Source organism: Psammomys obesus, unplaced genomic scaffold (assembly GCF_907164565.1).
Source record: "Psammomys obesus unplaced genomic scaffold, mPsaObe1.curated_primary_1811, whole genome shotgun sequence".
Classification (NCBI taxonomy): domain Eukaryota; kingdom Metazoa; phylum Chordata; class Mammalia; order Rodentia; family Muridae; genus Psammomys; species Psammomys obesus.
The window spans coordinates 28,115,865-28,187,953 of NW_026596117.1; the positions used below are offsets into that span (position 1 = coordinate 28,115,865).

General features: G+C 44.7%; 2 long non-coding RNA genes across 2 annotated transcripts; one reads left to right on the forward strand and one right to left on the reverse strand.

Annotated features, from left to right (window-relative positions):
* Window positions 1-24,871: 24,871 nt before the first annotated feature.
* LOC129692674 (uncharacterized) lies at window positions 24,872-30,572 on the reverse strand. The gene is made up of 2 exons (XR_008722752.1): window positions 30,191-30,572; window positions 24,872-29,884 (listed from the first exon to the last, which is right to left on the reverse strand). It is a non-coding gene; the product is annotated as an uncharacterized LOC129692674 (long non-coding RNA).
* A 224-nt stretch (window positions 30,573-30,796) lies between these two features.
* Window positions 30,797-36,921, forward strand: LOC129692863 (uncharacterized). The gene is made up of 3 exons (XR_008722770.1): window positions 30,797-30,938; window positions 33,651-33,889; window positions 33,972-36,921. It is a non-coding gene; the product is annotated as an uncharacterized LOC129692863 (long non-coding RNA).
* The last annotated feature ends 35,168 nt before the right edge of the window (window positions 36,922-72,089 follow it).

The following is a 72,089-nucleotide window of genomic DNA, read 5'->3' on the forward strand; positions in this document are numbered from 1 at the left end:
GATCCGTCGGCGTTATGCATTCCAGATGGCCACTGTCATCCTTTGTGTGTTTTCTCTCTTCTTTAGGTTACTGGGGTAATTGGGGATAAAGAGTGCGTGCTGCAAAGTGAAAATTGATGTACTGCCCTTTACTGCTGGTTGGGCACCAGACAACTGAGAGTTAAACACTCCTCGTGGGTGGAAGCATGGGGAAAGAGGAAGGAGGGAATGGCCTCCAGGGTTCAGCTTGCAGCTGGCTAAGCCAGGCGGCTCCAGTGTGCTGGGAGAGCTGGGATTGCCTCGGGTCTGGAGAAGCACAGCAGAATTCTTATTTTTCCTCCCTCTCCGGGGTCCAAAGGCCTATGGGCCATTTTCTTGACTTTCAGATCAGGTGACCCAATCAATGATTGAGCCTCAGAACTAGGATAATTCCCAGTGAAAGGAGCATGGGTGAATTTTACAGCTAGGTCAGAGGAGAAGCCTCACTCACATATCAGAACCATCCTCTGTCTAACCTGTGAGGACAGTTGTTTAGGAAGCTGAAGAGCCAGGCACACGCCCACTAAACTGAACTTATCTAATTGTCTGTTTAATGTGTAGAGGCAGCCTCATCCAGCCCACAATGGCCTCACTTGCTATTTGGCCGAGGATGGCCTTGAACTTTTGATCTTGTTGCCTCTGCCTCCTGAGTGTGGGTGCCGGGGGTTCCAGGCGTGTGCCACTGTGGCCTGTTTCCGACCCAGGGCTTCGTGCACTGTACCAGCTACACTCTTCCCCGTCCGTGGGCTTGCCTGATTTCATTCAGTCTGAGCGGCCGCCAAGTGTGTGTTGACCCCCGTGTTTGCGGTGATGGGGCTCTCCAGTTCCCCACACAAAGTCAACATATGTGGTTAATATGCAAAATGCATTTGGTCACTAAAGGGATTGTTTTTTGTTTCCCTTCCTCCCCGCTGCCTGGTCCGGCTTGCCTGACTGAGTTATGTGATGGCCTGTGTCTGTGACGGACTGTGTCTTTGAGTTACTTCTGTGTTTGATTCAGATTTATGAATGAAGTGAAATAATAGTGTGTAACCCTTTCTAGTCAAGGAAGCAGTCATTAAAAATAAATAATTTCAAGGCTACCTCAAGTAGATCTTTACTGCTAATGCTATGTAGAGTTTTTTCTTCTATTTTTAAAGACTTACTTGTTTTCTCTCTCTCTCTCTCTCTCTCTCTCTCTCTTTCTCTGTGTGTGTGCCACATGTGTGCAGATGCTGTAGTTTTTGGGCTTCTGAACCACCCAGCCTGGGGCCTCTGGAGAAGCAGCAAGCTCTTAGTCTGAAGATCCAGATCCCTAGTTCTTTGTTTCGTTTTGAGACAAAAATCTCACTGTGTAGCTCTGACTGGATGTGAACTCATGATCCCCTGCCTTAGCCTTCTGAGGGCTAGAATTACAACATATGGCACCATACTTAGGTGAGGGAGTGTTCGTGCATGTGAGCGTGTAGGTGGGTATGCTCGGAGGACCACATCCAGCGTCGTCTTTAAATGCTGCCTTGCCGCCTCCTCCTCCTCTTCCTCTTCTTCAATTGAGGCAAAGTGTCCCTCTAGCTGGGCGCTTACCCAGTCAGCTGGGCTGGTTGGCCAGAAAGTGAGCTCCTGCCTGTTATGCCTCCCCAGCACTGGGATTTCAAGATCATAACACACCTGCAGTAGTTTTTCTTTTAAGTGGCCTCTGGTGGTCAAACGCAGGTCCTTATGCTGCAAGCCAAATGCTCTATCACGAGAGCTATACCTCAACCCTATGCCTGGAGGCTGTTGTTTTTCTAGATTAAATCACTCTTTGGTGTGTCATGGCAGAGGTCACTCTCCATCCTCAGTAAGCATCGAAATCATCTCCAAACCTTGCTGCAAGGGGAGTCTAGAGTCTGGATCCCCAGAGAATATGATTGAACAGGTCTCAGAAGCGTACCAGAGAACATTCCACCTGCAGGGACCTAGAGGAGGCTTGAACACACACACACACACACACACACACACACACACACACACACACACCTATTAACTGTGACTATTTCTCATTTTCTCCTCTCCTAAAATTCTCAGTAAATCCACAACTCTTTGGAGGCAGAGGGATGGAGGGGGGGCGGGGGGTGGGGGATGGGGTGGGGAAACATCCCTCTTCCAGTCATCTGCGGTTTCTGGTGAGGAAAACTAAATTTATTTCCTGAGACAGTGACCAGCTATCACAGACTCCTGGCAGCCTCTCCCAGCCTCTCTCATTTTCTAGCCAGTGTCGAGTCAGCTGCACGAAAGGTTGTGCTGACATGCTCCTCCAGGAGGCGGGAAGCTATGAGCGTCCTCCCTCGGGAGCTACAGTTTGCGTTTCACAGACACAAATGCTCCCAGACTGGGACACGGGGACTGGAATTGTGCGCTCAGAGCCAAATTCCCAAATATTCTGCAGAGCAGAAGGAAACAAGAACAGCATGTGCGTCTGTGCCTGCACTTCCTTCCCAGAGACTCGGAAGGACAAACCTCACAGAAAATGTCTTGGGCCACTCACTGCTGTGGGAAATACAAGCTCTTGTCTGTATTTCCTGCCTTCTTTCCAGCTGTAAGGACAGGACATGCTTATTTGTAAACAGTTGGAAGAAAAGAAGAGCAAACGCTTCCTGGCAGTCTTGTAAACTGTTGTTGCCTCCGAAGCTTCATCAGCCGCAGTGCTGAGGGATCCTCCATCATCTGCTGTTGGTCATTACACCCTCACTGGGTGCGTTTCGAAAACTTCTCTGTGTTGTTTAGTGTTTGAGCATTGGGTTTTTTTTTTTTTTTAATTTTTTTTAGCTTTGGTGGTTTTAGCTGTAGTGAAAAAGAGTCCTGTCTAACATCTGGCATCTCTTTTGTTTCCTTTAAAAAGATACAAAATTGCTGCGGTTATAAATTACCTTAAATAGAAATTCCCGTTTAACCCAACCAACCCAGCTTCATTTGTGCTGCAGTGATAAAAATGTCCCCACAAAAAGCAGCTTGGGAGGGGAATGGACCTGTCTCAGCTCACAGTTCCAGGTTACCATCTACCCTGTTGGGGAAATCACGGTGACAGTCACATAACGCGTGGTATCCACAGTTAGGAGCAGAGAAAATGCATTCACACATGCTCACTCACTTGTTTCCATGTGCTCAGGGAAATTCCTCTACTCTTAGGTAGTTCAGAATCACTGCCTAGGGCATCATGCTACCCACAATGGACAGGCCTTCCTACATTCATTAAATTAACGTAACCCTCCCCTCCAAAATGCCAATGGGCCAAGCCAATGCAGACAATCTCTCCTTGACACTCTCTTCCCAGACTGCTACAATTGACAGTTAAAGCTTAGCATCACTCCAGTGATTCATCCAACAGGCTTCAGTGTTAACGGCCAGTTGGAACCTGATGTCTTAGCATCCACGGCAGCCATCGCTGAGTTATAGCTCAGTGGGGCCCTGCACTTGGAGTCGGAACTGTCTCATGCCCACATGGATGCCCAAAGACCCACTGAACTCCCTAAAAAGGTTGAGAACTCAGTAGTCCATGCCTGCCTCTGACGGCCGTTGCTTTTCATGATTTGTTTTAAGAGCAAAAGCTGAGAATCCTGTCTGGGAATTAAAGAGTGTGTCTGGGAGCCTATGGTTTTAAATATGTCTGCATAGTAACCGACCACGGGTCAAAATAATGAAGGAGGACTGTTCTCTAACATACTTACTATTGGCAGCCACTGGGATGGCAGTTGCTTCTTCACACCGTACGCTGTGTTACCTGGAGATCACTCAAAGTGTATGCATGTAGGTAGCATGGACACGAGTCTTGTGTCCGTTTAGGGGCTTGAGCATCTGGGGATGGGGTTTTTCTGGACGAGGGGTTCTGGAATCAGTCTCCTGCAGGTCCTGCGGGATATGAGTTATTTGGCTCTTTGATCTATGGCCCCTGTCCTCATCAGGCCTCAGCTCCTCTGGCTTTTCCTCAGATGCTCGATCTGTGCTTGAACTTGTTCCTGCCACTGACTTCACACCATGCTTTCCTCTCTGCCAGGACCATCGTCCTCGCTGGTATACCCCCTTCTAACATCCCCCCTTCTTCAAGGGAGTTTGCTTGCTCTTCAGGTGTCAGCATAAACAAGCATGAGTGAAACCAAGTGAATGCTTGCAACTGAGCCTTGGATTGTAATGTAAACTGGCAGTAGAGGGACCAGGCCCTGACAAGGCAGCAAACGCTGTGGATAGAAACAGCAACCTGTTTTTTATTTATTAACACTGTGAGTGCTGTTCTCAGGCAGGGAGCAGAGATTAAATACTGTGCTTTCTCTAGGGAAGTCCACCGAGAATGGGGCACCATAGATGTACAAAAATTAGTCCCAAGTGTCCCACAGGGAAGTGTCTGGAGTTGCTAGCCCTCTATGAGGAGGAAGAAGTCATTTCATAAAGTGGGCACGGAAACAGCTTGAACACTTGTTTTGCAATTGCGGCTCAGGTCTCCGAAGATGTCTAGACCTCACCTTTATTATGTGCTAGGTCAGAACCTGCTCTGTTAGAGGAGAGAGAGCTGAAGTGGAGAGACTGCTGAGTTTGCTTCTCCTTTTTAGAACATAGCCCCTTGTATTGTAGACTGGCCTGGCACTGGCTGCAAAGCCGCAATGACCTTGAACTTCTGATCCTGCTTCTAGTTCCCAAATGCCGAGATGAGACAAGCTTGTACCACCATGCCATGCTTGAGAGGTGCTGGGGACACGCCCAGGGCTTCTCGAGTGCTGGCAGGGACTCTAGCAACTGAGCTGTAGTTCAAGGCCCCAGAGGCTGTTTTTTGGGGGGACACCTTGTGAACTTTTGGGAACAATCAAAACTCTGTAGAGGTGCAGAACTGTAGTGCCCAGAGATGGACAGCTTTTGTCACAGCGGGTCTGGACCAGTAATTGCAAGTATTTAGACAGTAATTGCTCTCTGGGTATTTATGTGATACAACGCTTGAGGAAGGGATGAGTGAGTCCTCTATTTGGGAGCAGAGGCTCATTCTGGCACAAGGGCCTCACACGTGGTCTCAGGTATGCTGTTGGGTCAAGCAGAGAGCAAACAGAGCTGATGAGATTTCGGCATCTGGGTGCCTGGAGCTCACAGGACAGTGAAGTACAGCCCTGAACGCAGCACCCATCTGCTGATGAATCTTTTCTCTGGAGCTTGCCTCCCCGACCTTGCAAAGAAAGATACACTGAGCTGGCCTAGAGCACTCCACTTCTCCAGAGAACACCAAAGATTCCACCATGTCGCTGACTGTCTTAACTGAGAGAATATTTTCCACCAAAGCCTTCCTTTCCAAGCTCTTTCACAGCGGGCAAGGCTGTCAGAAATTAAGTGCTTTGTTTTGTAACTGCTCTGCTCTGCAAATTAAAAATTAGGTGGCCAGGACTTTCTTCCCAGTCTTGTTTACTCTGCACTTTGCCCTTGGGAAGAGTCTTGAATCTGAGCAAATTAAGCACTCTCTAAACGTGGTGTTTAAAATAATAAAGAACTCTCTGGAACATTTAAGCAGGGCTGGAGTCCTTTCCCTGGCCAACACCTGTGGCTCTGCAGCTGTCGCCGTGGAATTTGGCTGCTGAGTTTGCCGGCTTTTTCTAATGTTCTCTTGGAAGATGTCATTCTATGAAGTCATATAAAGTCCCAGAGAGACCGGTGCTCTTGGCCTTATCACTTTGGGGGTAGGAAATTAAGCTGTTTCTGTGTCTCCTACGGACAAGTCTTAGCATTCAACAAAAAACTTAGTAAGACTCCTTAAAATACAGACCAGCTGTTCGCAGGTGAGGCTCTGAGATTCAGAGTTGTTATTTTGGAGTTCCGCAGAAGAAATAGCCTTGCAAGAAAAGCAGTAAAAAATTCATATAGTTTGGAATTTAGAAGGGTGGTGTGGCTCGCCGTGGAGCTACTTTGTGCAAACAGGGCTGTTTTAGGAGCAGGGAGGTTTTCTGGAGCTCTGTGTCCCAGTGGCTAGCCATGGAATCCCTGCTACTTTATGCTTGTCACTTGGCTAAGACTTATGACAGAGAGTCAATTTAGACATGGGGAAGGCACATGGGGCACACTGCAGACACACAGGGACACATGGGGGTACAGGAAGACAGTTAAGCTGCTTCTGTGAACTTTTCTAAATACCTCTTTGTTAAAAATAATGTACTCTCGTTTTCTCTTAAAAAGCAGGGATGAGTTTATGCTCAGTCTCATCTTTAATAAATTTAAAGATTTATAATAGTAAAAATGCCTAATTTTGTTTCATGTTTTCTATATTAAATGTAATCCCAAGAAAAGTTGCCGAGGATTTCTTCTTGAAAAGCTGGTGGCAAAAATTATCCCAGAGGACAAACTCATGAAAACAGTTAGGACAGTCATTGGAAGCAAGCCCCTGAGGAGTTGTCCACAAAACATTTCCAGTAACAGTGGGCTATTTACTTATTTATTTATTTGTATTATTTTTGTTGGTTTTGTTTTACTTTTTTAGAGAGCATCTCACTAGGCCAGCCTAGAATTCGTAGGCAGAAGCTTCTGCCTCCCAAGTACTGAGATTCAAGGCATGCTTCACTGTGCCAGGCTGACAAGTCTGTCTCGAGGAAGCCTGACTCAGACACACTTACCTGAAGTGTTTTGAAGTCATGGCTGAAGAAGCTGGAGGTGAGGGTGGAGTGGAGCTTCTTTTAGTCACAGGATGGAGAAAAGTGGCTAAAGACAGAACAGCTGGTTAACACCATAAACAAACCTGAGTTCTAGGACATCAGAGACGAAGACACTAGAAAGAAGAAACAGAAGATGGAAGCAGAGGGCACTGTTCCTGACCAGGGGCGTATATATGTGCCTATATGGGTGAGGAGGCCCATGACTCTTCCTCATCAGGGCCTGCATAGGATGGCGAAGGCGACTGCAGCCAGCAGAAAGGTGCCCCAGCTCACCGGAAGTCCTGCTATGGAAGCACACACCTCCCTCCCTGCATTTACCTGTGCATATGGTCACTGCAGCCTCCACAGGTCATTTTCCTGTGACCCTCCACGCTTTGGCTGTTCCACATTCTCAGGTTGTAAGTGAACAGCTGCCTCCTTTGCCTCAGTGCCTTGTTCACGAAATTCTTTTTTCCCTGAAATCCTTTTCTTTTTGCTTTCAGTTAAGTTGCAAGTATCTCTTCTGGCTTTTTTTGTTTTTGCTAGTGGCCTCAGCTGGCCTGGACACCACCATGTAGCCAAGGATGACCTGAGGCTTTCCGATCCTCCTGCCTCTTCTTTCCAAGGGCTGTGATTACAAGTGTGCACTGTGTTGTACCATAAGCACTGTAGCCCCACCCCAAACAAAGCTCCTGCCTGTTGTTTTCAGCCCAGAGCTATGGACTCCTTTAGTTTTGAGCCTGGGCAAGGGAAGCTCTCCTCCACGAGGCTGCAGAATTCAGAAGCAACCACTTCATTACGACTGACTTTCAGAAGTTATGCTGGAAAGGTAACACACTCTCATTGAGGAAAAATGAAATAGGACAAAGAGCATGAAGCACCTCTTCTTCACTGTCTCAGACATGTCATCTGTCAACAGTGCCTGTGTCTCTTTTCAGAGATGACCCAGGGGCAGCTATGGATTCTCCCTTCCCACACACTCTTCTTATGCAGTCAAGATCATAGGTTATTTACTGTCCAACCTCTTGTTCTTTACAATTTTGTTTTTTACTGTTTGCTTCCCTAAGCTGTCACATAGAGGACATTGCATGAAAGACTATCTCAGAGTTGTTCAGTGGACACCTTGTGAAGCTATACATAGCAATCCAAGTGCTTGTTTCCAAAATGGAAGCCCCTTAAAGACAAAGCTGTGTTTTGGGTTTTTGTTTTGTTTTGTTTTTTTTTGTTTGTTTGTTTGTTTTGACCTTGCTACTTGCTACAGTTCTTTATGTGTGGGACTTTCTAGGTGGATGGTTAAGAACCCCTAACTCTAACACTTTATATTCTCTGGAATCTTATGGGATATCCGTGGTCACATCAAACTTCAGTTCTGTAGTAGCAACAAAGCTATAAAGTATCCTGGAGGGGGAGTGCCTTTCCAAGCCACAGGTCAAGCTGGAGCAGATATTAAAGCTAACCTTATCCACAGTGATATACCACGTCAGCTGGGTGAGGCTGTGGAGTCACTCAGACATTTTATATGTGTCATCTTCCAGATGACAACACAGAGGCTTGGACAGTACCACACTCGTCTCAGTCACCAGTGTGGCTGACTTCTCAATTTATCTCACCCTGGGGCCCAGGTTCATTTCTTCAAGATGCCCTGGGCTATGTCCTGCACTGTGGGCTCTCTCTTAGCAACAAAATGACCAGTGCTGGTTCAGGCTCACACCTATTCCCTGATAATTCAGGGAAAGAGAAGATGATTCTGTCCCAGCTTTCCCAGCAAGCGTTTGAAAGTCCCATGGATGTGCCAGCTGGGTGACATGCCGACAGCCGTGGCCAGGAGACTGGACCACTGTGACAGGTGTCTCTTGAGCCTCCATCACAGCAGAGACCACGCAGGCTGGGGAGACAGTTGGCACCTATAAGACTGCAAAGTGGGGATGGGATGAGGGAGGGATGACATGCAGCAGCACTTGGCCTACACACCAAGCCTCCTGGTGTTTTTCCTTCCCTTTTTGTGTAAGACATAAGCTGGTGAAGCCTTCTACCCTCCGTGAACTTCTGGGGCTCCTCCACAGTGGTGCACGTGTTCTCACAGACCAGCTTAATCAGCTCAGCAGAGACATGTTTGTATTGTTTTCATTTCTTCACTTCTTCAGGCTTTTCTGTGTCCACTGGGGCTGCCATGGCTTGGAATTCAGGACCAGTCTCCTTTTTTTTTTTTGCTACCACTACTTTTTCTCATCACCCGGGCTCAACCCTTTAACTATTCTGCCTCAAGGAGGAGAATATACGTTTGTTTGGAACTGACACAGAGGTTTCAAAATATGTTTCTTGTGCCTTCTGTCTCAAAATATGTTTAGCAACTCAGCTTGTGTAGTAGGTCAGACACTTCGTGGAGAACAGTTGACTCTTCAGTGCTCAAGACCAGTGGCAAAGGTCACCTGTGGTTCCAAGTTCCAAAGAGGCGTTCCTAATAGGGATATCTATGATCTCGAGTGAGAATGTGCCCCCAGATACAGCATATGTTCCTCTATACACACATTGATAAATGTATACAAATACATAATCATACATATTCTGTTAGTAAGTTCTGTATCGCTGCAACATTTTATGTAAGATAGTAACTTGTAAAAGGTAAAAGTTTACTTTGGTAGAGCGACATGGTAGGAACAAAACCCCCACAAAGAGACCAACAAAGCTAAAGCACCTGAGCCCAGGGGCTCCTGCAGAGACTGCACCAATGGGAGACCATGCATGGAACGAACTTAGACCCCTGCTCAGATGTGGCTGATTGGCAGCTCAGTCTCCATATGGATCTCTGAGTGTAGGGAGCAGGGGCTGCCTCTACCATGAACTGGTGATGTGGCCTTCAAGGCCACAGAGGAAGAAGATCCAGGGAGTCCTGATGATACTTAACAACCTGTAGACAGATGGCAATAGTAGAGAACACCCTCTTTTGGTGGGCTAGGGGAAGGGGATGAGGGAAGAGGAAGAGAAGGTGGGATTGGGGGGAGTTGAGGGAAGAGTTTCAATTGGGATATATAATGAATAAATTGTGAAGAAAAAAATAAAAAAATTAAAAATTAAAAATTAAGTATACTTTGGATCATGGTTTCATATTGATTTAATCCATGGCCACTTGGTCCCATTACTTGGGACCCAGAGCAAGACCGAACTTCAGAACAGGAAGCATGTGCTGTAGAGAAGAGGCAAGGTTTCCATAGTCCTTTCTAGATCATGATCCAAATGACATAGCTTTCTTTGGGCATCTGAAGAACCTTCCACAGGTAAGTGGAGAAGGCTTCACTTTTTTGGTCCTGCTTCTTAAGAAAGAGTATCCCTATCCCCCCTCACTGTCTAGTGGACACGATTTCCAGGGGACATTTGTCACAGGTTTAGATGTGCACATGGCACAGGCCTTCATGATGCCCTTTATCTTCCCCCCTCCCCCAAATTAGCTCCTTGTTCTTTCACGGCTGAAGATTGGGTAGAAATAGTCAATGCCCCAGTTTTCTGATGCCTGAAAAAAAATATGTGTATATATATATATATATATGAGGTGATATATGTTTTTGAAACCTCTCAGCAAACTGAGCATTCCTCCATACATACCAGTTTTCCCCTGCTAATGACTAATCAGGAATAAGAAATCTTAAATGGAAATCTGAATACTTGATTCTCCTGTCTGGACTGTGGCATAAAGTGTCTCAACTTTTTGCTTTTTCTTCCTGGTGGAGGCGGCAGCATGTGTATCTTCCAGTTAGTAATCTCTCCTTTACCTCTTCTTTAGTAATTACCCAACCCCCTTTGCTGCTGTGTTCCAGGTTTTTCAGGCCTGTTCCTAAAACCTCCCTGCATCACAGTGCTTTTTCACTGTGCCTTAAAGAGAGATTCACGGTTCAAATAAGAAAAAAATCACCTCGCCTACATGTCCAAATGCTTATCACTGCTGCCAGCGGCACTTCTGTGTAACAATTCAGGCCAGTCCTCTGTTCCGACCTCGAACCGTTTATAAAGGCAGGTCTCTCCCTGGCGACGCAGGAGAGAATGGGATGCCAGCGTGGGTGGTCTGGGGCTTGGGAGCCCAAACTCGGGGGGAGGATGACATCATGGATTCACAGGCAGGCTGATGAAGCTGAGGCAGGGCCCTCCTTGTGGCTGGAGCTGCCTGCACCATCTCTGCTAGAGCTGTCCACATGGGCACAGTGGGGAGATTCTTGGAAATGATATTTTTTAAGCTTGCTGTTCAAAAAGATTTTCAGGTTTACAAGCATTCAGGGGATAGTTCTGAAATTCTATACATCCTAAAGGGAGGTGGCGTCGCACCCAGATGATCCCATAAATGGCCCAAGAGGCCCCTCTGCATAACTGAATTGCCGATTCTGGTTTGACATCCCTTCCCCACCCCCCAGCGCCTTAACAGCAGTTTGTTTCTTTCCCAGGCATCTTTTGGTCATTCTGGGCTGACATAGAGGAATAAGGTACCAGTTCCATTGGACCTGCAAGAATTCCTATCTAAACTGAAGTTTGTACAAGTTGTGAAAAGAGACATACTTGAAGTTTTCGACAGGTTTCCAGGTGATGGCTGAATGCCTGGTTTGCATGGGAAGAAGTCCCAGAATACTCGACCTGAGATATGCTGTGCCCTTTGCTTATAGTAAAGAGAGTCTAAGGTTAGCTGCGTCTCCATCCCTGTCTGCAGACACTGGGTGCCATGAACACATTCCTTTCCTCTCCCCTCAGGATCTGATCTAGCTAGCACAAGCGCTGGCTCTTCCTCCCCCAACTGTGCAGAGTCCATCACTTCAAGGAGCAATGTACTATTTAGGTTTAGGTACTGCTTCTGCGGATACCTATGCCTCCCCTCCTGTACACATCTGAATAATTAGAGTTTAAAAAATTATAATAAGTTACATCTATTTATTTTGTTATGTGAGTGTTTATGTGTGTATGTGTTGGTGTGTGTGTAGTGTGGATGACCTGATTGTATCCTTCCACACTATGGGACCCCAGGATGGAGCTCTAGTGGACAGGATTGCCAACCATCTCACCAGGGCTAATGTCAGCATCACCACTGAAGAATATGTTTAGCCTCTGAAGACGCAGAGGGTCTAAGGACCCTGTCTCTGAAAAGTCTGATGGCATTTCAAGATTATAAAACCTGATTGTTTCTCTGTTTCACCTGAAAAATAAGAGTTAGTATCCAAGTGAGGGCCATCTTGGGGCCAGATGATGCCCCTGAGGTGCTTGGAGAGGGGCAGGGATGTGTGCCCAGATTATACCAGGTGGGCAGCACCTCTTGCTTACTGCTCCAGTCAGCTTTCACTTTTTTTGTGACTCACTTTTGCTGGTGCCCTTCCACAGGCTGTTCCTCCAGAACCCATCTTTACCTCACCCAAAGCAACTTACGCTGATCAATAAAGAGATCTGAGTACAAAAATCTGAAACTTTCATTCCCAACTGAAACTGCCCACTGTCCTGAAATCCAGACTGGGGGGGTATTATGGGTTAAACGTGAGTGAGAAGAGGTCTTCGCCCACATTGCTGAGGAAGCAGTGAGGGGGCTGCTTCCAGGAGGCCACTCAAGGACATCTGGAGACAGCCGAGCCACAGATGTGCCTGAAGCGCCTGCTCTGCAGTCACAAACACTCTGCTGCCCAGAGAGAGGCATCTGCTTCAGCCGGCAAGTGGCCAGGTAGCTCATCAGATTTTGCTTTTTCCAAACTTTGGCTCCTAGAATAGTTCCTTCCAACAGCCTTTGAAATGGCTTTTTTTTCCCCTATGGGAACTGGAGTAAGAATCAAACAAGGGCAATACAGGGCTGAGTCCTGAATGGGCTGAGCACCATACACCTGTGCACCTACAGTCTGGCTCTCTTCTCCAACCACCTGCCCAAGGTTGGGGCCCTTTTCCTGGACCTCAGTTCTCTCTGGCAAGTAAGAGTGAAGAACACCTGCATCCAGGGATGGTTCTAGGATGTTAATTGAGATAATGCAGGAATAGATGAAAGTCTTTTTTTTTTTTTCTTGTTCCTAATGACTTTGGATTGGGTTTCCATAAGTCATAAGATAATAGCTAGTACAGTCCTTCTAGACTTAAGACAGGAGTGTATCCTGCTAAACTCAGCATAACTTGCCATCTTCCCAAAGCCAAATATGCACTTTGCTAACCAGCCTAACTTCCCCCCACCTCCTTGAACATGCTCACTCACTCACTAGCCTGGAAAGAGCATCTGGCACAAACTCTACTTTGTAACTGAAGCTATCTTATGGAATTACTGAAATACTGAATATTTGCTTCCAGGGTGCTGGAGAGATCAGAGCTGCAGGGAGTGAGTTACTTCTGTTAGTGGCTGCCTGAGGCCCTGTGCTTTACACTGTTTCCCCGTCATCTGCAGGAAGCTCAGGAGGGAAAGAGCAGAGTCAGTGTTAGCATTTGGGTTCTGACGACTTGTTTCACTTTCACACCAGCATAAGTGCTAATGTTAAGTCAGATAATCAAGAGTTGGAGACGGGGCTGGGAACCTTGGGGCTGGGCCACAGGCGGGGCAGGGCAGTGGAGAGAAACGGGACCTGAGAACTTGTGCGAGAAAGGAGGTACTGACTGTCAATGGCATGGAGGAGTGATTAGGAGAAAACTGTGGGGGAATGCACACCAGCACCCTTTCCATGTGGTCCTTGTTCTAGGCACGAGGGCCAAGGGACAATTTTGTTTTATACCAACAGTCTAGCTTATTGGCCGGAACAATACTCTAATGGGCAAAAAATGCCCAGCCAGGGTTACAGATCTGATCTTCTGCCCTTGCTGTGCACTGGGCTGTGTGTGAACTTTGAGGGACATTGGCTACTAATGAAGTGATGGAGGAGCAGAGAGAAGGCCACACAAATCACAGCCAGCAGTGTAGGGTCAAACAGTGTAGGGTCAAACAGTGTCTGTGTCCCCAAGCTTGTCTACCCTCACCTGCTACGATGTGATGATTGTCAAGTTGAGGGACCTAGCGTCACCTGAGAGATGGGTCTGAGCCTGACTGTAAGGAGTATCTTGATTAGGTTCATGGTGTGGAAGGAGACCGTTGCCTGGTGTGGGAATCCTAGACCAGACAGAAGGAAGAAAACTAGTGAGTGCATGCATGCTTTCCTCCCTGCTTTCCGATGTAGAAGCAATGGGGACAACTGCTTCAAGTTCCTGCCTCTCTCACTTCTCTGTGATCTAGACTCCATTTGTGAGGTAGAAAAACCCTCTCCTCTCCCTTCAGTGACTTTCGTTACAGCTACCAGAAGAGAACCTATGACGTCTCAGCCTGCAGGTGACCACATTAGGAGCCTTTAAATGTCCTTGAGGGAAGAGGAAAACTCACACAGGGGATAAATTCTCTTAGGAAAGGAGACCCCACAGATCTTGGGGCCTTGAGATTACCTTTTCCACCATGTGGGGACCCAGATCTGCTGTCGGGGTCATGGTGTTCTGGACAGCATCTTGCATGGGCTGAGACAGCTGACTTGTGTCTTCCTAATGTTGTCAGCCCACTGACACCTTGAATCTCTGCTCCTCTGACATGAAGAACCCCACAATCGGGGTGCTTTCCTCAGCAGAAGCAAGCCAAGCTCACTCCAGAAACTACCAGAGCTGGGAGGTGGAGCTGGAGAAGGGCAGAAGGAGAAGTTTTAAGAAAATGGATTCAGGAAATTGCACAGGAAGTTAAACAAGTGTCTTGTATTAAGCTGTTTGCCGTGGTGTGGCACAGGGCACTTGGCGTTGTGAGAGATGGTTGAGGGAGGAATAAATTGCATGTACATTTGATCCCAAGCCTTAGGAAATGTCATTTAGCCCCCAAATCTTTCACAAATGAAGAGACACTTATAGAAAATTGTCTTATGTTATAGAGGTGTGGGAACTTCAAGGGGACCCTCACATTGCTCTCTCTTGCATGAAGCGGTTTTGACCACCCCCTGCAGACTCTATCACTCATATTCTTTTCTCTCCAGCTTCTTTTTGCAAGTATCATCATTCTAGCAGAAAGGGTGTGCTGTGGGAGCTGGCTGCGTGCAGTTCCGCAGCTGCAGATCACACCATCCCTACAAGCCAGGACGAGCACTCACCCTCCACACACCTTTCTGCTCTTGCTTGCTCTTCTGATTTTTGCTTGAAACACTGTATTGTCATCTCCTAAATAAAAGAACAATTCCAGATAAGAGTTGGAAGTCAAGACCGAAAAGATTCAAGCGGCCAATGTTGGTGAACATGGCGATCCAAAGGCGGGTGCACGCAAAGGTGCAGAAGTCTCGGGAAAGCAGGGAGTTGGTGGATTAAGGCTAAGCAGTAAGATGGACCCAGCAGTGCCTCTGCTTAGGAGTCCATTCCCTCTGCTCCTAATTGCTGGAGAGTAAAGGTAACGTAGTCATTAGACACCAGAAAAGACTGAAGATGGCTCCTGGTCCCACACATGTACAGCCTCACTGAGGTGCTCGTTAGAAAGTACGCTTTAGCATTGTTCCTCCCTCTTCCAGTGTCAGTGCTGCGTGGTCCGGTCTCATCTCCAGCTCTGTGCCAGCCAATAGCTGCAGCACCCAGTCAGCTAGGAGGGAAAATGTGCAGCTCTCAGACCTCAGCAGTGCGTGTGCCCAGAGCGTATTCCCTACTCGCACTCCCACGGTGTTTTCAGCTTAGACTGTGTTTGCCTGAACACCCTCTGTTGAGCAAAAAGGGGTACACGAAACTGAGAGCCCACCAACAGTAACAGCTGCAGCATTCACGAGTCCCCCACGTTCAGTGTCTGGGGTGCAGTTCTGAACACTCAATGTCTGTCTCTGAAGCTTCTTGAGGAAGGTTTTATTTCTGGACATGGGTACAGGTGTGAAAACAGAAGGAAGCCAGGACCATATGGTTAGGACATGACTGGGGTCCGTACTCAGCATCCACATTCTTAAGACTCGATACACACTTAAACACGATAGGTGTTAGCTGTTTACATCCTAAATTTTTCCCTGATGATGTGCATTTGTACAATATTTTACAGTGTTGATCTGTGTTTGATGGTGTGTGTGTGTGTGTGTGTGTGTGTGTGTGCATGCGAGTGTGTATGTCCAACGCTGAAGACAGGGGAGAGTGCTATCACTCCAAAGAGCCCATCATACAATGTTGGTTGGATTCCAGCCATGCCTGTTCTCAGGAGCCGTGGGTTCCTTTCTGCCACCACTAAAGACTGCAGATTTGAATCACAGTGCAAGCACTATTCGTGGTCTGGGTCTTGTCCTCGTTGTGTGGGTGTGATTTGCTCCTGTGGATTGCTCAGTAGAAATCTAACTTTCCCTGTCCACGCATCAAGTTCCTCTGCACTGCTGCATCCTCCCTGGAGAGAAGTCACAAGGCCCTCCCCGAGGTTACAGAAGAGGGGTTACCCTAATTGCACAGAGCTCCAGGGGTGCCCTGGTCATGAGTGTCACCCACTGAGGTGGGTTTTTGGTGATCCTGCCGTCCTTGCGTTCTCACTGGTCCTGTAAGTAACTCCTGAGTGACCCTACTAAGCTCATTGTTTAGATTAGTAGAATCATTACTTGGTCTGTCTTTGGTTTTCTTTGGGGGTGAATAGGTGTCTGCTCATGCCTCCCTGGAAAAAATCTCACACAACACCGTGACACACACTCTCTGCTGTGGGTGGTCATTTAGACTGATTTTAGTTTCTGGCTATTCTGAGAAAAGTTTTAATCAACTCTCTGGACAAGTCTTTGTATAGAAGTGTTTTCATGGTCATGGGATAAATATTTAGGTACTTGGTTGCTAGATCATACAGTGAGTGTGTGTTGAACACATAACTCTTTTTAGGATTAGCTACAAAGTGTGCTAGGGCCCACTGCAGTAATGGGATACTCAGTTTTTCTGCTCCATGCCAACACACATCTTCACCCTAGCCATTTCTGTCGGAGAGGCAGTGCTAAATCAACAGCTCTTTATTTCTTTGTCCAAAGACTTGAGGACACTGAGTGCATTTCCGTGAGCTGGCCGATCATGTTTAGATTTTTTTCATCATTTTCTGTCTCTCCCTCTTTACAAAAAATGGCTTCCTCTTTGTTTCAGCATAAGAGATTCTTATAAATCTTAGACACAAGCTTTGTGTCAAGGATATTTTCTCTCACCTTGTGACTTCTCGTGACTTGCTTCTTCCACTTCTTAAAAATATGATCTATGATCTTTTAAAAATATTTAGAGTGTGTGTATATGTGTGTATGTGTGTGTGTGTGTGTGTGTGTGTGTGTTTTCAGAAGGTGACATGCAAGAAATGGTCCTTTCCTTCCATCGTGCTGGTCCCTGAGATCAGACTTGGGTCATCAGGCTTGGCAATGGTTGCCTTTACTTTCTGGTCTATCTTGCTGCCCCAGGATTTTCTTTTTCTTTTTCTTTTTTTTAACAGTGGCCTATAAGAAGCAGAGATTTTGAAAATCTTAATGAAATTTGATTTAGCACATTTATTCATGCGCTCCTAGTCTTTCTGTCCCTCCTGTAAGGTCACAATGTTGCATCCTTGTGTTTACTTCCGGAAACTTCCTGACTTTCTATTGCAAACTCCGGCATTTATTCTGAAGTTAACTTTTAGATGTGGCAGAAGGTTTTGCTGGCTGCTCACTTCCTTTGTACATGGAATGTTCTATGCTGAGTGACCTTGGCACACTTTCATGAGCCTGTCCATGGGTCCTCTTCCCAGGTCTATCCATTTGTCTGTCCAGGTTGCCAAGTGCTATTATCATGAATCAAACTATTCTCTTGCTCACAAAATGCCTTTTGCAGATTGGGGGAGCAACTCAGCTCTTAAGTTTTTCAAAACGTGGCCATGTTAAGTGTTACAGCCACACCGCTAGATGATTGTGGAGTCAGAAATGGATGCTGAGGCCCGTACCCTCAGTCCCAGGGCCAGAGGTGGAGAATTCCTTAGCAAAACTGCAGGGCTCCTGTAAATTCCTGGCTCTTGCACCTAGAACCTGGAGGTCTGGTTACCAGCACCTCTAGAACTCCAAGCAGCGCCAGAGTGGACTGATCTAGGCACTGATCTAAGCAGCAGCTGGAGTTCAGTGACCTGGATGACATGGGGTGGAGTCTGCTGCTGGGAAACTCTCCAAAGCCCAGGCTCCTCGTCTTCAGTCCAGCACTAGCAGCCCAGCCCAGCTCAGCCAAGGGTGGGGTTGGAAGCGACTGGACAAACATATTTTGTATCCACACATGATTGTGTCCAATTCCATCTTCAAGCTGAGATGGCAAATCCCAGCTCACTGCAGAATTAATTATGAGCAGTCCTAGCTGTCAGTAAACCATGATTCTCCTCTGGGGAAGGGGACAGAAGGATCAAAGCCACCAAAGTATCCAGGGTCCATGGGCAGCACTGGAAAGAAAGCATCTACCATCTCTGCCACTTACCATGGGCTCAAGAGTTAAATGAGGCTATCTTGTTTTAAATGTTGATACTGCTTAATTTATTGTTATTATTATTATTATAACTGAGGCAGAAACTGTGTCTCTCCCAGTGTTTGATATGAACTGTTCCTGAAGTAGAGATAGGCTGACATTGCTCTGGGAAGAATGTCTTCATATCACAGTTCTGAAGGAGGATTTTATCGGTGCAACCATGAGCTTCCACACTGTCAGGTAAATAACCCTTTGCCACCAACTGCTGCAAACATATGGGACTTCAGTAAGTCTTTCCTTCTCAGTGGGAAAATACATGATCCCATGAGAGACATTTCTCATTCAAACTACCACACTCTTCATATCCCAAGGGCTCCACAGGTCTCAGGGCCCTTTTTTTCCCCTCTGTAGAACAGGGCTCATAGCACCTGGCTCTTGGGGAATTAAGTCTAATTCATTTTCCCTATCTTCTTCCAGTCATGCTTGCTTGATTTATATTAAAGGAAGTGAGTTCTAGGAAGCCACAGAATCACTGCAGAAAAGGAATCACACCATGACACTATCACAAGCAAGTGCACAGAGATGTGGGGTGTTGGCCACATTGGTTCTGTAGTGCAAGACACTGGGCTGAAGACTTGGTTCCAACGTGGTACTACCAGGGGAACAGAAACGCCGAGATACCCAGCCTAAGGGACAGCTTTTAGAGCAGTGCGGTATGTAGGCGATGCGGAGGCGCACTCTTTTCCTCTTCCTTTTTCTCTTGTTCCAGCCAAGAGTGTGCTGTTGCTCCCCACCACACTTTCCCTGTTAAGACACACACCTCAGCTCAGACCCAGCAGCAACAGGGTCAACAATCCATAAACTGACAGTCTACACTCTTCTGCGAGGAGAGGGCAGCGGCCAGCACGGTGCAGCAGAGCAGAGAGCACATTTGTATGAGCTGTATTGGTTTTCATCAAGGGAATGGTGCAATTAAGGTTTGGGGATCCCCATGTGACCATTTCCGGGGTAAAACTGCTCATTTACATGACCTTTCCAGGCCAGGAAGCCACATGCATGACCAGTGCCTGATGGGAAAAGTGTGGTTATTCAATCAGCAAGGTAGGGCCACTGAGTGAGGTGTAAATCACCCCATGGTGGTTATTCCATGAGGGTGAGAGGGTGATTGTTTCTATACACTTATGTCTGCTGCTAGCATACTTTTTTCTGTACAGAGATGAGAGAGACTGAGCATTTTAAGCCTCGCATGCTGTGTAGACTGCCCTTCAATTGCTTGACTCCTGAAGCCCAGAAGAAGTTCTAGCCACATATAAACAACAGGGGGTGGCGGTATGCCTGGAAACAGGTGCTCCCAGGAACAAAGGACAGGCCAGCATGGCCCACCGGCTGCATTTTGTCATCCGCTGGTTTGGATAATAGACACGAGCAGTCCATCAGCATGACAGTTGACTCCTTTTATTAAAAAAGGTTTCTTAAGATTTATTTTGGTTCATATGTTTGCATGTCTATTCGAATGTGCACTTTGTGTGTGCCAAAGTAGGTAGGTCAGGAGGGTGTCAGATGCCAGGAACCTGAAGTAATGGATATCTGTGAGCCACCTACCTTATATATGTAATAAGTACGTAAATGTGTTTGAGGAACACTCGGTTGTGTAATGTCCTTTATGGCTGGAATGTAAAATGTCTCTTGAAGTCTCATGTGTTGAACACATTCCCCAGTCAGTGGTGCTGCTTGGGACAGGTGTGATCCTGTGAGATAGCCACGGCTGATGACATTGAGTCACTGAGGGCAACCTTTGAGGGTCATAGCACAGCCTGCTTCTGCTCTAACCTCTGTTCCCTGTCTGCTGCCCCAGTGTGACCAGCCATGTAGCCTTGGGCAGGCCTAGTGGTGAATGTCTGTAATCCCATCACTTCAGAGGCTAGGTAGGAGGATCTCAAATTCTACACCTGCCAGGGTACATGGGGAGAACTTACTTTAACAGCAACCACAAAACAAACAAACACCCTGTAGCCTTTGGGGATAGCTACCTGGAGTTAAGTCATTTTTTTTTTTATACTTGACTTGTATAAGTTAACCAAACATCCAGACCTGAAGTTTCTCAGCTGTGAAATGGGGATGCCTAACTCAAAGCCATGGATTTAATGAATTTTGTTGGATGTGTTCAGGACGGTCTTGCCAGATGGTCTGGGAAGCATTGCTGCCGGCGTTAATGTTCTAGTGTGATTTCCACATTGTGGTGCCTCAGAGCTTCACAAATAATCTCCAGTCACAAGAACTGAGGTCATTGTAAAATTTCTTTTTCTTTTTTACATTGACCAGATAATGGCATACAAGTCTCTAAAGTGGCAGGCAGCACTCTCTTTCTTGGCGTTTGCCCCCTCATGACAGCTTTGTTCACTTTGGTAAGCATGAAATAGAACATTGTGATTTTAGTGGGCATCCGCCTATTGGATATCTTTTTTAATAAAGACTTATTTATTTACTTGATGTGTGTGTGTTTTGCCAGCCTTGTGAATGCATATACCACTTGCATGCAGTACCCCGGCAGGCCAGAAGGGGGTGTGGAATCTCCTGGAACTGGAGTCACAGATGGGTATGAGCCACTGTGTAAGTGCTGGGAATCCATGCTGGATCTTCTAGAGGTGCAATCAGTGCTCCTCACCTCTGAGCCATGTCCCTGGCACCCTCACGTAGCCAGTTAAACCTGGTCATCTCTGGGAGCGTCTCATCAACTTTCCACCCTGGCTGAAGGCCTACTGGAACCAGTAAATTAAGACTTGTGCTTTTGACATTTGGGTTGGGAGAAAGTGAAAGCTGATCTAATAATAATTAGTTATGGTTTAGTATGTGAGATTGGAGCGTTCTCGTTTTTCACTCTGGAGCCTGGTGAGAAGGAGTGAGGGAGAGAGGGAAGATTGATGGCAAACAGAGACTTTCACTGTTCCCATGCCAAGAGAAGCAAACGATCCCCGGGCGCCTCCCTTATATCATGTTAAGAGCCCATGACAGCCCTAAAAGAAGTGGAGAAAGCCAGCAAAGGTGGGGATAAGAGAGTTCCTTTTATTGTTCTCCGAGGCCAGGCACCTTGGCACACGCATTACGGCTTGCTCACTTTGTAAGACCGCAGCCTCTCGCTAGCCTGCCTCCTCAGGCTCCAGGAAGGAGGGCCTGGGCTCAGATAACCACCTCTGTTAAAGAACAGCTTGTTTTTGTAACTCCGGAGATACAGTTCCTTTCCACTTAATGAAGTGGAGCAATGTCGTGGATAAGATGTGGTCGGACACAAACTCCCAATGCTAAGTCCAAACATTATGGGATAGACCCTTCCCAGAAATGTCCAATGTTTCCACCATGTCAAATCTATGGTAGTGGGGTTAGTTTCATTAACTTTTTGAAGGGAAAGTGCAGGGGGGAGGGGAGCCTCTGTGTGTGCTCGCTTGTGTGTGCGTGCCACATAGCTGCTATATGACATAATGTAACCGATCTGCTCCCTTCTTGTTAGTGGGAAACTTAGAGGGAGGAATCCGAACAGCCAAGAGGAGAAGTGTAAAACAACTCACGGGTGTCGCTCTGCACAGGAAGGTATGGGAGAGGAGGAACAGATGGTGTCTTTCAAAGAATGGCCCTGACGTTTTCCTGTGTGTCCCCAGAGGCCTTCCAATGTGGCTGCAAAAATGGGGCTGAGCACAGAGCCAAGAACACACTGAGGGTAGGCCATCAAGGAGCAGACAGTCTGGGCCCACTCAAGTCTGATATCAGTGATACCCTAAGGAAGACCCGACAGATACTGCCCAGCTGTGTGTGTGTGTGTGTGTGACGACAGAGGCTAGCGGGCACAACGAGCTGAGGGTTCACCCTTACTCACCACGGGAGAGATTGTGTGAATCCCCATGAGAATTTTGGCAGAATGCTATCTGTAAAGAGGCAAGGATGTGGTGACTCAGAGTAGATAGGGCTTCACAGAGTGTGAAGAAACCACACAAGATTGAGGATTTTTACAAACGTTGCAGCCTTCTTCCTGCTTGGCAGTCACATCCCTATTTAGCTCACAGTGCCTTAAAAAATTTCCGTGTGCTCTTCTCAGATCCCATCAGCCTGCGAGGATGACAGAAACTGAGGACCAGGCCAGGGAGAGAAGCTTTATCAGGCTCTTTAGTAAGCCCTACCTTCAAGGAGTTTCTGTAGATTTGAGGGTCATTTTGAGCCATTTGCCTGAAATCCAAGTGTTCTGATGCTAGCACTGAAACCGTACAGAGGAAAAAGAGATTAGATTATGACATCAGGAAGGAATGCTATTTCCCTAAATGTGGAAGTCGGCAGGTAAACTTAAGGGCAGGTGAAGGACAGCTGTTGAGGACGAGCACTGAACGTGCAGCGTCAGGGTCCTTTGAGACAGGACTTGGGTTTAGAGATTTTATGTTCCTAGGAATTGGCAGCAATGTACATTTTCAGACTGAGGCAGGCATGAGCATCATGGAGGAGCCTGGCCGGAACCTCCAGCTCCACCGCTAGACTGTCTGACTCAGTAAGGCTAAGGTGACTTCTAGCAAGCTCCTAGGTGCTAGGGCTTGTCTGGGCTGCACTCCGATAAAGACATATGAATGAGACATACTCATGTGTTCCCACATCTGAGCCCGTGTTCCGGCAGGGACCGCAACAAGCTGCAGCAAAGCCCATACTCACTAGCCTGCTTTCCTGTTCTCTGCTGGAGGTTTCAGGGTGAACCTGAGTTGAGCAGAGGCAACTGCTGGCAGTGAGGGCCCAGCTGCTCTCAACCTGGCATTACCACTGCTAAAATGAACTTGGAACCATGGAAAGGGGCTAGGAGAAGCCTGGTGACCTCAGCATAGAGATGGGGGAAGAGAGGTGAGGAGGGAGAGGGAGGAGAAAAGAGGAGGGGGAGAGGAAAAAAGGGGAGGGAGAGAGGAGAGAGTGGAAGGGTCCAAGTAGAGTCTGACGGATTCAGTATATAGAGTGGGGGAGAGGCGAGGGAGGAGAGGACAGAAAGAGGGGGAGGGAAGGAGAGAGGGAGAATAGAGAGAGAAAGGGGGGCTAGGATGATTTCAGTATATAGATGGAGGAGGAGAGGTGAGAGGAGAGAGAAAAGAGAGGACAGAAAAAAAAAGAGGAGAGAAAGAAAGAGGAGCCACAGAGACAGGGAGTTCAATTTCAGCTCCAGCTGTGATACTAGCAGCTTTGAAAACTTTACACATTTCTTAACCCCTTTGAACCTCAATTTCCTTCTCTGCGAAACTGCTAGGCTTGAAGGCTTGTCTTTCTGTCGAAATGCTTAGTCGTAATCTTGAGAAGTCCATCCTGGCTGATTGAAGCAGAACAGAGATTTATGGCAAGGATATCGGGTTCTACAGGGAAAACGGACTGTTTCACCAACAAATCAGTGGTCTGAAAAAATGAGAGGGGCTGAGTCGAATGAAAGGATTGTAAGAAACCTAACACAAAAGCAATCAGCGGTTCTTACATGGATGGTGATTTAGGTGAAAGACAACAGGGGATGCAGGCACTGCTGAGTGTTACTTGCTGTGGAATGACTGTGAATACTGTTTCGGGTAATCTGACACGGGGGCTATGCCCTTGTGAGTCCTAATGCATGCTAACATTCTAAGGCATTATCAGGTGAAATAACACAACCTTTGAGATCTGTGTTGGAAAAAACAAAAGCTCCAGAGAAAGAAGTAAGGGGGAAGAGTAGAGAGAGTCGGGGGGAGCAAAGGACAGCACAGACAAAGCAGCATTGACAAAATGCTGACTAATGCTGCACCCTGGTTGAGAAGCCATGGTGATTTGTTTTCTGTTTCAATACATCAATAGAGGCCCATAGTGATTCCCAACCCATGCTAAGGCCACCTCCTCCTCCTGTCCCTGAGACGAGTGTACCCCACATCCCCATCATGAGTCTGGTTTTCTTTTTCAACCCTCCTGAAGATCAATAATTTGTTAGTCTCTTGTGGGGAACTTTGGACCAGCCCACCAGAGCAGACTCTGTGTTAGAAGAGGAACACAGTAGGTAACTCTATGTTGTGTATCTGTGTCCTGTCTTTCTTCCCCAAACTCACAGGAGCCCTCACCACCAGCAATGGTTGTCATGGAACATCCAGTGCTGGCTTTCATGCTGTCCTGTCTCAGGTCCACACAGGTTTTGTTTGTTTTTGTTTTTTGTTTGTTTTTTTCTGTGTAGACCTTAGCTGCTTACTTGTTCTGAACTGACAGTCTTGCTGACTCCTCATCAACAACCTCTGCACATGTGCCATAGTCTATCTGTTTTCACTACTTTAAGTCTCATCTGAGGCCCCTGCTGGAGTAACATGGTGTATTTTTCTATGGACCAACATGTATTTTCATGGGCACAAGAAATATACTCTAAAGCAACCATAAAACACAGAAGACGATAGCAGTTGCTTCTCATCATTTGGATTCTGGGCTGTGCGTGATGGTAGAAGCTATACTTTTATTCAGCTGGAAGTTCAGTAGGCTTTCTTATGCCTTCATCACTTTGGACCCGTGAGAATGCATTGTGCTCTAATAAAATACGGCAGATACCATCAGGCAATGGAAACTTTATGTTCCGTGATATTTCTAATGACATGTGACTGCTGACCAAAAACATCTGGATACACTGCATGACTACAGCTTCTCCAAGTTGTGTCCCTTTAAGAATGCAGCAGTTGGGACTAGAGAGATGGCCCAATATGTGTCACCATGCACAGAGTTTCCTGTGTGTTAGGCAAGCACTCTACCAACTGAGCCACATCTTTGTTCCTACATAGCTTCTCACCAAAAGGCAGAGCCTGATATTTTTATGTTAGGTCTCCCCAAAGCAGAAGCCAAAGCAAGGATTCTGTTTAGGTGGTTTATTTGAACAGTGATTCCAGGAAAGGGGTAGGAGGAAGGAGGGGAGAGAGAGAGAGAGAGAGAGAGAGAGAGAGAGAGAGAGAGAGAATGGAACCTTTATGGGAAGGAGGGAAGGAGAATGAGGAGTCTCCATCATCAATGTGCTCAGCCTTCTGCTACTGAGGGTAACTGGATTTCAGTCCTCCTGGTACCCTGCATAGAGTGCCAGGTACTTTGCTCAGAGTTGCCCATCTGTGTCGTTTAATCCCATCCCGTGTCACTGGAGCTTGGCTGCTGTGTCCACAAACTTCTTGTCACATGATCAGAGCATACTCATGGTCTGTGTTCTATGGAAAGGAGCCATTAGGTTAAGTTAAAATGTGTTTCATGTGGACAATTTAGAAAACAAAGATCCTGGGCAAAAATAACTAAATATCCAGAAACCTCCTAGCAAGAAAAATAATAATAAATGTTTAACATTTTATATCATTCATATCAGGTGCCCTTTGAATTGTTATATACCCCAAATTCATCAACACAAAGTCATTAGCACTGGAACAACGGAGCTTTTCTTTAGGAATCACAGTACCAGGTACTTGTGTGTGATGGTGGCCACAGTCCCTGCAGAAACAGCTCGAGGAAAGAGTGCTGGTTTCAGGGGTCCAGCTCATGTCAGAAGGCATGGTAGGGAAGATCGGTCTACTGCCAAGGGAGCTTGTGCGGCTGAGGCTCCTCACACCAACAAGGAGGAAGCAAGGGAAAGAATGGCAGAAACTGGGCTGGGCTATTACCTTCCAAGGCCAACCCTCAGTGGCCTACTTCTGCTCATGTAAGCCCCACTTTCTGAAGGTTCCACGGCCTCCCACAAGAACAGCAGCAGATGAGGGCCAAGCATTCAAAGCATGAGCCTGTGTGGGACCATTTCAGATTCAGAACAAGCACTGCCAAGGCAGAGGCGAGGTCTGCCAGTAGAAGTCTGGCACCACGCTTCTTAGCACTTGGAATTTTCTTTTTGTATTTAACAAAAATCTCATTTGAATTTCCTTAGACGTGTGGGGGTAGTATGAATTACCGTGCATATATAGAAAGAGAAACATGAGCAAAATGAAACAAATTACTGCTAAAGTTTTTCAAATTTAGATTATCAGTTACTTTTTTGACTAAGTCCTTAGCATTTCTCCCATAGCATCAACTATGTTAACAAGGACATTGGTAATACAGTACTTCCAAGAGACACTTTTTTTTTTAAGCAAAGAAACTAAAATACACTGGTGCTGTGCCTCAAAGCTGACTGCAGATTGTATAGCGTTAGTTTACAGAGTTAGCTGCTATTGGATGCTGTTCCAAGAACCTTATAAAACCCACCTGGCTCTGCCCCAGCCTCTATCTTTTCAGCACCAACACACCTTCCTTGGAGTTGAAAGAGAGGTTGGAGCTCTTGACAGAAAATCTGTCTAAAATTTTGTTGCTGAAACTTTAGACTTGTTGTTTTAGGCAAAGGGATAACAGAACTGCGCCAGCCGAAATGACCACGAGCTTCCATCGGTGCAGCAGCAAGGGGCATCAACACATAGATTTGTGCCTCAGAGTCGTGGACTGGGATGGCCACAAAGTCTTTACGTTGATGTCACAGACGGGAAAGTTCCAGCCTTCGGATCAGCGACCATCTTAGCCTTGTTGTTTGACACACACAGGCTCTCTCAGGACCCACGTGTCTGTGAACACACAGGCGCTCATGGCACCTATATATAATCTATATAGAATATAGGTTATATTCTATAAAAAGAACGGGAAACTTCATTGAAAGCTGGAAACATTGAAACTGCAAATACGCTCTGGGCAAAGTAGGTTTGGGGCACAAAAGTTACCAATCAACATTAGCAAACTTTATGCTCAGGACGTCAACTGTTAGTATGTCTGATTATAATTTTTGTTTTAATTGCAAATAAAATACCTAAGGGAAAGTGTTTTTTTTTTTTTTTCCCCTGAGTGTGTTCCTTCATTGAAATAAAGTGTTCACAGTTCATCTGATTTCATACTCAGATGGTGGAAACTGAGCCCCCTCTAGACTATTCTATGTGTTAGAAATGCAAAACAATTTGGACATTTAAGATTTAAAATATTGATCCAAATTTAGTCTAGCCAGGACACCATAGCAGACTTTCTTTTTTTAACTATATCATTCTAAAACACTGAACTTCATATCAGTTTTTTTTTGTTTGTTTGCTTGTTTTTGTTTTTCCAGACAGGGCTTCTCTGTGTAGCCTTGGCTATCCTGGACTGGCTTCGAAGACCAAGCCTCTGCCTCCCTGAGTGCTGGGATTACAGGCGTGTGACACCGCACCCGACTCATATCAGTTTTGATTTTAGAATTCCCTTTCTTTATAAACATTCTGTTTCTGGGGTTCCTTTTTTAAACCTGAAAGTACTCTGTGATGAGTCTGAATAAGGATAGCATTTTTCATCATGTTTAATCAAGACAGAGGAAAACAACAGAGTATTAGAAAAAGCAGGGTCAATCTTTACTTTTAAAATTATGTAGCTCCTTGATATACAATTTTCAAAACCTTATCATACACTCTTGAGTGCAAGGCACAGAGCTCTGGAGAGACGACTCCAGATCTCTGCTGTCGTTATTGGTGTATATAAGTTCTCTACATGATGCTCTACTACATGCAGTCTGAGCAGAGTATAAATAACATGACCTGTTTCTTTCCTCCCATGGCTGACCGACCATGTTTGTACTAGTTGGTACTTTGCTGTTTTCACAAGTTCCTTCCATTCCATTGACAAACACTCCTCAGTGTTCCAGCAGTTGTGGAGGGAAAAGACATTATATTTGTCTCTTGTCAGGAACACTCCACAGGGACTGTGGGGTGTGACAGGGTTTCAGAAGGATTTACAGGCAGTGTGAGTCTTAGTCCCTGGGGTGAAGACAGCGTTACATCAAATACTTTCATAATCACACAAGAGGGTTATCAAACATCACAGCACAGGACTCCGGAGCAGGCATTCTTCAATGTGTGGTTGGAAAGGGCTTCGTAGAAGAGCTGGATCCGAGCGGGTGAGAGCTTTGTAAAATGAGGTTGCAGTTTGAGAAGATGAGCAGAGATAAGTCAACACAGTGGGATGTTCTGATGCAGACAGGCATTGGTCTCATTGCTCTCAAAACAACCATTGTGAAATTTAAACACATTTTCTTTATGTTGACAATCGCACTTTGCAACCGAGCGACAAGTACGATGAAGGCTGGGACAATGAAAGGCCAGCCTTGCAGTGAGAACTGTGAGCAGAGCATGCTGCTGCCTAATGCTCAGGGATAGGTGAGTATGTTCCAGTAGCTGCAGAATAATTGAAACTTCAATCGGCATCAAACCCTCTTCATGTCTCTGTAGGATAAGCTTTGGCCTTTCCCTTACAGAAAGTTACTTATTGCTTCTCTTTGGCATACTCAAATGCCAGCATTACCATTCTTGACTTCGGGGTTAAGATTAATCAAAATAGAGTTATTTGGTTACTATAGCGGCTGATCTTACAACCAAGATGAATACTAAGTGACCAATGGATGGGTAGCAGATACATCATTGATACACTGGACAAAGGAATGGCTCACACCCCAAAGATTGCGATTTCATCACACAATGTAGAACTTACCAATTGTTTATAGAATTTCTCAACATAGTAGTTTTAGGCTGTGATTGCTGGTAACTGAAACAAGGAAAATGACACTGCAGGTTGATGGTACTCTAGAAGACCTTTTGTAACTACAGTATCTGCTAGATGGAGACAAGAAAAGTTGAGGATGTGTGCTCTTTGTGCTAAGAGGACAGCCAAGGATTATATGAAAATCTTCTGCTTATGTGGTCTCCCACCCAACACCTTGGGTGTCTCTCACTATAGTCATCTGCCAAAATGGCCCTGTTCCTCTCTGTTTAGTCACCACTAGGATGAGTTTTCTGTTTCTTGGGCTGGATTGACTTCACGTTCATCATGGCCTATAGGCAGGTTCCCTCATCAGCCCTAGGGACACTTCAGATGCCCCAGCTTTGGTCCGGAAGGCCTGTTCGAATCCTCTATTTCCCAGAGCGTTCCTTCTTTAGGGACTCCCCAAATCACCTCAAGAGGGCAGGAATCTGGAGGCCAATTCAACAAAACAAACAAACAAACAAACAAACAAACAAACAAACAGCCTAGTGTTTCTGTCTGCATTAGCCCTGTCTGCTCTGTCTCCAGAGGCAGTGAGCATGTAACCACGGTATTTGAGCAGAGGAAGACTAGCACATCTGATTAGCATTTCAAGCCAGGCAGCACTGCCTGATTTTAGGAACTCCTTATTTTTAGTAGTAGTTATGTCAATAACTGAGTTTTCTTAATAAGTCCCCCAAATACTGATTCTCTGGACCGAATCTAGGAAAGAAAAAAAAAGTGATCATAAAGAGAACATACATCCAATAATTAAAAAGTGGGTCACAAGTGGCCAAGTCACAGTTCCTGGGTGCCATAGGAAATCTTTCTGAAGGCAGTTTCATTAAAAGGAGATTTTATTTAAAACGACACAACTTGTCTCAAGGAATTTTGTTAGTGTAGGAACACAGAGAGAAAACTATCACAAAATGAGACTACATATTCCTGTGCCAAATGAGGACCTGGAAATTGCCTGCGTTCCAGGGCAGGATTGAAGCGAACTGTGACCCACCATTGTGGCCCTTTGAGGGGGTTGTGGCCTGGTCTGTGCTCTCTAGACACTGAGTGAGCGAATAAGGATTTCTACATGTGGAAAACAAATGAAAGGTGCCGTGCCTTTTTCTCTCCCCTTTGACCAGTTTATCAAGCTTGTTGCACCCGTCAGGTTTGGTTTGCACACATTTCTGAGCCTGACAGAGGCCCGTTTCTGTTTCCCATAAGGTTGGTTGTGTCTGAGCTTTGTTTTGTGAATATTCCTTTTCCACTCTGATGGCCGAATTTATTTTGTGCTTCAGATTTCTGGCCAGTTCACCGAGGACCATTCTGAAAAGTTCCTTGTACAATAAATGCATAACTTTTATCAAACAAACCTTCCTATGATGAACTTTAAGAATGCATAAGGGCCAATATGAATACAACTCATGAGTACACGGCAGATCTAGAACCTAGCTTTTTCAAAACATTTGATTCTAAATTCTGTCTACAGTGGCTGGCCAAGCTAACAGTCCACTTTGTCCCCCTCTCCCCAGTACATTTCAAGAACCACATAACTATCAAGAGTTTTCTGTTAAACTGATTATTTTCTGGGCCACCTCTTTGAAAACATCATTGTTTAAAATCATATGTTAGGAAATGTTTACCTGACTGCAGGCTTCAGCCAACCTGTTGTCACATTTTCTTTGAGGACCCTAATATTTTCCCAAGCCTTTGAGCAGCACTCAAGAGCTGGTCTTGCACCTGAAGCATGAGTGGGCCATGTGATACTTGCAGTGCTCTTCCTGCAAGATTAGATGTTGTCTCTTCCGGCTAAAACAATGGATGTGCCTAAAATTAGCTAGGGTCCATCCCGGTTTCTTCAGGGGACAGGCCAGAGAAACCTTGCTTGGTATGATCCTTCCCCTGTGTTTTCTCAGCTCTGCCCTCAGGTGTTGATGGAGAGCCGCCTCATAGTTCTCGGAATTGTTCAGGATTCTTTCACTGTCCTTCATGGGGCCTCTAATGAAGTCTGAGCTGTAGCCTGGGGTTGATGCCAGCCTGGAATGCAAGGAGGCTGAAAGCTGACACCCGTTCAACAGAGCAAAGGGCCTTGCACTGAGGTTGTTGCCATGGCAACCTGGGTATGTTCCTGGTGACGCATTTACACAACGGGGTTAAAGTTCTTTGAAACCAGCGGCTGCTGTAAAAACAGCATATTAAATATGCTTCGGACTGTAGGCTGTGCATTCTCCTCTTTCCAGAGACATTCTCTCTTTGCTGTTCATTGGGGGAACTTCTAAAAAGTGCAAAGTGAATTTACAGCAGAATTAACCAATGGTGGACCAGCTTGAACAAATCTATTTTCTTCTTTTTGAAAGACAGGGAGAATAATTTGAGTTATTCCCCTCTAAGGTATTTGCTTCTCTCTCTCTCTCTCTCTCTCTCTCTCTCTCTCTCTTTCTGTTTTGTTATCTCTGTATACCAAAATAATTGGTCTCTCACCTTGTCTCTTTGGTATTGACCAGTATATTTGAAGCAAGTCACTTGGCAAATAATTTTGAGAAAAGGATGACGACAATGAGCCTATGACACAGAAATCATTTGCCTTTTTTCTTATTTGATTTTAATTGTTTTCTATTCACCTTTTAGTTTTGTGTTAACTGATTATTCAGACAGATATTTAAGAGGGAAAAGTTAAGCACTCTAAAATCATAGTGATTGTTTTGCTAGGAAGCCTCTTGCTTGCTGGCTGTCTGCAGGGTCTATACAGCAGATGGGTGACCGCACAGCTTTGCCAAGGGAAGCCTAGCTTAGCCCGGCCTGTCACTCTGTTTAAAGGAACTGACTCTCTCATTTTGACCTGAGCTTGGGCTGTTCAGAGACTTGAGAGATTTACAATTAAAACTGAGAAATGCCAGGCAAAGCAGGACTAGCTGGTCACTATGTCCCCAGAAAGCACCACTTAATGTCTGCCAACATACTAGGCTTTACTGAGGCATTGACACCCAAGTCAGCTAGTCCTTGAATAGTCCCATCGCTTTTGGTAATTTAGTGGGATTGGAAGCAGATCTGATTGTCTGTCTAGCTGACAGACAGCTGATTTCAGGTCTAATAAGAGACCATAACAGGTATATGTACATTCCTGAGATTCTATGAGACCAGGCTCCCTTGAATGGGACCCCTTTTGGCTCTGGCTACTATCTTGCTTGGAATGAAGGACCATATGTGACTGGTTTCCTGTTTCCTTTGCTTTTACATCAGTAGAAGCCAGCACTGACTAAGAAAGCTCATCCCTGTAGCACTTACCATGGTAGCTGGGGGAAGGTGAGGCAAGCACCCTAGACTAGTGAAATCCAAATGGACCCAGTAGCTTCACCTCATCAAACTTCACCCTGCCTGATTCTCTATCCTGTGGATGAGCAGAAGGTGTAAGGTTATGGGACATATTAAATAATAATGATTAGACATACAGAAGATCTTTTATATGAAAGAGATTTATTAGGTGAAAATGAAGAGAGGGAGAGTAGGACATGATGGGGGTAAAGAGAGAGAGAGAGAGACCCTGACGGAGAAAGGGGAGAGGGCCAAGAGAGGCCAAGAGAAGGGGAGCAAGAGAGAGACCCCGTGTCAGGTTGTCCCTTTAAGGGGCAAGGTAACCACGCCTTCCAGGTGTAGCCACCTGTCGAGCAACACATGATGGCATCATAGGTTAGTAGGCAACCCAGAAACAGGTTTGGTTCCAAAATCCTAACAGAAGGGGCTTCAGAAATTCCTGTGGGCTGATTCTCTGGCCTCTGGGAATGTTTGCCTGGGATAATTTTCTGTATCAACTGAATCAAGACTTCTTGGTCTCTTGCCTAGTCTGTTGTCTAAAGTAGGTGGCTGGCACAATCAAAGGATTAGGACACACTTCCATTTCTGTAAAGAATGTGCCATGAAACAGTGAAAAACTAGTTTTACTGTTTAAGTCTAAAAGGGAAAAGACTAGTGAAGCTTGTAGAAACACAGCTCAGACATTAAAAGGGCACCAAAGGACACACTCTGGAATAAACCACCATGATTTTTTTTTTTTTTTTTACCAAAAAACCCTCTGGGGCTGCCTGAGCTCCTGAGAAGTGTTTCACCTAATCAATCACACGGTACAGAAACCTCAGATTCTAATATTCACTCATTCATTCATTCATTCATTCATTCATTCATTCATTCATTCATTCAGCAGGTGTTTACTAAATGCTTAGTACCAGTTTTAATACTCAGCACTACTCCAGATTCCCAGAGAAAAGCAGTGACAAACAGGAACAAAAATAAATAAATAAACAAATAAAGCAAACTATTGGAATCAAGGTCTCACTCTCAAAAGGCTTATGGCCAAGTGAGGGAAACAAATGAGAAACCCCTTCAACACACACTTTCATAAATCCTCTCTTGCAAATCAGCTCTTTAGGATGGGTTCATTATTGCTGCCTAAAATCCCAGCACTCACTCAAACAAGTTCATTTGAAACAATTTCCCTTCAAATCCTAGATTACAGCATCCAAGACTCTGGCTAGATACATGAGGGTTTTTTTTTTCTTCCTAGAAAGTCAGAACATATATAATATTTTAAAAATGCTGCCAAGTAGTAACAAGAACTTTTAAAAAAATGTCTAAATTCAGTTGGTAGGCCTACAAACTCTATATACTGCTTCCAACAGCTAGGACTTGGGAGAGGTTTCAACTCATTTGCTGTCTTGGCTAAACGAACTTTTGTCCATGAGTTGTGTTGCTGGGTGGGTAGAGCAGAGCTTTGCAGGCAGACTGATCTAATCTGGTCTTCCTGATCTGATCGTGAGGTTGGTCAAGATGGACTCTTTTTGGAAATCTGTTCTTGTCCTGTAGTCCACACTGGAATGACCATCTACTCCCCACACCACAGGTAACAGGGTGGTGTGAGCTCTGCACTTCCTCATGAACTATGTAGTCTCAGCAGAGAAGGGTTCTCCCAGCTGGAACCACACGGTTTTGCTAAGAACAAAGGTCTCACCAGAAATGTATTTTCCTTAAGTCTTTCATGTCGTTATCTTCCATCTTAAGGAGAACAACAATAGATGCCTTGCTGATCAAATGATTTTCCCATCTCGGTAGGTTTCCAGAAGGCTGAGCAGAAGCTCGATCCCTTAAAAGGTGTTAACTTACCTGAATACATGGCCATCTTGAGGCTAACTGGCTGCATTATATACCAGATGTTCCTGCTTTGATATCAGATCACCCCTGTGCTTTGCTGATGACACTGCTATCCCTCGGGAGCCAGTTCTGAACAAGGGACCACGTTCCACATTCCATACTGCTGGGCATGTTTTCAGTCTCTTCCCTTCTTGGCACGGGTAGGTGATACCATTTTTCTTACTTTAAAACAAAGTTCTGTTGTTCAGAGTTTTCTATTTTGAATTTGTTTTTTTTTCCTAGAAAGGAAAGAGGTTAAAATGTGCTGTGTGTGAAGTAAGAGAAAGCTGTCCCGAGAATCAAGTAGCTGCCCGGGCTGGGTTGCTGGCGCAGAAGAACCTAACATTTGATTGAATCTGCAATCAAGTGAGGTGTCTTCAGAAGAAAGCCATGAAACCAAGCTCAGAGTGTACTTGCCAAAAATATCTCCTCCTGGGCCTTCTCTTCTCAAGTACACTCTATGTTCAGACATCTGGGACCTCAGTTATTTGCCTGGACAATTAAGAGGTCTAGGGTGGGGAAATAGAGCTATTAATCTGTGTTTTTTTTGAGAGATTTGGTTTGGGTTTTCAATCTACTCTTAGATGATGGAAATATGTCTTAAACAAACAAGCAAACAGCACTTTCTGGGGACAGGAGAGATGGTGTTAAGCACTCTCAGGGTGTGAGTTCAATCTCCAGCTTCTATGCTGGTGCTGGTCCTGGTGGTGTGTCTGTAGAATCCGACATGGAGATACTGGGAGGCAGGAGGTGAGCCTCTGGCATATACTGTCTAGCCACCCTACCTCAACCAGTGAGTACCAGGTCTCAGGCCATCTTGGACTGACAGTTCCATGTCCTAAAACTACCCTGTCAGATTCTGTCTGAAAATGACCCTATGGAAGGCAGTTCTCGGAAATGCACACCCTGGGGATGGACCAAGAGATATGTTAGCACCACAGAAACAAAATGGTGAAAGCCAGAAACTGAGGGACAGAATTTCTGAAACACGTGTCCGTTAGGTTGTTGGCCATGCTTGTCTTACCCAGGAAGCCATTTTGCATGTTCTGAGGTCTATTGCCACCATAGGTGTGGTGGCAACATGTGTCTGCAAAGTGAGTGTGTGTGTGTGTGTGTGTGTGTGTGTGTTGGGTTCTGGGAACTGAACTTGAACAGCTGAGCTATCTCACCTTGGGGAAGGACCTTCTGCTCCAGGGCTACAGGCATATGTAGAAAAGACTCTGAGTGTGATAGGGCCACCTCTACCCCAAGTGAGTCTCTTCAAAATAGTAACACCTTTGGTGATAGATCTTAGGAGAGTCCAGGAAAACTCACAAAAGACCAAGGACAAGAAGCCCAAGACCCTATTTTTCCTAAACATCTGAACCATTTTCTAAATGGCTCCCCTTTCCCTGGGCAGCAGCTTGTTGCTTTGAAACATTTGGCTCTTTAACATCCAATTTGCTCAAGAATTTTTGGATGTAAGTTCTCCTGAGTTTCCAGGAGGCTACCTTGTAGTATAGCCTGTTTCCAAGAATCTAAAACAAATTAGATTATAATCATGCTAGACATAAAATAAAAGTGCCTTGTGGGGCCTGCCTGGGCAAGCCCTAAGATTCTCCATGGTTGGCCGAGGAGACAATCTCGCAGTGCTCAGCTGCCACCACCCTGCTTGAGAACAGACACTGGAGTCTGAGCCTCGGGGAGTCTTGCTGTGTTCCTGCTTAGATAGCTGCCAGCATCCTCTGTTGCAGGAATTAGCATGCAACAGTCACCCACTTTGGGAAATTTTTTCTTTGCATACTTGAACTTTAGGAGGCAAAAGTTTTGCTATTCATTATAACCATCTACCAAGCTATCTGTGTTCCTCCTCTGGTCTTGATGCCATCTTTCCCTGCCTGTCCTTCTGCTCCCCCACATACACAGTCCCCTCCCATCTCTGTGTGCAGGATGTCACATGCTGGAGAATGCACCTCATACTGCGGATTCACTTCCTGAATGTCAGCGATTTGTAGAGGATTTCAGTGCCTAGCCATGTGGCACTAATTTCTGGGCTCAAGGACAACATGGGCCCCTGGCCTGCTGCTCCAAAGAGGTGCCACTTACTCCCTTGCTCTCTCTCAGCTCTCCCTTACATTCAAGTCCTGAAAATATTTACTCTGTTTGGACCTGACAAAACCCAGTAAATGGCAACCTTTACAAGGCCCAGGTGCCAGGGCAGAGGGAAGGGAAGAAAGACTCCAACAGCCTGGCTTCTGCTTACACAGGGGGCTGGTTTCTGAGAGGGGACACAGAGACAGTAGAGTCTCCGATTTCTTCAGCCTCTGAAGCCAGGACTTTAGAACCAAATCAAAGTGTGGCTGGCCATCCACTTTCATTGATTAACCTTTTTGTGTTTAGGAAAAGTGTGTAAGGCCTTTTTGATCACGTCTCAGTTTTCCCTAGAAATTTAACCGCTCATTCATGGAAGAGCGATTTGTTTAGCCCATTTCACCACTTCCTAAGCTTTGCTCTAGGTGCTGCAGAATCTCTAGAAAATGAACAAATAATTTCAGGTGGAGAAAGGGAGAGGATTGAAATAGCATTGGGGGCATATTGAGGATGACCATCAAGCCTTGGTACCCAGGGTGATGGGAACAGGTGTTTCTGGAGTATTTGTTGTATTAGTTTCAACTTACTGCTGCAAAAAATAACAGAGACAGTTGACTTATAAAGAAAAAGGTCTATTCAGCTTACAGTTTCAGATCATACTGTCTCAGTGCTTAGGCCCTCTGGCTAGGAAGTCCTAGGGTGCCCTCATGTAGAGTAGGGTTTCAGGATTGTTGTCCACTGGCTGCTCCTGTTCACCCCAGAAATTGTTATATGATTCCTGGAATACAGACATACAAACAAAACAAAACATTTACTCTTAATAAACCAAAAATCAATCTATTTTTTAAAAAATTCTTTGGTGTGCAAATAATTTTATCAGTGATAAAAGGTGAGAACAACTTTACTTTTGTTATTTTACTTGTTATTTTACAAGAACTCAGTTAAGATTAACTGAATTCTTGACACCCCAGGACACAGAACACCACTGTCAAGATTTTTCAAATTTGATACCAATTTTTGTTTTATAGTTATCAATATAGAGAATTTTGCTTCACATAAGGGATGTTTAAGACTTTTTCAGAAGTTGTTGAGAATTTCCAATCCCTCACCAAAATTTATTATATTAAAAACAAGCCAGCAACTTGAACAACAATAGTTAAATTTATTTATAAATGTATTTATAAATATTTATAAATTATTTATAAATTTATGCACATGTGCACACACACACACACACACACACATGCTTGCTTGTGCACACACCACAGTGTGGTCGTGGAAATCAAACTTTGGAAACCTTTCATTAGTTATTAACTTTTCAAGACTCTTGACATGCGGTTACATGAGCCCACGTGGAGCTGCAACCCAGTCGAAGAAGCTGGGCCATGAGAGGAAACCATTTATATGGTGAGCCAGGAAAGGAAGAGAGAGACAGGGAGAAATGAGGATCTGAGTCCTCCTTCAGACTGTCGGATCACACTGTAGAGTCCGGCTTCTTAAAGATTCCACCCCCTCCCACCAGGACCACTCTGAGGGCCACGCTCTAACACTGTGGGCTTTAGGAACCTTCCATTTTTTTTAAACAGTAGTGATGTTGTGGAAATCAGGGTTCACCCTTTGGGTTCTTGGTCTCATTAATAAAATAATTTAATGATGGACTGAAACAGAAGTTCGAGGACTCTTTTATTAGAGAAAATCAAGCAAACAAGCAAACAAAAACCAGGACAGGCAAGCTATCTCAGCAGCTTGCTGGAGTTGGAGAATGGAGGAATGGGAGTGGGAAAAGTGTTATTTAGAGAAAGAGCAAGGAAGCCCAAAGTACCAGAAAAAGAAAGCTTAGGTTCTGGCCTGCATCTGAGAGAGACAGAAAAAATAAATAAATAAAGGAAAAATTATTTCCTTTGGGCACCCTCTGCTGATCCTCATGGTTTCTGGACTTGTGGGGACTGTGCTGTGTGGGTGGGTGGGTGGGTGTGGGAGGGGGTGGGAGGGGGTGGTGTGTTGGGAGGGTTAATGCAGTGTCTCATTAAAGGTCTAATTATGCCACCTAGCTCCTAGGCATGGCCCATGGTAAGCCCACTTCCTAGGGTAGTGTCTTATCAAGGCCATTGACAGCACTCACCAAGACCTGCAGACTCTCTCTATTCAGGCTACAAGTTCCCTTCTCTCGACCAGAGGAGTTTTCTTTAGCGACCATTTCCTGATGCTCTCACAACAGCCTTGATATTTGATACAAACCCCAAAGGTAACCAGTATGACTGACGCCAGGATGGACAGACCAGTAAATAATGAGTGTGAAAAGTGTCACGTGATCACAAGGTAGAGGAGCTGGGAGTGTTGTGGGCTCCAGGGTTGTGTAAACAGCAGGGCAGAGGGTATCTTCCACATTTTAAAAGAATTGTTTCAGCTGCATCTGTGAGGAACTCCTGCTAAGACTCCTGCTGTGTTCTTTGAGTTGAAAGTGTGTGAGGATGGCCTGGTGTCAGCAAATGCTCTCTGGAAGCCCAGTCGAAGTAGAGTGAAGTGTTGCTAGCCTGGGGAGTGTGACCCAGGCACAAGGCCAGAGGGTCACCACTCTCAGTTCTGGGGAATGCTTCTCCATGTTTCTAGAGAATCCCAGATTAGGTTCTGTTATCAGTGAGCCACAACTTCCCAAAAGAATTTGTGGCCAACGTCCATCTGGCACCAGGTGGGTTGGTAGAGTAGAATCAGAACCTCTGGGCCTGTCTGAGAGTTCTGGCCCTGGCCTCTCTTTTCCTGTCCTCTGTTAAGTGGCCATGCTAATACCTACCTCCTAGTTAAGGCTCTAGGAGGCAGCATTTGAAAGACAAGGATTCCTGGCTCTTGTGTTTTTGTTATTTTTCTTTTCTTTTTTTAAATGTTGTTGGTTTAACATTAATGATTTAAAAAGTCGTTTAAAATAAGTGACTTTTACTCAGATGCCACTATTCTAGGGAATTTTACTAACAATGTTGAGATTATTTCTGGGAGAAATGACTGGTCCATGAAAATCTTCTATTTTTTTTTTATGGCAGATTGATGAGGGAGAACTGACTATATATTATTCTTCTGAATCATTATCTGTATCACAACTCAAGGAAGAAAACCTGAATGAGTCTATTTATATTGTCTTATAATTAACAGAAATAAAACTTACAAATACAACGAACCACAGTGGCTGCTAACAGTAGTTAAAAGCACACAACCAGATGAGGCCATTTCTTTATGTGGCACTTGCTGTTTAAAATTTTAACAAAATAAAACAAAACCTTAAATTTACAAGCTCGTATGTATGTCTATGTGAGCATCTGCTAAGTGCTCTGGGTCAGAGGTCATTGGGTTCCTTGGAGCTGGAGTAACAGGGTGACAGGTGGTTATGAGCCTGCCAGTGTGAATGCTGGGAACTGACCTCAGGTCCTCTAAGAAAGCAGGAAGAGCTTTTAGCTGCTGGGTCACCCTCTCAGCCCGTTGCTATGTTTTTTAATGGTTTAAAAAATGATATTTTAAATTTATTTTTGTTACTCTGGATAACCAGGCAACTAAACTTTAACAAAACCAAGCCTTAAGAATCTAACAGTTCTGTGCTTTAGTCCTAAAGGCTAACTAAAAACTTTAGGCAAAAGAATTTCTTTTTTTATGGGCCAAGAGAGTAATCATTTTATGAAAAAGCTGAAGATGTGTGAGCTTTATGGATGCAGTGCTAGGAAAGGCGTGGGTACAGCTTCCATGAAATTTGAGCAGAGGTAAGGGTAAAGTACCTGTGAGGCCCTGAATCTGGCCAGGGCAAGTCAGTTCGGGTGCTGGGCAAGAGGACTGGTAAAGTTCTCCAGCCTGAGAAACCTGATTTCAAACCATAAACTTTCCTGCAGCCATGTCCAGAGTTACCGATTTGAAAATGTATAAGTGTGCCATAGCAAGGTACTTAGAACGTTGGCCTCTGTTCCATGACAGCAGGCTCGTTTTCCAATGCTTTATCATGTAATAAGTTAAGTTGTTGTGGCATTGGAATACCTGATGTTAAACTAAACTACAGTGATGACTATGAGATTTAAAAACACAAGAGACATTTTTATATACTAACATGTTATTGGAAATGTTTATTCATATAAAATTTTATTTTTATACAAAGGCTCTTCAATTTTAAAAGGACATAATGGATTTTTTTTTTAATTCTCAGTTTTGGCAGGACTACTAAGATCTGTAACTGCAGCAAAAGCAAAAATGTCTACCATTGATCATCTTTGAAGCCAGAAGTTCAGTGTGAAACCCATTTCAAAACTATTTTCAGACAAAACAAATATAATATATCCAAACATTCATAAAAACTCCTACAGTACTCATGGACACTTATAAACACTTGGTACAATGGACATCATAAACACTTGATACAATGAAAATCTGTGTTGATGAAGACATTTCTGTTTCCACACAGAAAGTTCTGTGTTTGAGGTATCACTGTTTATCATGCCAAGATGGCACATTTGTGAATCTTGCCAGGATTGACCCTAATAATTCTGACCAGCATGGAATCTCCCTGCCAGACTTTCTAGTAAGATAAGTGATTCTCTTTTTCAAAAAGAAATATTTTAATTGTTACAAAAAAAAAGAATCTCAGCAGGTTCTAAAAACATGCATTCCATGAAACAATGACACGGTGTGGTACTTTCGTTACTAATGTCCTGTAGATCTCATTCATTTAAAAACTCAGTAAAGCAGTTTTATCTTCAATGAATTTTTTTAAGCCTGGAGATTTTACCACAGACTGAACTTCATCCCTGGCAGGTGGTGGGCAGGACTCACAGCTGCTGTGTAGATTTTTTTATTGGATGGTGGAAAAGCCATCTTATAAGTAACTTACAAAGTGACACTAGCCAAACACACAGAAACACAAATGCAGTGCTTTGCATGTACAAATATCTATACTTGAGGCACTCCTGTCAAGTGACAAGACAGATTTATTGCATGTAGCCAGAGGAAAGATAAGGGTCCCAACATGTGAAAAATATCTATATGAAAGAGGTGTAATTTTATAGCAATTCCAAGGAAAGAGAAAATAATTTTAAAAATAGAATTCTTTGATTTCCTGATTTAGGACAAAAGAAATTCAGGATAGTTAGAGGAAGAATTTTTTCCACATTTTGGGTGTGTGTAGGGGTGGTTTGAGACAGGTTTCTCTGTGTAGCCCTGGCTGTCCTGGACTCACTTTGTAGATGAGGCTAGCCTCTGAACTCACAGAGATCCACCTGCCTCTGCCTCCCTGAGTGCTGCTGGGATTATGGCATGCGTCACAGTGCCCAGCTTGACCTTTTTCTTTTTCAATTTTCTTTTTCTTTTTTCTTCTCATACTATTTCTTTTGTTTTGAAGTGTTCTCTTATGAGGAGAAGGAATAGGATTTTTTTCCTTTTGTTTTTCTTTTTTGCAATTTGTTTTCTCCCTTGCTCTCCACCCTTCTCCATTCATTCTTTTCTCCTCCCAAGTCTGCCATTTCTTCAGCTCTTTATTTTCTTTGTCACTGTCCTCACTACTCATGCTGACATCCTACAGTTTTCTTTTGGGGGAACTACCTGGAGAGGACTGCGACACTCAAAACCCAGATGACCAAGGTAGCCATGTTTTTTTCAGCCTGCTGGGAAGTTGTCCTGGCTGCTACCTGGCACTGCCTTTAGGCAGATGGGAATTGTTGCCAGAACCCAGGGCTTTATAGGTTGCAAAGACAATGCACTGCCAGAGAAACCTCTCCTACCCGGTACCACAGTGCCCTCCACGCTGCAGCAGGGGCCGACGTTCCTTGTATATTTCTAAGCACTGAATGGTAGCTGTTCTCCTTCATTAAGTGAATAGGTTGTATCACCTTCTAATCTAATACAAATGAGGTCTTGAGGTTTAATTACCCAAATGGTGGCTTCTGATCTAAGCTCTACTCATTATGTCAGTGGATTTTGAAAACCAGAATGGTTTGTGGGAAAGAGGCCGGCCAAGTACTCTGACAGCTCTCCGGGGAGAGAAACAGTTAGAAAGGACGCTGCTGACACCCAGGGTGAAAAAGCTAGCTGGGAAAGAAAGGACACTGGCACCTGAGGCTAGCTCAGCCAGGAAGCAATGGCTCAGCAGTTTTGTTTCAGGACTCCTACCTGCATGGCCATGCCTCCTGTATTCTCACCTTGGGCGCTGCTCCTGAGGCTCCTGAGATTCTTTTGGGGAGGGGGGTTCAGAAGGTCTCGGTCTCCTTGTAAAGGAGTTGCTGGTCCTTTCCTAACACCAATCATTCCTGTGGCTACTCAGCCTTCACATACTGCTCATACCCACGGACAGACAGCTGTTCAGAGCAACTGTCTCTTCTGCTTTTCTTCAGTCAGCCAGCCACCGGGAAACACTTCTGTGGACTGGGTCCAGGGGACAAGCATGTGTCTTTCAGACTTGAAAACATCATACAAACTATTATGTTAAGTCAGTCTAGACTTGCCCTGCAGAGGGAGGAAGAGGAGTCTGCTGGCAACCTGGCCTTTTACTCAGAGAGTGAGGACGAAGGCAGCAGAAGGGCCATTTGTCTTTGTTATTAGGACATAAATCAACCTTTGTTTTGCTGGCTCAACTCAAGGAATGTCATTATTACCAAATAAATTGTGTCATTACAAATCAGTCCAGGCAGCTTTCATTTAAATGTGAATTGTGATAGTTATCTGGGCTTCAAACCTGCTTCCACTCAGAGGATACAAATGGTTAGATGTGTTGATCATTCAGACTTAACACTTAGTACAATATATATATATATATGCATGCATGTATGTATGCATATACATGTATATATACATAAAAGCAAGTTTTTATTTTTGTAATCATTCGAAGAGCTAACTCCTCATCATTTCTCTCTTTGAGAAAAGGACATCCTAAAGCATTTCTTGTGCATGTACAGGCAATTTGGCAAGATAGTAAAAACACGTCAACCATCACAGAACGTAGTAAAAATGATCTCTAAGAGACAGCACACCTGCGGAATTTGTGCTTCTATCCCTCCTGAATATTTTAAAACCTGTCTTGCAATGTATCTTAGGAAGCTTCCCTGTTGGTGCTGTGAACTTTCCTACGAACCTGTTAGTGTTTACTTCTGACCAAGTTCTCATCTGGCTGCTGCTGTGAAGGACTCTATAACTGAATCACTGCTTTGCTTTAGGTCTTGGAGTTTTCATGTGGCTTTCATTTAATTTGTGCCCTCACAAGCAACGCAACTGAAGGCTCTGAATGAATTACTCTCAGCCACAGCTGCCTTATTTTCCCTCTGGTTTTCACCCTGCTTTCTCACACTGTCCTTTCTCTGTGGCCTCTCTGCCACCTCTGACCTCCTCCCCAGTTTTTACCCTTCCTTTAACAATTGATTTACGATAGGCTCATGGAAGGGTCAAGCCCACTTTTATGGTTTGCTTAAAATATTTCTTTTAGAATGAGCATCAGAAGTGCTCTTCAGTCCTTGCTAATCGGTTTCACCAGGACCTCAAAAGACCTTCTTTTACTGGCTAGCACTGTGTCTCGTTTATATCTTTTGTGATTGTAAAGTGTAACTCATTAAATAAGGCAATTTTGAAACTTTCTGGTAAAATCAATAACTTACTAAATGTGAGATTTTTCTTTTTCCTTTCCCCTGGGGAAAAGATTTGTGACCATAGCTGTAATTCAGAGATAGGAAGATGTAAGGAAGAGAGGAGAAAAAGCTACAAGGAATAATTCTAAGCCTTGGATTATTTCTTTTATGGGATCATTTTTCTTAGCGCTTGACAGTTTGATCCTGGGACAGAAGCCTTAACAGTCAGTTTTAGCCTTTTGTTTAATGACTTCCTGTTGTTTCCACACACTAAATAGTTGCCAAACTCAAGGGTGCTTTTTAAATACCCTGGCTAATAAAACTGATGAAATTCCCACTTCTTTTTAAAGTGCGGTTTGAAGATTCTGAAAATAAGAAAACAACTTGAAAAACAAGCCTGCTTATTTTTAAACACAAAACACAACTTGGAAAAACCAATTATTGCCTAAAATTAGGAGCCCTAACTCCAAAACTCCTGGCCTAAAAGTTAATTCAACCTTCTCGTTCTAATGTGGATCTTCACATTGAACTCTGGCTCGCTGGGAGACGGCAGCCACCTTTGTGATTTTGTGTTAAACAACACCATATGACTCCTCTCTAGAAGACTTCCCCAAACTTATTGATCTGCCCCCTCCTTGGTCATTAGAGTTGTGATTTATGACTCTGACATTTTTAATAGGGCAAAGCTCAGAGGTTTATTGCAATGTCTTTTTAGCTTCCATGTTGCCTTTGGCTGCCAAAGCTGAGAATGGTCAAGATAGCCATCCTGTGGTCTAATAAGAAGACAGTTTTCTTTTCTTTCTATTTTGTCGAATGACAACCCCCACATAGTTAAAGGGTTCTACACCTATTACATAGTCATGAATTAATTTTTTTTCATTTCCCTGATCTCTTTCATGTAAAGCAAGCACACACACACACCCCGCCCCAATTAAATGCCATCACTTTCTTGGTGTGAGGCTTGGCGGGCCTCCAGCAGCAAGCTAGCCCAAACTGAAGGGTCTGTTGCCAGGAATCTGTGACCTCAAACAAAGACCCACTGCCTTCCTCAGCAATGAACGGGACCCTGCCTCAAATGAGGAAGTTCTGAAGCATGAAATTGCAAATCCAGCCATGACAGTATCATCAAATAGGTGTTCAAAAATGGTTCACAGGAGGAAGCCAGTTCTCCCGACTCTACCTTCTGAATCTGTGGGCAGGCAGTTTTAGGGATGGGGACCAGAATGCAGACTTAACAGCAAACTTAAGTTCATACCTGAGTTCTGGCTAGTGCTCTGAAGGAACTTGGGGGCAGGGAGTGAGTAGGTTGCCCACAGTAGGGGGTATTCAAATGAAGGGGCTCTGGGGGACTGCCCTGGATTTGAACTTTCTGTCCTGCTAAAAATTATTAGTGCCTTTTCCTCTGTGTTTTTTTTTTTTTCCAGTAAGGCATGTCTAATTTGCTTGCATTTCAGTTCGGGAATGAGGAGGTCTTGAGAGAGCCTGTGCGCTCATGCTTTTTATCCAGCTAACTAGCCACACATACCATGGACACAGCAGAAATTGAGAAAGTAAACATGAAGGCTTCCAGAGGTTAGGGTAAAGCCCAAGAAACCTGAATCTTCCCCATCACGTTCGCATGCACACACAGGACATCACCAGAGGGACACCTTGTCCAGGTTTGGCACGCATTCTATTGCTGAGCTATTTCAACAGATGCTTTTATTAGCAGTCGGGGCTGCCACGCTTATTTGTGAAAGTTTTTGAGATATCCCTGATTTTTACTTCTCACCCCCTTTCAAATTTTAGTCCACTTCCTTCTGTCACATCCACTGAACCAGCCACAGGTGGCCATGAAGAAGGAAGTCTCCACCACCATGCCTGGTTGGCTCAGGAAAAGCACTGAGCACCACACTTCCTCTACTGTGACATCCCTGACCATGGAGAGCCTCCAGGGGACGTGTACCCCAGCACAGAGCAGGTCCCCAGTGTCATAAGCCCTGCTATCCCAGCATATTGATCCATGCACCCCTTTTCACATTCAACCACATCTTCACTTGGTCTGTGGTCTGCCCAGGGGCACTTCATAAGTTTGGAAGAAGAATGGAAGCTCAACAAGTTACACCCTCTGGATGGAAGTGTGGGCCTCAGGTTTCAGAAGCATGCCCTATAACACAGGACACAAGATCACCATTTGTAATGGTGAACTGACTGTTGAACAGTGCTCAGCACTTAACCCCCATGTCAGAAACTAAGTTAACAGTTAACATTTTCCTTTCCCTCTCTCTCTTTCTCTCTCTGTGTGTGTGTCTCCCTCCATAGCTTCATTATGTAGACCAGGCTGGCCTCAAACTCACAGACTTCCCCCTGCCTCTGCCTGCTGCCACTCTCATTTCCAGCTCTGTTGAAGATGTGAGCCACATAGGTGGACTGTGGACTGAGCCATGTAAGGGGACTGTGTGATGCCCAGCTGCTGACTGCAAGGGCTGTTGGTGTGATCCAGACTGTCACAGTAGAAACAGCATAGAATGGCTGTTCCTTTCTTCCCTCAGCAAGGGAGATGGCCATAGTTACCATTATAAATGGGCCTCACGGATGCAGGCATTCTCTCCACCCAGCCACAGCTATCTGCTGTAGAGGGTGGCTTTGGGCCTGTCCTGTGTAGCATCTTAAGATCTCACTTGAAGCCAGACCGTCTGCTTGCCCTGGTTGTCTCCATCCTGGCTGGTTACATCATTTGCTTGACCCAGTACAAAATGACAATGTAGGCTTCTGTTCAACAACAAGGGAAGGCATCTCGAAAGGCACAAAAATAGGAACACCCCCCCCCATGTCAGTCAACATTACAGTTAACTTATCATCAATCACACTCTTACTGTTTGTCTCTTTTTTGCTGAGTGCCAGTTTTGATTGCAAGTACAAGCGCATGTACCCAGAGCTCCTCACAGCTCCCATCCGCAGGAGCAGTGGCGATGCTGAAGGAAGCACCAACATTCTTGAGCACTACACCTTCAGCCCATTACTCAGTGGAGGGAGCCATGGTTCACTCCCTTTGCCATTCCCTCCCAGGCATCGTTTTCAGGCTGCTGGGAGGGTGCTTGTTTAAGGAATGATGGGAGAGGGCTTTTGTTGTTGTTGTTCATAGTTTCTTAGGACACATTGTCAGCCTTCTGTACTCAAAGAAAGTTGTGGTTTAACAGGCGGTGTGGCATCTGGGAGTTCCTTGTGGCCCTGCCACTCAGCTCTGTGTGAGGTGTACTTGTTTGCATCTTGCTGGAGTCCAGTTCATTCGTGACCACTAGAGTTCCGTGATCACAGGCACCATGAAAGCTGTGTCCTACGAACTGGTGCCACGTTATCAAGCCTCTCCTTTGATATGTGCAAAGCTCAAGTTCAGGGATGACTTAGAAGAAGCAGCAGAGCATAAAACAAGCCCAGGACCACTGAGCCACAGCCCTGGGCCAGTACACAAGCTGACCGGAATTAGACCAGCCCTGCCTTTAGACCTTCCCAAGGGCTCCCTGAGGGGCAGAATTACCCAAGGTGGAAAAATCATCCAGGGGCCACACACAGGTGGCTGTACTTAGTGGCTTGGTGGAAAATGAGAGAATCAAATGGCTTCGAGATGCACTGCTCAGCCTGTGAGGAGCAAGAGAAGCTTGACCAGGTCATGAGGGTGGCTCTGGTTGATTGATTGGATGAGGGTGACACTTTAGAAGGCAAATTTGGAAATATCCCAGGCCCTCCATGTCTCCTTCTATCATTTATAATGTTTATCTCTGGTACCTGATGATAGTGAACATTTAAATTTTTTTCCATAATAACAGAGATTGTTCATTCGGGTAACACCAATTGAAAAAAGAATTGTTAAAAAAAAAACCTAGGCTAATATTATTTAAAATTATGCAGTAATTTATATTATCCTTTCAGGGAAAATTCTGAGCAGTTCCATGACTTACCAGGAGATACATTGTATTCTAAGAATCTAAATTTCTATCTAAGTGCTGGTCCTACAGGGTGGAAGTTTCATAACCTCTCTTTTCTTATGGAAGTCCAATTAAATAAATAACAATTAACATTAGCCTAAGAACTATGACTGGGCATAGCAAGTGAATATTAAATCAAAATATGAATGCAAGAAAGTCTTCAAATAATTAAGTCCTCCTGGCTCCTTGGGGCACGTGGTCTGAGTGTAGACTTGTACCCACATTTGTGATTTGTCCCTAGTCTACTCTGTACCAGAGAGGAGGATACCCCTGGCAGATTTTGTTGAGAGCATTTAGCAGCATAGCACGTGGCAAAGCTTTGTTTATGAAAGTGCGTGAGTCATCAGGAATCTGTGGCTATTAATTCCGTTAGAATATGAGGTACCTATAAGCACACACCGCTTTTTTCAGACTTGCTCTATAAAGGAACATTGTGTTCATTGAGATGACAAATTGCCTTTGACTCTTACTGGCTTAATGTGTTTCACAAGGTTCTTTTTCATCCGTCCCAGGCTGATCCAGCAAGACGCATGACTCTCCTCCAAAGTGTGACTCAGGGATCTGGGCCTTCTCACTCTCCTGCAAGCTCTGCAAACACAGCATGAAAATGAATGTGGGGGTCGTTTTGTCAGGGATTTATGTGGTCAGCTCTGGAAAACCTGTCCATAATATCTGCTTATACTCCAGGCTCCGAACACAGTCAGATGGCTTTCGACTTACTGCCAGAGAGACTGAAGTATAACTCCATGTGTTTGAGCAAGAAGAAAGAGTTTGAAAAAAAAATGCATCTGGTGTCTTCCACATTTCAGAAAGAAAATGGCAGTATGTTAGAAAGTGTCTTAGTTTTACTTCCTCATAAACCAGATCTGGCTAAAGAAAGTCCAATGCCACTTCAGGAAGTGTCTTCATACCCATGGGCTTGAGCAGACTTTACCCTACCAGCTGGGTACAGCGGAATTTACAGTGGGACTAGCCTTCAAGGCAATGCTTGTGCATTGGGGATTTCATTGTATTAATTAAATTTAGTAGTGTCTCTGTGCTATATATTTGGTAGGATGCCAGGTCCTGTGTTGAGGCCAGGAAAGAAAAAAAGATCAATGTGAGAGAGGGAAGGAGAGAAGGGAAAGGGATGGGCAAGGGATGGGAGGGAAAAGGAGAGGGAGGGAGGAGAAGGGAGGAAGAGAGAGAGAGAGAGAGATTTGTCAAGTCCTGACCCCTATCCCAACCTCTGGCCTCAGTCTATAAAAAGTTGGGGAAGTTAATATTAGCCAACATCAAGTCTTGGGAATGTACTTAAGAGCTGAATTGTGAGGGGTTTTTTTGACCACAGTACAGAGGGTACAAGTTTTTAGTCCATCAGTTGAATTGACCCTATTTTCCTTGGACCACACTGTGGTTTGTTTTAAAAATCTAAACCAACATGCAAGATTTCCAAAGAAGTTTTTTCTAAGCTTCTTTAGGGCAAAATCTGGCAACAAGACTCCCAACTCACTGCCATGGTAGTGACCACTGAAGCCAAGCGGAAGCTGGTCCCTGGAGCTGGGCATTCCTCTAGCTGCCACGGACACCACAACTGCCAACTGAGGCTGCATGTGGGAAATTTGCTATTGATTTCTGTTACCAGTCAACTACATCACCATTTTTTTCCAACTCATAGAATATTTCTCTACAGTTTTGTCTTCATAAAAATTAAGAAATGAAAATTAGAATTAGCTAATCTTGTGCCTGACAAAATACGGAAGGTAGTTGTAACCCTGTAGGGTTAAATGATACTCTTAAATATTTACTGGGGTTGGGGGGTGAGAAATGTGCGTCTGTATAAAAACCACATAACCTGTGATGGCCTTGTATTAGTGCTCTGATCTGGTAGACATGTTTTAAAAAACATAATGTACAGATAAAATTTATTTGTAATAATTATACCAATCAATGATTCTTGTGAATGCATGGAGTTGAACAGCCATTGCCACAATACTGTTTTTACGATATTTCCATCTCTTCCTGTAATTCTCTCATAGACATGTCCTTGTCACTCCCACTCCCTCTCACTCTAAGCCCCCAGTTTCACTGTTTTCTGCCCCTGCTCTACCTGTTGCTCACCAGCTCCCAGATCCTGCTGTGAAGGCCTCCCGGTGTTCCCAGTGTAGAAGGAGTGGAACGGAAGTCCTCTGGCAGGGTACGGAGGTAGATGCTGATGCAAGAACAGAAGTCCTCTGGAAGGATGTGGAGATGGATGCTGATGCAAGAGAGAAGCTGATGGCAGCTACCCCACAGCCCACAGGACCATGAAGACTTCCTCTTCCATCCTGTGCGATTCCTCTTGTTAGACTGCAGGCACTGCCCCTCATTCAGTACTCACAACTTCCTCTTGTAACGTCTCTTCTTGTGACCACCTCATTGCTTTTATCCATTTATTAGACTCAACCTGAGCATCGACACCTTTACTAAGTCTTAGTAAGAGCCGTTAAGGCCAGTGGGTAATGGCTCAGTGAGCAAAGGTGCTCATTGCTATGTCTGATGGCCTGAGTCCCTTCCAAGAACTCACATGCTAGGAGAGAACAAATTGTCCTCCAGCCTCCATGGGGGAGCCCACACGCACATATAAATATTAAATAAATAGGTAATTTTTTGACTCTCACATTAAAAAATTAAGTAAATTTTAAAATTAAGAAGAGTAATGATGATGACACACACCTTTAATCCCAGCATCTGGGAGGCAGAGGCAGGTGGATCTTTGCATGGTTGAAGCCAGCCTGGTGTATATAGTGAATTCAAGACCAGTCTGGCATACATAGAGAGACTGTTTCCAATGGGAGAAAAAAAAATAAAAAAAAAAGAGCTGTTTTACCTCTGGATTCTTTGTTTAAAAAAAAAAAAGCTACTTAATCCTCTCTCTTTTCTATGGTATTCAGTGAAACTTGCAGAAGAATAAATGTCACTTTATAAATTGTGTTTAAGGATTATAATTTGGTGATTATTTAGCTTAGTATGCAATACCAATAAACTGAGTTTGGCTGAGTCAGTGGTAGACAGGGCTTAGAAGGGATTTTGTTTGTTTGTTTTTATAATCATTGGGGCTAAAGCCATTGAACCAGCTCAGTGATGAGAGCCTTAGACTGCTTACTCTATTATTTTAACATTGAATTAACTCAACTATTTAAATTATTACTTAAACAAGTATGTCAGGGACACACTAGAAGCAGTGTTGCTGTTTGCTATTTTTTTTTTTTTTTTACTGCTTTGAGGATCTATGCCTCCCCTGCCCTGTGGCTTTGTGTACTTTATCCATTTCCTCCACTGATATCCCCTTCTCCTTCCCTCCCCTCCTTTCCTCCTTCTCTTTTCCTCTCCCTCCCTCCCTCTTTCCCTCTATTCTTCCATCCCTCCCTTCATCGGTCCCTCTTTCCATCCCTTCTTTCTTCCTCTCTCCACACCCCTCTTCTCCCTGCTTTATCTCTCTTTCACCCCTTTCCCCTCACTCTCCTCCACACATCCCTGTCCTGTTTTTCTGCTATGGTCTGTTTGGTCCTTGAGCTCCACTTAGTTCTTACTGAACAGCATCCTCCAAACTCAGAGGTGCTTTTCAAAGTGCTAACATAGCTAGCTGCCCTCACTGAGCAGATTCAAGAAAGTATTTGTGGACTAAAATGGGCTGCTTGACACACGTGAACAGTGTCTACCTTTCCAAATAAATACATATGCTAATAAAAATGCCTCAAAAGATATTATGCTCTCCAAACAGAGAGACCGGAGCATTTTGGAACACACAGAAAAGCCACACCACACCGTCTCTATCTTTTATTTATTCAAGTGAAATTTGCTCAGCAGTGGCCACATGCCAGGAAAGCATCAATACATTCTAATGCTCTGTGAATCCATCCAGAGGTTTGAAAGAGAGCTTGGGTTGTTTTCTCCAAATACAAGGATAACACTTTAAAAGCTTGGAGTCCTTCTTTGGGGATCCAGTTAGAGAAACCACCATTTAAAAAGCAGGGTTTTTTTTTTCCCCTCTTCAAATGTTTGTGTGTGTTCAGTCTCATCAGATATTTTTCCAACAAGCCACTGTGATTGAAATCTTGAAAAATGTTTTCAAAATAAGCAAGCACTCCTTCCTGGGGAAAAAAAAGAATTATCTAGCCATTGATTGCATCCTCACCCCGCAAAGAGGCTGTCCACCCAGCCCCCGGCTCTCCTGCTGCCACATATTCATTAATTAGTCTGAGGTTTCCTCCGTGTTTCGTTTACAAAGCCACTTAAACCCACGCACCCATTTAACATATTTATGACCCCAGTTTTCTTTCTGTCCTCTGAGACTGTACCCTGATTGTTCTCTGGACCAGGGACTGCGGAGAGCCTTCCCTGCTGAAAAGAGACGACATAAAGAAGGAAGTGAATGTGTACGGGTTGAATACCATCAACAAAACGACTGGGTGCAGTTTGGCCCCTGGGCCCCCCTCCCGGGGTCACTTTAATTGAGTGGAGCCTCAGCCTCTATGGAGTGTGTGGGAGACTATTAACTCTTAACAGCGTTCCATCTCAGGGTTATTTATGTATTACTTAAATGATTAGTTATTGCTACTTGAATTTAATATACCCTCTGGGAGCCAAGATGGCAGCATCAGGTTACAGAAAAATCTACAAGTTATTTTAAAACTGTAATTGACATTTTATGGGAGCCATAAAATCTTTCTGAACAAATAACTCACCATTAGTCAGAACCTTGAGCGGGAGATCTGTACAATTAAGGGCATGGTAAAGCGGTGAGGTACCTGTGTGTATTTGTTGTCTGTGTGTGCTCAGGAAGGGTGGGTATGAAGAAGAGGCGGCCCCATAGGGGGGGGGTTTCCTGTTTGCAAGGGTCCCTATGTAAATCACACTTGAGTCAGAGAAACCTGGGGAAATGAAGGATGACCTGTATCTAGCAGATATCTGACAGGTGGCCACCCTCAGTCCCTCATCTTTCGCTCTTTATTCGACAGTTATCTGGTGTGGGAAGGTCATACTCCCAAACCTCCTGACTCAGCATAGCTCTCAGGTCCAATACTGCACACCCTTGGGCTTTAATTCCCAATCACAGGTAAGGAGAGAGCAGGCACTATGGGCAAGCACCACCAACAGGCATGGACTGGTCCACTCCCCCATCCAACATAGCTTAATATTTCTGACAGGACACTACTTCAGCAGCAAATCCCACAATTCCCAATCCAGAAAGTCATAGCAGATGTCACCCAAACTCTCCCAGGATGGAGATACTTGTTCCTGCCATCATTCTGGGTGTTACTTGTATCCATATGAACTGGTTTTGGCAGGAGTCAAATGTCACACTTACGCATCCCTCAAAGTCATCCACACTCTATGCAGAGGCAAAAAACAAAACCAACCAACCAACCAACCAACCAACCAAATAAACAAACAAACAAAACAAAATTCAGCTTCCCTACCTTGACACTGGACAATGCTCAGTGGACTGCTTAATGGTGTCAGGGTCTCCTACCCCATCACTCTGTCATTTAAAGATACTCTCAATGAGCCTCCTGTGTGCCCAGAGCGTATGCTCAGGGGAATCCAGCCCAAGACAACTGCTTAGTTTGTCTTTATGTCCTTCTTGGCTGCACTGATGCCCAAGACTCACCCACTCCCCAACAGAGCAGCAAACTCTATGAAACTGGGTTTCTTCTGGCTCCTAGCCTGTATCTGTGGTTGTTTTCTCACTAGGAAGCCCCAAATGTGTAGGTCTGAAGTCTCTACCAATTCCTCTCCACTTTTGACTTGTGAATTTTGATCACATTTTTATCTTATTTGTAAGCTGGCTTTTCCCGGGTGGCTTTGACTTCAAGTCCCCATTGGGTAGCTGGGAAGTGATTTTTTAAAAAATGTTATTATTAAAATCTATAACATGTATTCTGATCATGGTTTCCCCTCCCCCATTTCCTCCCAGATCATTCCCGCCTCCCCACCTCTCCAACTCAAAGCTTTCTCTTTCTGTCTGTCTTCAGGAAACAAGCATGCAAAATAATAGTAATAATAATAATTAATAACAATAACAACAATGTTGAAAGGGCACAAGAAATGCATGGCAAACAGAGAAACAAAACCCACAAAAATACAACATTGGAAACCATAATGTACAATCAAAATACCAGTAAGATTTAAAAAATAAAAATAAAAACCAAACAAAGCAATGGGAAAGAAATCTACAGAAGCACCACTGAGTTAACTTTGAGTTGGCCTTCTAGTTCTAGGCATGAGACCACCCCTCCAGTGTAGTCTGTGTACCTAGAGAAACTCCACTGAAGAAAAATATTTTTTCTTTAGCAATAGCTTCTCAGCTAGAGATGGGAGATCAAATCCACTTCTGCCTCTCAGCACTGGGACCCTAACTAGTTTGAACCTGGGCAGGTTCTGTGCTGCCATAGTCTTTGTGAGTTCATGTGTCAGTCCTGCTGTGTTAGGAAGACACTATGGTGTCTTCCATCCCTTCCACTTCTTACATTCTCTATGTCTTCTCTTTAACAGAGCTCACTGAGCCCTGAGAGGAGAAAATTTATGGTCATCTAGTTCGGAACCAAGTGTGCCAATGTTTTGCATTCTCTGAAAATTGTCTACTTCTGGGTTTCAGCATTAGTTCCCATCTACTGAAGGAGGAAACTTCTCTGATGATGGCTGAGTAATATACCTATCTATGGGTACAGCAGAACATCATTAGGAGTCATTGCTATCTTCCTTTAGCAGAACAACAGTATTTGGTTTTCCCCTAGATGCATAGCCAATATAGTCTCAGATTCCTGGTCATTTGAGCAGTTTCAGGCATGGGCTCCATCTTGGGAAGTGAGCCTTAAATACAACTAGATAGTGTTTGGTTACATCCACATTTGTGTCATGTCACTATGCAACAGCATATCATATAGGCAGGTCATTGATGGAAGGCTAGATTGCAGTGTTTGTAGCTGAGTTGGTGGTTACTGTCCTAGGAGGTGATTTTTATAGCCAGTCATCAGGAAAGTCATAGTGGCTGCAGGTGAGAGAGGAGTCCAAACCCTGATTCTGGTACGTTTTAGTATAGTGCTGCCACCTTCCAATGGATCCCTTTACACCAATCACTGCTGACATTTTGAGACAAGCAAGTCATACAAAAGATGTTCGAGAAAAAAAAATTAAAAAACAACATTGTTTGCTTTTCATGACAAGAAAGCATGATAGTTCAGAATTTGCTGGGCCTGATCTTTCCAAAATAATAACAACTGAGTAGATACCACACAGAGCTGAGCACACAAAACCAGGTATCAGAGCATTGGCTCAGAAATAAGGATCAAGGTGGGGCTTATACTAGATGAGCCTGGTGACATGCATACAAGGGAAAGCTAACGGTCATCTCAGACACCGACTTTTTCCTCTGTTTTCATCACACACGATAAATACCTGCTATTATCTCTTATAAAAAAGAAAGGGACTATTTTGGTTCACAGTCTCACAGGTTTGTGGCCTATGATCAGCACCATGGCAAGAGTCTAAGACAGTAAAGCTACTCACCTCATGGCTGAGAAACAAAAGAGAAGAAGATGATGAAGAAGAAGAAGAAGAAGAAGAAGAAGAAGAAGAAGAAGAAGAAGAAGAAGAAGAAGAAGAAAGGAGAGGAGAAGGAGAAGAAGATAGGGCTTCTGTCCTCCCTCCTTCTATAGGGCATGTCCCAAATCCCTTAATATTTCTCACCTCTTAAGGTTCTACCTCCTCCCAATAACACTGCTCTGGGACCATGCTTTGAGTACGTGGGTTTTTGAGAGGACTTCAAGACCCACACTATAGCTCCATGTCATGAAGAAAGGATGAGGAGAAGGAGGTAGGCCGTTTCACCTTAATTAAATGTCTTTAGATCTGGGGAGATGGCTCCATGGATAATGCATGAGGATTTCAGTTTGAATCACCTGAACCCATGCAAAACCGGTTATTGTAGAGCATGTTTGTCATCCCAGGGATCCTGTGTGAGATGGAAGCTAGCCCTTGTTTCATTTCTGTTGCTGTGATAAATTGCCCTAACTGTGGTATCTTAAGGGAGATAAATTTCATTTTAGCTCACAATTCCAGATTCTAATTCTAGTTCATTGTTCTGATGGTGTAGAAGTGGGAGGAACTTGAAGGAGCTAATAGTATCACATCCATACTTAGAAGCAGAGAGAAACGAATTACTGTGTTCATACTTACAACTCAGCTCACCTTCGCCACTCTTATATAGTCTAGGATCCAAACCCAGAGAATGGTACCACCCACAGTGGGCTGGGTCTTCCCACATGAATTAACATGATCAAGGCAATCAATCCCCATAGAAACACCCAATCTGAGGAGACAATCCCATGTTGGCATTCTCTTCCCTGGTGATTTTAGATTGTGTCAAGTTGACAACTGAAACTATCACAGAGATGGAGGCAGGAGAATTTCCAGAAACTCGAGTACCACCTGGCTTAGTGTGTAACAAGAAAAGGGAGTGTCTGTCTCAGATAAGGTAGATAACAAGGCTTGTCTTACTCAGGGTTTCTATTGCTGTGATAAAGCACCATGACCAAAGTGGTGTGGAGAGAGGAGTTTATTGGGCTCGCTCTTCCATGTCATTGTTCATCATCAAAGGAAGTCAGGATAGGAACTCAAACAGAGAATGAACCTGGGGGTAGGAGCCTATGCAGAGGCTATGGAGGGGTGCTGCTTACTGGCTTGCTTCTCATGGATTCCTCAGCCTTCTTTCCTATAGATTTCAGGACCAACCCAGGGATGGCTCCACCAACAATAGGCTGGTCCCTCTACCATCAATCATTAAGAAAATGCCCTATAGGCTTGTCCACAGCCTGATCCTATGGAGGCATTTTCTTTCTTGAGGTTCCCTCTGTTCAGATGACTCTAGTAGTTATAAAACTCTGCAGCATCCTCTGACCTGCTCACATGTACTGTGGCATGTATGAACTCTCTCTTTCTCTCTCTCCTCCTTGGTCTTTAAATTTAATTGCCTTGGTTACCCAAGACTAATGCTATAACATCATCTTTGTCTTCTTTTTGGATGATTGAGTTATCATCCCATCCATCTCAAATGTCCCTACATGTCACATGTTCCATCCAACTCTTTGCTTTAGAATTACAATGAATGAAGTCTTGTCCCTCCTGGGATGCACTTCCCAGTCCTCTTCATCCCGGATTCTCTGGATTGTTTACAGTATGGATATACTCATTTTCAAATAGAGTCTCCTGGCATCCATATGATTCTGTACTAAAGCCTTTGTCTTTTTAGTAAAGAAGAGTATTCTTGCTTTGTTCTTTGATCTATTTGGCAACTCTGATTTGGAATACAAATTGACAATATACCCATTCTTTGAGTCCCAGCCCCAAGTTCTTGCTGATCCTAGTACAAAAAGAGCCACTTTCTCCAGATGAGCAGAGCTTTTTCAGGCCCTCTGGCCAGCTTGCAGAGAACTTACTTTCTGGTGCTCTCATGTTTAAGCTACTGTGGCTGGATTTGGAGACACCTCATCCTGAAATCATCTGCCTTGGGCCACACAAGTATCCATATCAGGCCTTCTTTTCTAAAAGCTTTTCCTTGTAGAGTTATCATCCTTTGGAACTGATATCACAATCACTTTGGTCAACTTAGACCTTGCCTTGTGTGGTTCATGAGATGGTGCTTGTAAGGGTAAAATGAGGTTTTGCTGTTGATTAACCGGGTGTTTGTAGTTAAAAGACCACTGAGATGATCTCCTGGGAAGCAAGACCAGGGATGAAGGTAATGCAGCCTTTACCAAAGCCTAGTGAAGGTACCAATAAAACTGCATAGAACAGCATAATGCCAACTTTTAGAAGCAAATGTCCTTGAAGAAAGCAGCAAGAGGCTTGGAATTTGCAAAGTGGTAGATGAACGCCTGGTCCTTCTGCACCCCTCTGCTCACTGCCACCCCATACTCCAACCTTGCAAGTACCTTCTCTGGACAGTTAGATTTCCACAGACAGTTGTTGAGGCTCCATGAGGCAGATGCCTGCAGGTCCTAATACCTGGTGAAATTTAGAGGCTGGCAAGCAAAGTTCACGATGTTTAATTTTACATATCAAGTTAGCTATGCCACGGTTCCTATCACAGTGCAGATATTGTTGAAGAGGTCATTCATTCTAATTATAATTAATATTTAAATCAGTAGACTTTGAGCAAAAAAGAACTGTTCTTCCTGATGTAAGCAGGCTTCATACAATCATTTGAGCACCTTAACAGAATAAAACAAGGCATAGTAGTTTCCGTTTATCCTTGAGAGAGATACTCCAAGACCCCAGTGGATGCCCCAAGTCTTGAGTTGTACCAAACCCTATATATGCTGATTTCTCTTGTGCACATACACCTTCTGTGAAATTTAATAGGTAAATTAGACACTGTAAGAAAATAACGGCTAAAAATAAAATATTGAAATAAAGTTTATATGAATTTGCTCTCTCTTTCAAGTGCTCTTATGTAGAGCCCTCACTCAGGCTTCCTGTGATGATGTGAGCTGGGCCTGAAGAGTTTAGTCAAGCAACTAAAACTGTGGATAATAAAACCAAAGCTGAGATGTGATCAAGTGTGTTGTATTTGGAATATTGGCTCTAAAGAAACCTGTAATCAAAGGAAAGGAAGACGGAGGCAGGCAAGCATGGAGGAGTTTACCGGCCTGAGATTCCACTTAGTATGGTCTTTGCACATACTTCTCTTCCAACCTGAGGCCCTCAACTGCATGCAGTATGCATACATTCCTCTCTTAACAATGAAATAAATTTCTCCTCCTCTCAACAAAATACAGCCATTTGTGCATTCATCCCTATTCATAACCGTATCTGCGAATGGAAGATAGGGCACCGACCTGCTATAAACTTTTTTTGGGTGCAAATGCAATACCACAAAGTATGTCCTCAACGTGAGATTTTAGGAAGACTCTCCTATTTATCACCTTATGCTTATTCATAACTGGGCATTCATATGATTAAAACAGGTGCATCATGCAGTGAACAGAGGTCTACAAAATCCAAATTTGTGACTTTTAATTGAGAACCACCCAGAAACTATTGTTCTAGTAGCCAGACTCCTCCTCCCACGCCAAACAGTGCTGGGGCCCTCGAGTGTCCTGACTCATGACACTCTGGATATCAGTCCTGATCTGTACTGTTTCCTTGCTTTGGGATCAAGTTCCCTAGCTATTTTGCAATCTGGGTGAGCTAAGAGCCAGGAAGCTAGAAACACCCAGCCCAGATCCTGACCACGTACAATGAGAGGTCGCTTGAGAGAGGGCTGTCTGGTGCCTTGATGTATGGTTTTTGTGTATGTGGTGTGGGTGGGACAGGGCAAAGGAGAAGGATGCCTCTTCCCAAATCAGCTCACATCCATTTCCTCCCAGGGTCATTCCCACAGTCGGGAGTGTTCAAAGCCCTGCAGAGCAGCTGAATAGAGCAGAGAACTGCTGCACACTGGGAGCTTTATGTTCTACCTGAAATCACTTTCTAATAGTCAATGGATGAAAGAATTGTTGTCTTCTTAAATACACCAGGGAGCTTAGGCCATGGAAAGGTTCCTGATCAGTCAGCAACCTATTTAAATTGACCTGCAGGTGTGGAAGCTAGAGATTAACTAGGGAAAACTCCATCTGTAAAACTGATGCCAAATAATAACAGCCACTGGGGTATTTGGTGAAAGACACTCATTTTCATGCATAATCTGTGAGAAAAAGCAACTTGAAGTTTGAGGAGGTAGCTTAGTCAGTATGTCCTTGCCTTGCAAGTGTGAGTTTGAGTCCCAGAACACATATAGACAAAGATGGGTGTTTATGATGTGATATATATGATGTGCTTATAATCCCAGCACTGAGGAGGCAAAGATAGGCATATCCTTGGGACTCACTGGCCTTATTAGTGAGCTCCAGATCTGTGGGAGCCTCAAAAAACAAACAAATAGCTAGAGGATCCTGATGTATGGAACCTATAGTTATCATCAGAACTCCATAGTGTGTACAAATACGTGTGAGAATGTGTGTACACACACACACACACACACACACACACACACAGAGACATGCATGCACACCCATAAATCAATTCAAAATAAGTGAAGAAAAAAATCCCCTGCAAACATTTTCTGTGCATCGTTGTGTGTAACTGCTGTCCTCTTGACACAGGTACTGCTTGGTTTCAAAGCCAGCTTGCCACAATTTAGGACCACTGAGCAGGATGCCTCAATAGAGAAATTGTCTTGACTGCCTTAGCTGTAGTGGAAAGACATACCCTGAGGGTGGATGGTGTCTTGTAGTAGCAGCCCAGAAAACCAAAGAGCACCGGGAAGGAAGGTGATTTGCTTCTCCCATACCTGACCTCTGTCTGGTGATTTCCCCTGCTGCATTTCCATGCTTCCCACACTGATGGAGCAAAGGCATGCTGGCTGAGAGCTCACGTCTTGATCCAAAAATCAGAGCTCAGAGAGTTACCTGGGAGTGGCACAAATCTTTTTAAAATCTTAACACCCACGCCCAGTGACACACCTCCTTCAACAGGGCAACCTCTTAATTCTCCTCAAAGAGACAGCAGTTGGGAACCAAGTATTTAAACATGAGTCTAGGAGCATACTCATCCAAATCAACACAGATGCTGTAGCATGGCAAGCAGGGCACGAGGAGGATTCCTGAGGAGTCCAGGTTCACTTGTAACAATTTGCATTTGAGAACCAAATGCAGCCTGACATAATCTATCATCGGGTGGTATTGCCCCACTGATGAGAATGAACTCTGGAGTCCCAGTGACTTCACATGAGGCCCTACTTCTTACGGGTCCCCTCCATTTCACCACCACCACGTTGCACCCTGAATACTTTACCCTGCTGTGATGTGTAAAGATGTTGATTGCTGGTGTTTATTAGCTGGAAGTTGTCCAACACAAACAGCTCTTGCTCACTGCACAGAAAGGACAGGCAATGCAGCTGTGCTGGTGGCCTTCTCCATCATAGCTTGACTTCAAGATGGTGGTCCTTGTGCCCTCTGATGGCTTTACCCATTTGTATGTGAATTACACTGTCCAGTAAAGCCCATTCCCACAACACACTACCCTTCAACTTCAAAAGTAAACGTAGCCTTGTAGCTAGTGCACTGGGACTTCTAACATAAATGCCAGGTCTAGCTCTTGTCTCCACGGCAGATGTCAGGGCACACTGAGTTCTTCTGAGAAGGAACTCGCTGCCACTGATTCTTCTACAATGAACTTATTCTCTAGACAACAGGTCCTAGTCAGTGCACTTCACTGAAGGCTGTAGTTTATCTGATTTTTCTTTATTGCTATGTAACAGAGTGCCACAAACTCAGTGGTTTATTATGGTAGTCACCAATGTTCATGTCCTGGGACTGGCATTCTCGCTTGGAGTCTTATGAGGTCAGTGTGAGAAACAGGCTACATAATTTTCTTAATTGTTGTTGAACACTTTGCCTTAGTCCTTTTGCCTTCCTTTCCCTTCTGCTGAGTCTCCTTTGTCCTCCAGTGAGTTTTCCTTTTATTTGCAAGGGGTATACACATACACAATGCTATACAGCTCCCTAAAATGGATGAAGCACAAATAAGAGGAAACATGACTTTGGTCTTCCCAGGACCGGCTGGCTGCTCTTAATCAGATGATCTCCAGTGACATCTGTTTTTTTCCTGCAAGTGACATAAGTTAATTCTCTTAATGGTTGGAAAAATCCATTGTGGGGGTTGGAGAGATGGCTCAGCAGTTGAATGCACTGGCTGCTCTTGCAGAGGACCAGGGTTCAATTTTTAACACACACATTGTTAACCATCCTTAACTCTTTTTCTAGGGATCTGATGCCTTCTTCTGACCACCAGCATCACTAGACACGCTTGTGGCACACATACATACACGGTGACCAAACACACACATAAAATAAAATGAGTCTTCCAAAAGCTATTAAAATCTATTGTGTGTATGAACTACATTTTCTTTGTCTATTCTTCTGTGGTAGACTCCTGGGCTACTCCCTCAGGCTATATTTCTAACAGGTTATAAGAATCAGTGGCCCTTTGAAAGATGACTACAAGATTGTAGGTTGCCGTGGTTTGCATGCTGTAGGAAAGAGCTTTTCCATTGCAATTTGAGAGTCAGTGATAGGTTATCTTTATGTGATTCTCAGCCTTGGTTGGTCAATGTCACCTTTTAGGATTGGCCTCAGTAGATTCGGTTTCCTAAGGACACCTCCTTTTCTTCTACCCAGCTTGGCTCTGTGATTTGACCAATGCCTAGGAGGGGAGCTATTCATTGCAGCCACAGGGGTTGGCATTGTGACCTGAATCTCTCTAAATGCTTATCACTGGTGATTCTGTCCCCCTCTGTGGTGACAGAACCTTGAAGAGGTGGAGCCAGGTGGGAGGAAATTTGGTCTTCAAGAATGAGATTGGTACAGCCTTGTTAAAACCTTCTCAATTACTGAAAAAGCTAATCACTGTAAGAAGAGCAAGCCTGGTCCCCAAGTCCCTTGTTTCCTGCCCTGCCATGTCTGGCCACACCTGAATAACAAAATCTCCATTTAAAAAAGTTTCCAGATGTGCTGGGGTGAGGGTGGTATTTCCTGGTCTCTAACACAATGGCTTTTGTGGATCTTACTGAAAACTGGATGGTAGAAGAGAAGGCCAGCAGGGCATGGGCCGTGCAGGCAACTGCTGCATTCCCAGCCACCACTTCTCTGCTTCAAGAGCTGCAGACAGAAGCGGAGGCCTGTGTGATCTCCGGGAAATGTGAAGCCTTGCTCTGAAAAAGGCCTTGGAACAAAGCCTGGGACAGGAAGTCAGCAAGTGACCCAGGAATCCTTCCGGATCAACTTCTGTCAGTTTCCTTAACTTGCTTGCCAGCATGTTCAACTGTGTTCATGAAACTGTGTGCTCTAAGGAAGGCCTTGCTGTGCCATGAGTGTGAACCTGTAAGTTCAGGAGTTGTCAGTATAGCCTTCATAAGGTGGGGGCAGACTGAGGTGGGGGCAGACTGAGGCGGATCAGGCGTGTTTGTGAAGGCCTACACAGAGGGTCCTCTCCCACATGCAGGAAGGAGTAGACATAGACTCTAGCACCTGGAACATGGATCATGTCCATTCCCAGCACTGTGAGATGTCAACTCTGTCCTTTATAAAGTGCTCTATGGTACTCTCCTTTAGAACCACAAACAGATTGTCATAGACCAGAGCGGCCAAGTTATCTTTAATAAAATGAGACAAAGATTATCAGAAGTAAATGTTTTGTTTTATATAAATATGTTATCAGTTATAAAGTTAATTTCTAAAACAAAAATTTAATATTAATAGATTACAAAGATGAATTCTCTCTGTCTTTTTCTTTTACAAAATCAATATGACTTCTGTGCTCAGGTGATTATAAATTAACTGTGTTAGGAAAATATTATTCTTTGGTGAGATGCCAGTGCCAGTCAGAATGCCATTAGCTGCTAAAGATAAGAAAACCAATAGAATCGAGACTAAACCATCACTGTTGTAACCCAGGGCTCTAAACAAGCTGTAGCTGTGAAGTAAAGACATCAAGAGCTGAAAGAAACCCCTCTGTAGAGGGTCTCAAAGGCTGAAGTGGGAGCCCATATGGGAGCCGGAGCCCCAGAGACTGAGTCAGGGGTCCGTGTCATGGAGTTTTTATCTAGATCCAGCAAATCTGTGAAACTGAACTCCACTCTGAATGCCTAAGGTTGCCGTGATGATTGTGGGAACTCTGGCTGAAGCAGACAGACTTGACAAGACTTGGCATCTTCCGCATACCTGATGAGTCACACCGAGGTACACCTCAGGAAGCGCAGCCCACAGATAACCACTTAAAGTGTAAATGTTGTGTAGCCTCCTACCTCATCTGAATGTTATCCTGACCAAAATGGAACCTTAGTTGATCTGTGGCTCCCACTGGCCCCTAAGTAAATCAAGCACTGTGTGTGGTCAGGGAATTTGGTGTAGGTGACTTCATGATTCCTTTCATATGTGACTAGTGTCTCATAACATTTAGCCTGCTTGTTCAGGGGCCCAGGTCCTGAGGATGCCTTGAATGGTAAGATGATTCTGGATGATGTTCATCTCACCCCAGACACCCACATCACTGAAGTCTCATGTATGACTTCTTGCAACATCAACTCTGTGCTCTCCCAGACTCTTCAGTGGACTTAATGATGCTATAAAATGGCTCCAAGCCTTCATGCTAGGAAAGCCTCCTTACTGGGCTGGATGGCTGAAGCCTGTGAGCTCACTAGCAGATGTAGGTAAATGGAAATATTGTGTGTCTCCTTTGTGGCCAGTAGGCTCTCCTGGTACAGGCCATCCTACTGAGAAATCTCACCTCTACCTTTTCATTCTAATCACAAAAGAGGCTGTGGTGAGACTTCATGATTTGGGGTTAGGAGAAAGTGTATACATCACAGAGCACATTGTAACTACCAGCGAGTAACATACACTCTTCTTACCACCCCTCCCCACCACCACACACATACATGAAGCTGAAACTGCAGTGAACTAAGGTTTTCATGTGCCCAGACTGTCAAATGTTCATTAAGAGCATGATTGGAACAAACATTAATTTCATTAATGAGAAACAATATAGGTTTTGTTTCTTTAAGAAAATAAAACAGCGCTTTTGTCTCAAGAATACCACATGAAAATCTATATTAATGAAAGACCAATAATGTAAAACACCCAAGGAATTTCAAAATGTTCAGCATGACAATATAAAAAAATGAAGAAAATAGGAACACACTTGGAAGATTACAGTGGATGACTGTAGTAGGATATTATTCTCCCTTTAAGTAGAAAATTGTATCTGCAGAAACTAAAAGAGCAGAAACCACCACCCAGAAGTAAGAGCCAGGTATTTAGGTATTTATGTCATTCTGACATCACAGTCAAAGAAATCTATACAGGTCCAGGGATTGAGAGGCTCCAAAGACATTTGTTGCTCTCAGACAGACTGTAAGGGGAAAGAAATCACGACTAGTCTATGTTTGATACTGTCGTTTGGTAATGATGAAATTGAAAGCTTTGAGGAAGAGACACAACACCTTGATCTGTCCTAAGAGGAAACACTGCAGTTACCCAGATGAAATGACACTCTTGAGAAGTGCACTCCTGACCTGATACACAGGCCTCTCGAGGTATGGCACCTGCTTACAGGAAACAGCCCTGATAGGCAGGTCGGCAGAGTCAGGAAGAATCTCAGCACCTGCCAGGAATGGAGTTGGGGAACCTGGGCAGGAAGTCTGTCGTTACTACGTTTTATTCTGGAGTGCCACAAAGGCTTTCCAGCTGGATGGCTGTCATGGCTATACAATATTGTGAAAGTAGTAGATACTAGGGAGTCCTTCACTTCCAAGTTATTAGCATTATGTCACATGGTACGCATTGCAATGTCTCTTTACAAAAGTTTTAAAAACTGGTTTCTTCTTGGGTCCCACCCCAGTGTGTCGAGTTTGGCCAAGGGTTTTACTGTGTTAAGTTTCCGGACAAGTATAATGCTCCGTCAAACAAGTGGAGTGGGGCACTGTTGTGACCGCCTTCCTCACCAGGCTGAAAAGGAGGTCCTGGAAAAGCAGCATCCTGACAGGACTGCAGAGCGTGAACCACCAGGAGTGCACTGATGGGTGACCTTCCTTGTTGATGACCCTTCGGGAAAAGCATCCCTTCAAATGCGCTGTAGACCATGGCTCAACATTCCACGACGGCAGGTGGGAGTTTGGCCTCCAACTTTTATTTTCATCCAGCATCTGGTTCTGTGGACCAGAGAGAAACTTTAAAAATGGATCAACACCATTATTTTAGGAGAGACAAGATTGTCCATCAGTGACAATCCTGAACTGAATAAGAGATGCCGTTTTTGTTTTTTTGTTTTGTTTTGTTTTTGTTTGTTTTTTGTTTGAGTGCTTGAAACAAAAGTTTTCAGATGTGATTTCCCCATTTCGGAACCTTTGTCTAGACTTTCCCAGCTGGACATCGTTAATCCAGATACTGCAAATCTGAAATGTCCCAGAATTACTGCTGTCATGTTGGATTAGGGATGCTCAACCGTGTTTTTATCGAAACCACTAAGAACTGGTTGACTTACTCCGCCTGCTGTCCTTGGAAGTTCTTTTGACACAACCCCTATTTCTCCCACTTACATTCATTGATGTTCAGGAGATGAAGGGGGCCTCCAAACACTGAGAGCAGTTCAAAGGTAATTCCATTTAACCAGCTGCTGGTGAGAATTTGGAAATACAAAAGACTCCGAAGTGTTAAAGCTCAGGGCCACGGGGACACCAAATGGCACAAAGAACAGCCCAAATGAGAGGACAGGACAGCCAAGGACTCCTCACCTTGTGCTCATTTATCCTGTGCAGAGGTGAAGTGCGCTAGCAAGAAAAATGCTTGCTTTGGCTAAGGGGTCTTAAAGATAATACAAGCCTTTGCTCCACTGGTTGTATCAACTTACAAAGGGTTTCTGGCCTGAGATTTTTCTTTAGGACACTGTGACTAATAATTTTAGGACCATCAGCTTGTCAGCTCTCGAAAACGTCTTTTTTTTTTCCTGGGAATTTGTCCTTGCCAAAATTGAAAAGGGAAGTGTATGCACATTAGGATGAAGTTTTCACCTTTTGTTCTTAGAAATATGGAAAATGAGAGAGGATCAAAAGGCCTGGTAATACCCACTTCTCCTTTCAAAGTTTCACTCACTCGGGAGGTCTCAGGTTTCTTCAGGGTGTGAAATGCCTAATTATTTCCCCTGCTTTTTTTTTTCCTTTTGGCACAATGAAGGCAAGTGTAGGAATGTGGATAAAGCCCTTCCCCACCCCACACAGGCCATCTCCCTCTCCCGCCAGCTCTGTTGGCTCTGACCTCCCTGGCGTCCCTAAGGGCTTGGTGCGTGGTTCCTTGTCTAGCCTGGCCGCTGGGGAAGGGAAGTACTTCGTCTTCCTCCACTATTGTCCTCCACAGTGTCCCCCTCCATCGTCTTCCTGCACCCTCCGCCTCCAGCGGGGTCACTAGGCCCAGGCGCACTGGGGCCTTCCCAGCTCGCAGCCCAGAGACCCCCATCTCTCTGCACCCTGGAAAGGGTGATTAATTTAAAGTGAGTGGAGTCTGTTTCTTTAAGACAAGCTCATAAATCGTGAAAGATCACCACTTCTTTTCAAAAGCCTCTCCACGGTCTGAGTCCCCCTTCTGGGTCAGTAAAGTCATTGAAGCTTTAACGGCGTGCCATGGCAGATTACACGATACAGCCGTCCCAGCACCGTGAAAATTAAGTTATGCCCCGTGTCAGCAAGGGGCTTTGCCCCTTTCTTTTCCCCCCTCCCCCATCAGGCTTCTTTCTGCTGCGTTCCTTCCCACCCTGCTCTCTCCCCCCTCAGGCACTGCTTTCTCTCTCCCCTACTCCTCTTCTCTCTCCCTTCCTTGCTCTCTCCCTCTCTCTCTCTTTCCTTCTTGAGCTGCCTCCACGACGACGGATGGCCCCTTCTGCCCTTTCACTGTCCCGCTGGGAAGTGAACATCCCAGGAGAGGCAGAAGTTGGCCCACAGGCGGCTGTGCTTTGAGCCTCAGCTATTGAGACCCAGTAAATGGAGCTGATGGGCTTGGCTTTCAGAGCAGAGCCAGCAAAATGGTGCCTTTTGTTCTCACCCCCCCCCCCCCCCCACACACACACATGCACACATCCCAGCTTCCTTCTCTCCCTCTTCTACCTCCTCCTTTTCTCCCTCCCTCCCAGCTCTGACCTGAACCCTCCAAATCAACTCCGTGGCTCAGAACTCAGGCAGCATCCTCCTGAGCTTGCAAAAGACAGCCACTCCCCCAAACTTCCCCTGCATTCCACTCTCAGGTTGGTGGACACTCTCCACCCCTGCCCTAGCTCAGGAGCAGTGGCCAAGTCCTTCAAAAGCACCAGTGCCTCTGGAAGGGGGGGCATCCCCAGCAAACCACTGCCAGCCCACCGGCACGTGGTGTTAAGCTTCTGTGCATTACAGGTACCCACACGTAAGCAGCCTCTTAATAACCCCATGACCCCTTAACACAGAGTAAATGATCAGAGAGAGAACATTGGCCCTCACGCATGGTTCAGATGTAGGCCTCTCTGCTTTTTCTTTTAAGATTTATTTTTATTATTTCATATTAGATGTATGCATGTATTTGTGGGTATGTGCACGTGTGTGTGTGTGTGTGTGTGTGTGTGTGTGTGTGTGTGTAAGTGCCAGCAGAGGCCAGGGGCATCACATTCCTCTGGAGGTGGGGTCCCAGGAGGTTGTGAGCCACCTGACATGGATGCTGCTTACTGAGCTCTGAGCTCTGGTCCTCTGGTATGTGCTTTTGCGTTCAGCCATCTCTCCAGCCCTTTGCAGGCCTTCAGCTTCCCAGATGTTCTAAGTAAAGAGCCCTGCCTGTCTATCTGCGTTTACTCTACATCTCTTCTCTGACTGCTCTTCCCACAGCCTGGGCCCCCGGTCCCATCCTTCAGTCAGTTCTTTCCTGTAAAATAGGTTTGCTGATGACCCAAAGCATCCCCTGAATTAGAAACACAGTGTGGAAGATTATTTTAGGGTGTGTCATACTGTTGCTGTGTGGGGCACACCCACACACTGGGAGTTGGTAGTAACAAAAGCAAGGGACGGAGCCCGAGAGGCTAACACTATTTAGTCAGTTACTCTGAAGAGCAACTGATTCAAGGTTCAACTGGGTGGGATAGGCCAACTGGAATCACCTACAAAGGCCCCTAAGAGACAGCAGGACTCTGGTCCTTGGGCCTGTGCTCTTGGGGTATTAGCTGATACGGGCAGGAAGCTGCAGGAACGTTGATTGTAGCCTCGGCTCACCACTGTCACCGCTGATGCCTGAATGGACACTTCCACAGGAAAGGGGTCACACAGAAGCTGGAGGGGCTTGCCTGAGGCAGCTGAGCTCTCTAGGAATAGTGATCTGCCAATCACTTCAGGGGCCTACGGTTCATCTGACTGGAGTACCCAGAACTTCCCTCATAATGACAAAGTTAGAGGTCAGACCTCCTGTGTCTGTGACTGCCCCCGTGTGCACTTGTCCTGCTCTCCCACGGAGTCACCCTCAGCAAGCAGATAGCCAGGTCCTCCATCCCTAAAGTAGGTACTTTTCTTATGTTAGATGTATACTCAAACTGAAACTACCTGTCAAGTCCAACACACACACACACACACACACACACACACACACACATACACACACACACACACACACACACACACACACTTTGAGCTTGAGATGGCATTGGAGAACATCCTGCCATAAATGGCACAACTGATTGGTGGCTGTTTCTCACACTTGTGTGATTCTCATAAGGCCTTCACTGCATCTGGGTAGTCAGAAAGCCTGCTGTGCAGAGGCACACCGGCCTGGGAACAAAGATGCTGAAGAAGCCCAGTGCCATCTGCTCACTACTCCACCCAGATTCTTCCTGCTCATGGACTTTGGTTTTGAGGTAGATAATTCAGCTTTCTGAATAGCACACAGCTTCAAGAATTACCCTGTGTGTTACTGGGGATGGAGAACATAGCACACACTGTGTTTTCTTTCCTCTATGAAAGAAAGGGGAAATACAGTTTCACAGACTGAGTGACAGGTATAAGAAACTTATAATCTTTGAAGGTGCAGTAAATTTTGAGGCAGGATTATGCAAAATATTCATTTTGATGTTAACTCAGGCAATAAATTTAGAGCATGATTGCTTTCTTGCTTGTTTTCTTTCTTTATTTGGTTTTTTCGAGACAGGGTTTCTTTGTGTAGTCCTGTGTGTCCTGTACTTGCTTTGTAGACCAGGCTGGCCTAAAACTCACAGAGATCCACCCGCCTCTGCCTCCCTCCAGCATGATTTTTTAATCTTAAAATTTCAAAACTACGGTTGAAGAAACTGGTCATTTCTATTCATTTGTCTCCCACAGAAATGCTCTAGCCTCTTCCTTTGAATCGTTGTCTCAGGCTTAGTTTTGATACCCACTATGGGAAAAGGTAGCTTGGATCCAAGTTTCTTTTGGGCGAATCTTGTTTTCATCTGTATTTGCTGGTCCACATAGAAAAAGACAGTGACAGCATTCTGTCACTACTGTACAGCAGCAGTTACAGCAAGGTTGGCATAGAAAGGGCAGACTTTAGCCCGGTCCTGTTCCTAGTGCAAGTACTGATAACAATTTGATTAATGAAGCAGTGAGATGTGCTGGGCACATGGGGGTGGGTAAGGGGGAGGGTAGAGCTGCTGAGAGGCTTTGAAAAATCCCAATCTGGTAGCTCCAAGGCAGCAAGACTTGGGCCCCATCTGGTGTAAACGGATTAAAAATCTTTTCTCCTTTTGAAGATTTGATCCCAACAAAGGCCTGATGTGATGGACTCAAAGCAGCAGCTTGGACCTGAGAGTGATTTAGAGTGGAAGTTCTTAAGGTTTACATATCTGGGGAGAATTGCCAGAAGCTTGGGGTAAGTATGGGGAGTCATGTATTTGTGTGTGTGTGTGTGTGTGTGTGTGTGTGTGTGTGTGTGTGTGTGCTTTACTGGAGGGCTGTTTGCAAAGAAATGAAAGATGGCAGTGGGGTAGGATTTAGGCAGCAGCAGCATGCTTTTGTAACTCTTAGCTTAAGAGGAAAAGAGAAGAGCTGCATGCTGATAAAGAATAGTGTCTCCTGCAACAGCAATCTTCCAAGTTACCTCCCCTTCCTCCTTTGCCTTCTCCCCGTCAACACAGCCCAGACTCTTCCAGCTGATGGTATGATGTCATCAGTGACAAGGATGTCAAATAAACATAAGAGAGAAGCTAAAGGTGAAACAAGAATGTGCTGCACTGAGAGACAGTACATGGAGAAAAAAGCATGAAGAATGTCCCATGCACAGGTCTCTGATCAAGATTTGTTCTATTTTATATATTTGAGTGTTTTGGCTGTATGTATGTAAGTGTACCACACGTGTCAGTGCTCATAGAGGAAAGAAGAGGGCACCAAATCCCCTGGACCTGCAGTTATAGGTGGGTGGGTGCTGGGACCAAACCAGGACCTCTGAAAAGACTAGCCGGTGCTCTTAACCTCTCTGGGTGGTCACTAAGCTCCCAGAAAAAGCCCTGAGTGATTGCTACTGCATGTTCTTCAGGGTTCCTCTGAGAGGGGGATTACATGACTCTCAGCCACAGCAATGAAAAGGAAAACAAATTGTATTCTGGGGTTGAAGAAATCTGGCATCAGACTGGCAAACCTGCAGGCAAACCTATGGGCACTTTCTTGATTAATGCTTGATGTTGGAGGGCCAAGCCCAGTGTGTGTGGTGCCATTCCCAGGAAGGTGGTCCTGGGCCCTATAGGAAAGCAGGCTGAGAGCTGGAAAGATGGCTCAGCTGTTACAAGCACTGGCTGCTCTTCCAGAGGATCCAGGTTCAATTCCCAGCACCCACATGGCAGTTCACAACTGTCTGTAATTTCAGTTCCAGGGGATCCAACACCCTCACACAGACATACATGCAGGCAAAATGTACATAAAAATAAAAATAATGTACATAAAATAAATGTATATAATATACATAAAGTAAATGACTAATGTACATAAAATAAAAATAAAATTAAAAAAGAAAAGAAGGCAGGCTGAGCAAGCCATGGGGAGCAAGCCAGTAAGCAGCACTCTTCACAGTTTCTACTTTTATTTCCAGGTTTCCTGCTCTCACTTCCCTTAGTGAGGAACTGCATGAAATGAATACTTTCCTTCCCAAGTTGCTTTAGGTCATGGTAATAACATGTAAGAGAACATTAAATTAACACAGTAATAGAAATTAAATCAAGACAAAAATATGCAAAAAAAAAAGTTAAGAAAATATCACCTCTACTTTCTACACTCTCCATATCACCCAGCCATACCACCCCTTTTAGGCATATTCCAAAGGACTTCATATCCCATTACAGAAACATCCTTGTTTACTGCTGCTCAACTGTCAGTAGCTAGGAAATAGGTGACACATGTCTATGAATGGAAAACAAAAACATGGCACGTATACACAGTTAAGTTTTACTCAAAAAAAAAATAAATAAAACTTGAAAGTAAATAGATGAAACTGGAAAAACATATTGAGTAAGGTAACCAAGGCCCAGAAAGACAAATCTACATATTCTCTCTCATATGTGGATTCTAGTTTTGACTCTTTAGGTTTTTATGTTTAGCTTGGAGATCTCCCAAAGCCAGGGAACTATAAATAGGACAGTGGGGGTAGTTTTTCTTAGGGAAAAGAGGACAACAGGGTATAGATAAAATAAGAGTGGAGACGGGGAATATTGGTGACACAGAGGTCTAAACAGGGAGAGGGTGAGAATGGGAGAGAGGAATGGACAGGGCAGTAAGAGGCTATGAAAAAGACACATCTGGTTGTCCAATTAAACAACATAAAAGAGAACTTGAACACAGGTGCCCTGAAAGGCTAGATGACCCTGGAAAGGCTACATTTTAGAATTCATGTGCCACTAGACTAAAACCCTCAGAGGCCCCACAACAATACAGGCTCTTGCAATTTCTCTTCGTTGCCTTTCAGAAGTAGTTTGTAAGACCTTCTTGCTGAAGTCACTGCACACATCTTGGATACAAGATATAGAGGAACGAAGCTGAAACTTACTTGTAAGCTTCCTTCCTGTCGACTAGCTTCCACAGTGCCAAATTGTGCTCTGAAGGCTGCTGGGGCAGTAGAGCCATCAACAGTATTATTCAAATGTGTACTCTGTGAGCTATAATACCAGAC